Genomic DNA, 66345 nt, shown 5'->3' on the forward strand with positions numbered 1-66345 from the left:
TTTTACAATGACCATTTGGTTTTTTGTTTTTGGGGGTTTCTTTGATCAGAAAAAATAAAAGTATTTTCACTGTGGGAAAAAAAAAGTCCAAAAAAAGTGATTTACAATAGTAGTAAAAGCTATAAGGTACCTACAAATAAATCCCACAAAATTTTAACAAGATCTTTATGGGGCAAATAAATGGAGCATTATACAATATTAATGGATTAAAGTTCTCGGTATAGTAAAGATGGCAATTCTCCAAATTAACCTATAAATTCAGAGCAATTCCAATAAAATCTCAAGAGGATTTTTCATAGAACTTGACAAACTGATCCCTGAATTCACACAGAAGAGTAAAGGGCCCAGAATAGCCAAGACAATTTACAAGATGAATGAGAAAGGATCACCCTATCAGATTTCAAGACACTATAAATCTGCAATAATTAGAAATGTCCTATTGCACAGAGGCAGATAATGCCTCAGTGAAACAGACTTGAGGGAGCAGCAAGGGACCCACAGATATTGCAGAACATGGTGAGTGACAGAGGTGATATTACACATTATTGGGAAGGACAAGATGACAAACAAACATAGGTTGCTGGCCTCCTTTCACAATTCACCCTAGAAATGCTACAGAAGTGATGGGTGGGTTAATGAACAAGAGAATATCATATTAAAACATTGAGAAACATTCAGGAAGAGAGGAAGTGGCTTTGTTCCAGGATATATTTGGACAATGGCACCTTAGAATAGAAGAAGGCAAGGCAGAGGACAGGTTGTAGAAGAACAATTTTATTGTATTTTCTTCCCTCCCCCACACTGTTCTGGGTGTGTCACTGCTCACCTTGTCACTTCTGTGGAACAGAAGAGTAATGCTAGCACAGCACTACTGGATGGAAGAATAATACTATGGCACAGCTGCAGTCTTGCCGGTGGAGAGCGGCTAACACCAGGTGTAGATCAATGTTTTGACCCTGGAGCAATCCTTACTCCTATCCCAATAGTAAGGAAGGAAATCTTGAAAAAGAGCAGAGCTGAGGGAGAAGATACAGGAAAAGCCAGGTCACGAGGGTAGATAAATAGGGAGTGATCAAATCCAGACTGAAATAACAGAAGTCATCAGTCTAAGGAATATTTCCTGCCACACATTGTATAAACTCATCACGAGAGGTCTTAGAGTATGGATTTCAGTCTCTTCTCCCAGGTATGAACTGCCTGTCTAGGTAGCTAGTATTCCCAAAGTAATATGAAATTATAGGGGGAAAGAATGATACAAATGAGGTGCACATGCTTAATGGTCCATGCTAAAGAGAACAGAATCAATAGATCAGACAAAGATTTACAATATACATAATAATAAATATATTGAACAAGATAAGAAGAGTATTAGAAATATGAAGCATGAATAACATAACAATTGGAATTAAGAATTCAATAAATGAATTTATCAGCAAAATATAGATGAAGAAAAAATTACTAAGATGAAAGACCAGATCAGGAAACTTTCCACATAAAAGTTATGAATAGACAAAAAGATGGCAGGGGCGCCTGGGTGGCTGTCGGTTAAGCGGCCGACTTCGGCTCAGGTCACGATCTCGCGGTCCGTGAGTTTGAGCCCCGCGTCGGGCTCTGTGCTGACAGCTCGGCGCCTGGAGCCTGTTTCAGATTCTGTGTCTCCCTCTCTCTCTGCCCCTCCCCTGTTCATGCTCTGTCTCTCTCTGTCTCAAAAATAAATAAACGTTAAAAAAAAAAAATTAAAAAAAAAAAAGATGGCAAAAATAAGAGAAAAGTTAAGAGATATGAAGGTTTGAAGTAAAAACTTAATACAGATCACAGCAGGAGACAGGAAAACAAATTATAAGGAAATACCAGAAGAAATACTGAGAATTTTCCAGAATTAGAAAAAGGTGTAAAATTATTGATTTAAAGAGTTCATAGAGCACTAATAGGGGACACTTAAAAACACACAGACACAGGGGCACCTGGGTAGCTGGGTTAAGCTTCTGACTTCAGCTCAGGTCATGATCTCATAGTTCGTAGATTTAAGCCCCGAGTCAGGCTCTGTGCTGACAGCTCAGAGCCTGGAACCTGCTTTAGATTCTGTCTCTCTCTCTCCCCACACCCCCCCTTCTCTCTGCCCCTCCCCCACTCACGCGAGTGTGCATGCTCTTTCAAAAATAAATAAACATTTTAAAATATTAAAAAACCCACACAGACACACACTATACTGTCATATTCATTAGAGTGAAATTGAAGATCAAATCTAGAGAAAATTCTAAAGGCTTCCAGAGAGACAAATTATATCACCTTCAAAGCAATAAGGATCTATGACAGGCTTCTTGCTAGCCACACTGGGAGCCAGAAGACAACGGTGTAGTGTAATATGCAAAGTGCTGAAGGAAAACAAATTTGAACCTAGGATTTTATAACAAAACTATCATGTTTTAATTTTATTGATTTTCCCTTCATTTCTGAGATGGCTTAATTTTTGTCTTTCTTTTCTTTCCTAAGCTCTGCTAGCATCTGCTTCATCAGCTATTGTCTCATCTTGTCCTTAAACTCTTGCTTCTCTGCTCAATGATCTTGATTTGAGTAGTTATTTACTATATAATATAATAGCTTATATAATACTATATAATACTATATAATATAATAACTTAATAGCTATTAAGTCAGTTTTAAAAATTCATGGTCAACTATTTAGTCACAACTTGTATCTATTCTATGGCAACATTTTTCTGGTGGTTTTTGGTTTATAATTTGATTTTCCTATTTCTTTCATTTTCTTCTCTCAAAATATTTTAGTATAGATTCTCTGCTAGTCCTTTTTGATGACTCATTTTTTGAAGCACATAAGGAAGTTTTCCCTGGATCAGCTATCTGCAGAATGCTTGTGTGTAAGAAGGGTTAGAATTTTCCTTAATGTTCAGAGTTCTGTGCAGTGATTTGTTAAGTGTTTCTTCTCTATATCGTTAATAGGCATCTGTGTGTTTTCCCCTAACATAAAGCCTATGAATCTTCTTCTTGTGTCATAAACTAAGGATTTAAAATTTCTCTCTTTTGGGTGAGTTGTTCATCGTTGAGAAGTATGCTTTACTAGCTCTTTCTTCTTCTATCTGGAGTCATAGCATCTTCCCTCTATTCCCTCTCATATGAACCCTGCTTGAAGACTATTACTTTTGGCAACACTTCTAATCTGTGGCCTGGTTTTAGATCTGTCTCCTGTTTTCCCCCACAAATGGTATTTGTACTCCTCTTGTTCATTTTGATTTCTACAAAAGAAGAGAAAAGGACAACTTTACACTACCATCTTCACACTGAAATCCAATGGAAACTCTTGTTTAAATGTGAGGGTGAAATTAAGATATTCAGTCATTAGAAAGTCACCACACAAAGATACTCTTTGAAAGTGACATCATCCAGAAGAAAAATAAATATAGGACAGCAATGCAAAGCTAAACTTCGATATGACGCCAACACGGTTTGAGTGTCTATCAGAGCTACATGCCTACTTCCTTGGAAATTCCTTTGGTATTGGGAGCCCTCTGCTCGGAAAATACAGCATTTTGAGCTGGAGAGTCTTCAAGATCTCATCTCCTCATTTGGCAGTTTCTGGGGCCCAAGGTTCCTCAGAGGCACACTTTGTGTGCACTTTGTGCTCAATGTGTAGAACACAGTAGAGATATAATAAGCTATAAATAAATGAAGGTCACATAGAATATGAAGAGTCACTTGATCATCTGACTCATGATGCAGAGCTCTTGCTCTTCTAATGCATTGTTATTAAAATGACGTTATCCACTGAAATATCCATGTTATCCCGTGAAATATCACTGCTAAGTGTCTTATATTCATCAATGATCTCTCCTGACCTTTCCTCAATCTTTGGCCAAAGATACAAAACTACAATTTAAATTCTCATATGCTTTCTGGGTAAGTTAGAGGTTGAAGGAGTTGCTTTATGCATTAGTCATCCATTATTACAGAAATCTGATCAGATGGATTTTTAATACAGTTGGGATAGGGAGAGGGAAGAGATGATGACAGAGGGCTCAGTTCTCTGGTGAAAAAATGATCATTAGCATTGTGGTGTGGGAAGAATGGAGAGGTGGCATATAGGTCACTGCTCTAAATAGTGAAAACCTACTTACTCACATATTTGTGTATTAACTTGTTCTAGTAGTGTCTCATCTTCCACCAATCTCCCTACCCTAAGACAGCAAGTCTGATGATACTGACCTAAAAAAAAAAAAAATTAATTTTCTCTCCATCCAGTTAGTCTCTGGATTTGAAACTTTATTTTCCCTTTACTTCTTTCTTATCACCAAACCACAAACAAATGACTACCCTCTGAGAAGGTCTGTTCTGCTTGTTTTGGAGCTGCTTAGTTTGAAATATTTGATTCTCCTAGCCTACCTCATTCTAGGCCTAGAGCTCACAGCCAAGTACAGAATAATCTGGAAAGGATGGTGAGGTAAATATGTACCTTGGCTGTGTGTTCCCTACTGAGCAGTGGACATTTCTTGTTGTAGATCTTAACAAATGTGTACTCCTACAGCTCCAAAGGGCACCAAAATTTCCTCCCGGATAGTTTGTGATGCCTCTGCATATCTTTTTGAAGTGTTCATGGAGAAATGAACACTTTAATCCTTTAGGCTGAGTAGATGGTATTACTGGGATCCTGGAAATGTCAGAATTCACTGTGAATGCCAGTGTTGATAGGAGAAAAACTCATGTAACTTTCTCCACCTACTTTAAAAACAAGTTTAAATAGTGACTTCTGTTGAAATTAGCCAAGTGATTGGTTGGAGGATTGTCTTACCAGTATTATGCCAAATGCAAAACAGAGCTTTTAAAAACATTGTGTGCCTTTCAGAAAGCAAAAGTAAAACCTTAAGTATCTAGTACAGTATATACACAGGTACATAGATCAACTATATATAGTGATCATTATCATCTATTTAGTGTTCATAATTCACAAAGTGGTTTTTACTTAATCCTTATGATAAATTCCAGGAGCAATTTTTATTTATTTATTTATTCATTCATTCATTCATTCATTCCATATTAGACCATACTAGTAGAGAAAGAATGCCATATAGCTAGATTCTGGTGACAGATTTGGGGCCCTGGGACTCAAATGGTCATGAGAGTTAGCTGATATCAGGGAAATTTTGACAAAAGTAGACTGAAAATCGCAATATCTGTTCAAGGATTTAGTTGTGTGGCTTTGAGCAAGGGTCTTTAAAATATTTTTTTGGTTTCAGTTTCCATATTTCTAAAAATGAGATTGGAATAGAGAATTATAAGGTCCCTTTTATCTATAAAAGTCACTGTAAAAAATAAAGCAAAAATTATCCAGAATCTTTTTTATACCAGGAGTATTTCAAACTTCTAAGTATAGAATGCTAATAGAAATGGTGATGTTCAAAAATTAGTCCTGTGATAGAATTAATAGAGAGAACAGTAATATCAGAATTTTTTTTTTTTTTTTTTTTTTTTTTTTTTTTGAGACAGAGAGAGACAGAGCATGAACGGGGGAGGGGCAGAGAGAGAGGGAGACACAGAATCAGAAGCAGGCTCCAGACTCTGGGCCATCAGCCCAGAGCCTGACGCGGGGCTCGAACTCACGGACCACAAGATCGTGACCTGAGCCGAAGTTGGACGCTCAACCAACTGAGCCACCCAGGCGCCCCAATATCAGAATTTTTGAATCATAGGTGACAAATAATGACCTCCTTTCTATAAATCTTCTCTAGAGTTGACAGGGCCATCCCACTGATAGGGAAATGGCCTTTTCACTTCATCTGAAGTTCTACATACCCTGAGCATAACCTCCACAGCTGACTAATTGAAAGATGTCTAGTCAAAATGCTAGAATACAATATTAAAAAGAACGTCAAATCATGGAATGACCAAAGAACTTTTAGTCAAATCCTCACATTTTATAACTGGAGAACAAAGTTCACACAGAGAAACAGTAGCAGAACCTGAATCTAGGTCTCCTGATGCCCAGTCTGCCTCTTTTCATGGTCCTTTACGGCCTCTATGAACAGTCCTGGCTTCAAGGACAAGTGAGTTTGTGGTAAATGTGAACTGTGGGGCAGCTGAGACCACTTGGTTGGTCAGAACCTCAGCTTTGAAGAACTGCTCACCAGCTGGACAGGAGCTGGGTCCCCCTGACCTGTCCTAATACGATGCTACTCAACACCAAGAACGACCATGTGAATACTATTTGGAAATGAACTATAGCCCTAATATGATCTGTAGTAGAATATAATGGCTAAAACAACTTTAACAAGATTTTAGGAAGTGATAATCTAATTGCATTCTGCTTGATAACATCACATCTGGAGTTCATCTGCTCATTGCTGGATTTAAGTTTTAAGATATTGACAAACTAGAGGACATCAAGACAAGGCAAGCAGGATGGCAAGGGCTCTCTAAATGTTGTTGTAAATCAGGTTATACAGTGCCCTCCAGTTTTCAAAGTGCTTTGCCTACATTTATCCGTCCCACAAGGTGGTAAAGTAGGCTGGTAGGATAAATTATCCCTGCAATGGTGACAGAGTTAAATAAACGTTTCACCCTATCTCCCCTTCTAAATATTAAAAAAATCTGTGGCTTCTCCACAGCACAAGCAGTGTGCAGATGTTTGCTAAACAAATGAATTTTGCTTCAGAAGTGAATAAAGGGAATAAAGAATAAAAAATACAGGGAGGTTAATGCCAGGGGCTTAGATGTGTGTAATAAAGCTATCAACTGTTGCATGAACTTGCCGACATCAAGAGAAAATCAAGTGAAGCCGAGATGACCATTTGTCAGGGATTTAGTTAAGTCCAACAATTGTTATGAACTGCCTACTATATGACAGGCACCAAGTGCCATGAGGAGTGTCAAAAATGAATAAATCCTGGTCCCTACCCTTGAGAAGCATGCAGGGTAGGAAAGGTTGATATGTAAACTGATACATGCATCATTGGAGGCATATACAAGGTACAGGTACTACCCCAAGGTAGTACCAGGGGTTTGAAGAATGAGGAAGAATTTGTCAGGAGGAGCCTGGACAAAAGGGTGGTCCAGGCAAAAGGAATATATGTGGTGTGCTTGGGATCTTACCAGTAGCAGGTATCCCTGTAGAAAAGATTCCTTCTTTGGGTGTAAGTGTGATATAGAGGACTTTTAAAGTTCTTTCAAAAACCCATCTTTAAGCCCCTCAGAAGTCCTTAACATCTTGCTCTCTCTGATTATAATTCTCAGGGAGGTCCTACTCAGGCCAGCTGCTTTAAATAAGAGTGCCAAATTCTCTACAAATGTTGTACTAAAACGTCAAAATATGAGGCACATTCAAGCAATTGTGAGCAGGAGGAAACCAAAAATTAACAGATCTAAAAAATGATTAAGGGAGTGTTAGCTCACAAATCAAATCCAGCTTTCTCTGGTGGTATGCTTAAATTCTAGATTCCTAAACAGAAGTCTTGAGAAGGGGCTTCTTACCCTAATAATGGAAAATTAAACCAATTCTATCATCTTTGTCCCCTTCCCATTTTTCTTCCAGCACTTAGAACTTCTGTTCCTTTGCTTGTGCCCCACTGTAATGTAACCTCCTTGAGGGCAGAGAAAATGTCTCATTTATTGTATTCTCAGAGCCCAGAATAGTTGCTGGCAAATATTAGAGCTTTCATTTCATGTATTCATTTAATGAAGGAATCCTTAGCTGAGGAGATCACCCCACGATGTGAGCAGTAAATACTAAGTTGTGATTTGGCTGATGCCCTTTCTCTCTAATTACACTTTGCAATTCTGCCCTCCTCTCCATGTGGTTGAAGCAGGCCTTTATAACTTTTAAGGCACTTGACATAAATGCCACCATTAGTGAAAAGATTTTTGCAAGACTTGCTAAACTCCAAGAGCGGCAGGAATAAAGGCAGAATGTGTACAAAGTACTTCTTTGGCTTCTTTGGCCCTTAGGATCTCTACACTTGGTCAGACAGAACCAGATGCTCTTCAGTAGTATTCACAAATACTAAATCCATGTTGACATTTGCACATTATCTCCACAGATCCAAGACAGGACAGACAGTGACAAAATGTTGGAGGATGGTTCTTTCCCATTCTACACTGAGTTCACCTTCTCAGAGGCTGTGGAAACCTCACTAATCTGCTTTTCACATTCTGGGACATATGAAAAGGCTGTGTGTGGGGGTGCTGGGATTTGGGGCCAGACTGACCCTTCTGAGACTTACACTGACTTCTTATGTGAAGATTTCTAAAGAGGACTACTGAGAACAGGCATGCTGTCTCTCCTTTTTATCCCACTCTCCATTATCAGTATTGTTATCAAGACTTAATTTAGAACTTGACCAAGAATTTTATTTTTCACTTGAGACATTGCTCAGTGGACTCAAACTGATCAAACCGGAAAATTTGGGAGTCATCTTTGATTTCTCCTTCATTTTCTATCAAATCACCAAGCCAACTGAAAATCTTTCAATTTCTCTCTCCTTTTTCACTTTTATTGCCACTTTTATTTCTGTTTATTGATTTGTCTGGACTACTGCCACAGCTTTCTAGGTGGTTTCCAGCCTCCTCTTCCTCTAATCTTTGTGTATGACCACTCAATGCAATTTTGAGAACACCCAGTTTTATCTGGTGATCCTCAGTTAACAACGACATAAAAACCACCACCACCAAATATTCCCAAATACCCAATGACTTCATGGTTAGTGATTATTCCTCAGCCTGGAGCTCAAGACATTCTAGTCTGACCCTAACTATTCTAATTGTGCTATCATCATCTACTGTTACCATTATCATATACATTTGACCCTTGAACACAGGTTTGAACTATGCAGGTCACCTTATACGTGGATTTTTTTTCCCGATAAATATAGCACTGTGAATGTATTTTCTCTTCCTTGTGATTTTAACATTTTTTCTAGCTTATTCTAAAGATACAGTATATTAATACATGATAACATACAAAAAATATGTTAATCGATTGCTTATGTTATCAGTAAGGCTTCTGGCTAACAGCAGGCTGTAAGTAGTAGAGTTTTTGAGGAGTCCAAGTTATACATGGATTTTTGACTGCAGAGGGGGGTTGGTGCCCCTAACCCTTGTGTTGTTCAAGAGTTAACTGTAGTAATCTTAGTCCCTCTATTTTATAGTCAGGTTGGTATACCTATCATGTTTTTAATATACTACTCAACTCCATGTTTTGATGGTACTTTATGGGTAAACATTTTGAGGATACCCACACAATTATTCAGATCCTATATGTTCTTAAACATCCAAGTGAAGTTTCTTTTCTTCTAGGCCTTCCTCGACCATTTGTTGGCTTCCTTGTATTCTAAACTTCTATGAAGCTCACTGTCTATCTCATCCTTTTTGCTAGAATCTTATTCCACCTTGAAATTTAACCCAATTTTTCATGTTTCTGTGCCATATGTGTGTCTTATATTAAATAAAGAGTAAGCTCCTGGTAAGGCTTCTAGAGGATTTTCCAGTCTCTTCTTTTTCAATCACATTGCTAACCCTAATTAAGTGAAACTTATGGAAGCATTTAATAATTTTCTTTGCACATAAGAATGCCCATCCTGTTTTAAGGGGAAAATTCGATGCTCTTCTTGCATTATCATATAATAATCTTAAGAATTTACTTCTGCATAGGAATAACAATTGAATATTTGGGCGTGGGCAGATGACACAATTTTCCTCCTTCCTGTATTTTATGTTTCTGAACTGTACTTCTGAACTTATATGTTAAAGAGTTGTGGCCTATTGCCTCCAAATACATCAATTGATTAATTTATGAATACTGGAAGAAAAGTTAAAAATAGTCATGGACAATCCTGTGAAAATAACTGAAGATTCATTTAATATTTTTAGACTTAAATCTCTATAAAATCTGGACATGCCAAAGAGATTATATCTGGGTCCACCAGAAGATGCAGCACCAACACTTAAAAACTAATAGGGAGAGATCCTGCAGTCAGCAGAACACTTTAATGCTAAAGCCTGCCCAAGCACTCTGCAGAAAGGTACCAGGCAGTGGACCTGTAGGAAGTATTAGTGACAGGACAACCCTCAGCCTTCTAATTGCTCAAATGTGCTGCTCACACAGATGGTGGTGATACTGAATAGTTAAGAACTGCTAGTAGAGAGAAGCAGAAACTAACTTAATTCATATTATTTACAAATAGAGAATGTTCTCAGCTAATGGGCTGAAAAAGAGTTATTAGTGCAGAAATGCAGGATTATAACCAGTGAAAGATTTAAAAACTCCTTTATGTTCAAATATAATAAGGACAAAAAAACCCAAATAAACATTTCTCATTTATTTAAAAACACAAATTTCCCAAGCTATGACTTATCTATTAGCATTTATCAGTCTGACTTTATTTTTAAAAGGTCTTAAACACCTATTCAGAATAAAACAAATAAAAGTGCCAAAGTTTTAAGAAACCATACGCTAACTGAGGATGTTATCTATATTTTCTTGGCCCAATCAATGTTTTTTAAGAGGTGGAGATATTGGCATTTTTCTCTTAAAAGAAATGTTTATACATAACACTAGCCTGTAGCACAGAGCATCCCACAGAAAAACACGATGCCATTAAAAAACAAACAGGAATCCTGAAAGAGAAAAGAAAGCCTAATTTGAATACAATAAATTGTACCCAGAGACTCCCTTCCCATTATTCTTTAGGACAACCAGAGAATCCTGACCTGGACCCTTAGCCCAGCTGGGTAAGAAAAGACCTCAAACTGCTAAGTACTAAAAATATTACTTGTGATACTTTCCCAATTACCTGTAATCGTCTTCTCTTAACAAATGTCAATTTCTTAAGATGACTTGTTTGTATCAGCTCCAGACTGTCAATATATTCTAACAATAAATTTTATTATTCATACAATTAATTATAATACATAATTAATATCCATTTCGCTAAAGAAATTTAAAATATACATTCAATTGTAGCCAAGTTCTATTCTTAAAAAGAGGTACTCAATCCCTTTTCTTCTGAGTTCATTTCTCCAGAAGACCAGTCCTTAAGGACTTCTGGAGTCGAGCGATATTGGCATCCAGCGCTGCAAGGCCATTTCGGAAGTCTTGTTCATCTCGAGAAGTGAACGTTGAGAAAGAGGAGATGCTCCAGTCAGACGTCAAGTCAGAATTAAAAAAGCTACCATCGGAGACAGCACTACTTTTCACTTGAATGCTGCCGCTCTGACAAGCAGAGGGGCCATGACACGCCGCCAGTTCTGGTGGCTCCTCAGGGGCGGCAGGTATCTTGCAGATGGCTTCCTTTATTTTCTTGAGGAGCTGCTTGTCTTCCATATCAGGTGTTCTGGAAAGTTTCTCAGGGGTATCTTCTGCTTCCTTTTTGGAAGAGGAACCAACTCTGGGTGCACATGATTTAGTTTCTTTTTCAGAGACAAGTCCACTGTTGCTGACCAGCTGCGGTGAAGCCACAGTGATCTGTGGCTGGGGGGATAATCTCTTAGATAATGGTGATTTCTTTTTAGAAGTGCTTCTAGCAAATGGAATGTAAATTGTATTATCCAAATTACACTCATCGTCTATTAAAGTTGTGACTTCACTCTCATCAGAATCCTGTTTTGAAAGGGTAGGAATGATCCCAGGGGCTGATACTTCCTCCTTGTTCCTTGTGTTACCATGCTGAGGGCTTTTGGAGGGCAGAACATTTTCGTAAGGTCTACCTGGTTCTATGTTCTCCTCATTGTTAACTGTAGAAAGTGGCTGTGAATCTATGAAAGCATGATCTGTTTCTAACTTATTTAGGTAGCTCATTATGGAAGTGTGAGCTGGGATTGGGTCACACTTGGGTTGTTTTTCATAAATGTTCAAAAGTGATTTGGTAAGATTATTTCCAGACTTGCAGCGAGCACTGTCCATACTAAGATCTGAGAGAAGCTTTGCCATACTGCTCTGTAAAGTTCTGTTAAGAAGAATTCAGTACACTAATTATTCTTTTTACCGGTTTCTTTCATTTATTTGTTTATACAGCTTCTTTAAAAGAAAGGATCTGAGGCAAGCCCCTGGTTCATAACATTGAAAAAAAGTAACTAAAAGCAAAATTCAAGGAATGAACTCTGGAATGAGTACATTACAATAAAATCAATCAAAGATCTCAGTCTGTATCAAATCTAATATTATGATATTTAGAAATAGAGGCTCAGTATTTTTTTCTCTTAGTGTATCAAATGCTTTATTTTTGAGCAACATTGTAAAATGGTGTGAATTCTGTTAGTAATTAAGCTATTTCTCTCCATTCAAAAGATATATGCAAAGGACACTGGAACAATACTGGGAAAAAAGGATAGTTAGAGATAAATTCTGGTATAATTAGGTATGACCAGCAGCTAGGTACCAGAAGTGTGGCATACGAAAAACCACTCAGGGTCACATACTATCATCGCTAGCTGTGATCTTGGGTAAGTCACTCAACCTTTCTGAATCTCAAGTTCCTCAATTGCAAAGTGAAGGTATCCACTTCAGAATTACAACGAACATCAAATAAGATAAAATATGAGGGTTATGTGCTTATTATCATTAGCACAGCTTCAGGCTATATGGGTGTTCATTTGATGGCAGCTTTTATTAGCAGACCTATTAAAGCCATTTTCTATCAAGCTTTTGGACTTTTTGAATTGAATCATATATATATTCTTACGTATCGATAAAAAAAGAAATACATCAATTTTTTAAAAGATACAAAGGACATTAACAGGAAATTTTGAAAGATTAAAAGTAGCCAGTAAGCATATCTTAAAAGTTCAACTTTTAAGTAGAGAAATTCAAATTTTGAAAATGTGATTATTTTGGAGGAGGCCTATCAAATTAACATAGTAAAATAAGAATAATACCCACTGTCAGAGAAGCTTGAAGAAGCAGGTACTATCAGTGGGACACGTACACTGGTATAACCCTTCCCGAGAGCAAACTGGCAATCCATCAGAAGACTTAAATATTTGTATATCTCACATTTTTGGATCCACTAATTTTCACTTCTAGGAATTCATCCTATATATATATATACCAAGAGGCTGTACCCAAGATATACTTGCAAAGATATAATTTGTAATAGAAAATAGGTGGATTTAGTATCTTTATCTTCAAATAGAGTAGAATGATTTAGGTAAATTATGCTCTAATTGTACCATAGCTATTTATAGTTGTGTTGTAAGGAATATTTGTTGGGTCCATTATATAAGGTTAAATTTAAAAGAGCAGTCCATAAATAACATGGATACAATACTATTTTTTTGTAAAAACAGTCACACACGGCCAAATAAAATACTAAGAGGAAATCTATATTAAACAGCAGTGATTATATCTCTGGATATAGAATGAGTGGGTTTTTTCCTACAGAAGGAAAAATAAATTTTTTTCTAACCTGGCTTACTTATTACACTGTCATCTTAAACATACTTTGAGTTCTGACTGCTCTTCAAATGGTTATGGTTCTTACCACTTTTCCTCATGCCTTTTCAAAAAGCCAAAGAGCTATTATTAAAAGAAAAAATATGTTGTATGAACATATCTTTAAAAAAATTCTAAAATGATCCACTAATTAATTCGATCAGACTACATACTGGAACTTTCATTTTTACTTGTTTTTAGAAAAGGAATACTTATGTTGAGGTTTCTTTCCAGACTTAAATAAAAGTATTATCTTCACTGTGAACAAAATCAGTGATGAAGAAAGGGAGAAAGGGACAATGACATTAATAAGAGTTGAATCTCTGGAAATTAATAGCAATCATTAAGCATCCGATTTATAAACAAAATGTGACTCACCATTATCTCTGAAACTAAAAGAAAAATCTCTGTAAGTAAAGACATGACAGTATGTCAAAAATTTAAAGGAAGCAATACGAGCACCTGAATAGCTACAAAGTAGATATATTTCTGTTTCTATTATATGGGATACACTATTTATTTAATTTTTTTTTTAAGGTTTTATTTATTTTTGAGACAGATAGAGACAGAGCATGAACAGGGGAGGGGCAGAGAGAGAGGGAGACACAGAATCGGAAGCAGGCTCCAGGCTCTGAGCCATCAGCCCAGAGCCCGACGTGGGGCTCGAACTCACGGACCGCGAGATCGTGACCTGAGCTGAAGTCGGACGCTTAACCGACTGAGCCACCCAGGCGCCCCTGGGATACACTATTTAAATACACTGATTTTTAATGCTTAGAAAATGGACACATTTTTACAAGAAATTCAAGGTTCTCAGCTACTTATAAAAATATACTAATTTAAATAACTATCAGCACTAAGAGTGCTCTTAGAAGCTATTAGAATATTTACTACTTATTTACTGAAAATCTATTAATTTCCTCACATTTTAATGGTTTTGTAATGTGTTGTAGTGAATTTTTGAAAAAGTGATAAGGATATATTTCAAAATTATTCAAGGTTTCAGAAAGGAGAGAGAGAGATGGTTTAGGGTGTTTGTTTAAAACTCCTATGTGTATCTTCTAGTCCCACTATCCTTCTCCAACATTCTGAAAAAGGCATTTAGGAATTTTTTGAAATCTTTAAGAGGTTACTTAAAACATGCAAAAAAACATCCATCCTTCTTACTGCAGTGTACGACTACAGGGAAGATGGAGGGGAGCTGAACGTGAAGATTTAGCTGTGCTGTCAGATGGTGCCGCTTTACCCTCTGGCAAAAGTAAAACTAAAGTGGTCACAGTAGCCCAGCTATAGTATTGGAGACGTTCCTAATTAACTGAATTGCACAGGGTATCATCAAACATAGTGTAAATCACCAACGTGGATGAATTTTGATATAATTAAGCTCAACTACCAACTTTTTGTTTTGACAAAACAAAAATTACCATCCATGGGTATACTTGGCATTTTGAAGTTCTTACTGAATCTTCAGAAAATGTAGGGGTAGTACTAAACTCTGTAAGACATTGTGCTAATTTAAGCTTGCCCACCATGTTTCTATAATCATTTAAAGAGACCCGCTAATCTAACAGGTGAGCTAGTAGTCAAGACACAGGATTTATGCCCAGAGTAAGAAGAAAACGTCCTTGACGACAATGGAAAAAACTGACAGGAAAAATCTTGGAGTCTTAAGAGTGTAAAACATTTACACCTAATATTTCAGACACAGTCTTCTAAAAGCAGATAATATACAAGAAGTAATAACCTTTTTCATTTCCTATGCTTCTATGTTAGGGTGAGTGTTAAGAAAAGGCTCTACTTGCAAACAAATCCTTTTTCATTCCTAGTGAAAAGGCAGACTGTGTTATTTTGAAAGAATGAGCAGGTACAAAGTTAGAAGAATCTCTCAAAAACACATCCTCTTTTCTCAGAGAGAAGCTGTCCTTTCCAAAAGAGAAAGCAAGGCTTAAGAGGGAAACATCTTGGCTCAGGTCCCAGCTTGGGCCCCAACTAGCTGTGAAAGGCAGGCAAGTCCTTTCATTTCTTTGCGCTTCCATTTATGCTAATTTCTCTAATAATTAAACTATTACTTACTCTGAAAATTGCCCTTACATCTTTTTTATCAATTTTCTCCACAAATGGACCACTATGTTAAATAGTATTCAGTCAGGGCGCCTGGGTAGCTCAGTCAGTTAAGCGTCCGACTTCGGCTCAGGTCATGATCTCACAGTTCTCGTGGGTTCGAGCCCCATATCGGCTCTGTGCTGACAGCTTGGAGCCTGGAGCCTACTTCTGATTCTGTGTCTCCCTCTCTCTCTGCCCCTTCCCCACTTGTGCTCTCTCAAAAATAAATAAATGTAAAAATTAAAAAAAATTAAATAGTAGTCAAGTTAAAAAAAAATTTTTTTTAATGTTTATTTTTGAGAGAGAGAGAGAGAGGGGCAGGCAGAGAGAGAGGGAGACACAGAATCCAAAGCAGGCTCCAGGCTCCAAGCTGTCAGCACACAGCCCGATGCGGGGCTCGAACTCCTGAACTGAGAGATCATGACCTGAGCTGAGGTGGGATGCTTTACCGACTGGGCCACCCAGGCGCCTCTTCAGTCAAGTTTATTCTTAAAAAAGGCTGTATATGGGGCGCCTGGGTGGCTCAGTCGGTTGAGTGTCCGACTTTGGCTCAGGTCATGATCTTGCGGTCTGTGAGTTCGAGCCCCGCATCAGGCTCTGTGCTGTCAGCTCAAAGCCTGGAGGCTGTTTCAGATTCTGTGTCTCCCTCTCTCTCTGCCCCTCCCCTGCTCATGCTCTGTCTCTCTCTCTCAGTCAAAAATAAATAAAACATGGGGCACCTGGGTGGCTCAGTCGGTTAAGCGGCCGACTTCGGCTCAGGTCATGATCTCACGGTCCGTGAGTTCGAGCCCCGCGTCGGGCTCTGTGCTGACAGCTCAGAGCCTGGAGCCTGTTTCAGATTCTGTGTTTACCTCTCTCTGACCCTCCCCCGTTCATTCTCTGTCTCAAAAATAAATAAACGTTAAAAAATTAAAAAAAAAAAAAAAAAAAAAAAAGAGAAAGGGGAAAGAGAGCAGACCTAAAATCATTTTTGAAGTCATAAGTAATCTGACAAGAGGCATGTTATTCAAATGAAATCAACATTACCTTGTTAATTCTCTCAGTCGGGTCACCTCAGCGTCACGCTGACGTAATGTTATTCCCAATATTTGATTTTCCTTTTCAGCAGCTTCTAACTTAAACCGGGAGCTTTTCACATTGACTAAGGCTTCCTCCAATTCTGAAACCACAATAAAATTTCAGTTTCCTTTTCCTTTTTAAAAAATGTGACCACAACTATAGTTCAAATACATACCAATTTTTATTCTTGTTGTCTCAATGTCAAATTGCTGTTTATTTTCAAGTAAAGTTTGCTCTTTCTCTTTAAATATACCAGCAAATTTTTTGTTTTCATCTTTCTGATTTTCAATCACTTTTAAAAGTTCTTCATTTTTATTCTGTAGTAATTCCTGGCTCTTCAGTGACTCCTGTAATTGGTTTTGCAGGGACTTGTTCAATGACTGAAGAGAAAACACTGCAAGACAAAACAGATCAAATCATTGTTTCCCTAATTTAAAAAGCACAAACCTGAAAAAGATCTGTGTACAAAAAGGAAAAGATCTGGAACTTATTGATTTGTTTAACCATTATATGTTTGAGCAGTTCCACATAAATATTAAATATATTTCTAAAATTTGATGCAGAGATCATACCTTTCTTCTCCAACTGATATTTTGGGCATTAAGATTTTTTTTTTTAACTTTGTTAATGAAAGAATAATACATGCACAAAGTAAAAAGAATTCAAACACGACAAAATACCAATTACCAAATTATTCTCAGTGAAGAATCTCCCTCCCCACCCCACCTCCACTCTCCTCCCAAAGGCAACCACAATTAACTTTGGTATCTTTCTGGAAAAACACTTGTGCATATAACATATATATTTAAACAGAGATGAATAACACTTTTTCTCCCATAAGATTAATATGTAATTAGCATATAGATCTATCACATTCTTTTTAATGTCTGTAAAAGTATACAGCACCATTCATTTAATAAATACAGCCTTGAGTGAAGACTTACTAGGTGTGAGGCACGGAATTAGAACTTGGACATACAGTAGTGAATAGCAGAGACATAGCTGGTGCTCTCAAAGAGCTGATAACAAACAAGTAATCATAAATAGCGATAAATGCTTTCAAGAAAACAATAAGGCAAATGGTCAGAGACTAAAAAGATATAAGCTATTTAGAATGGCAACTACCAATCTCCTCATTTCCCTCTTTGCCCCTCTCTCCCACATATCTCCACCCCCACTGTTTATTCATAGTGGAATCAGAGTGACTTTTTCCAAGATTACTCTGGTAAAATTAACACTTTTATGAAGTGTGTGTTCTGTTGGGTACTCGTATTTTTCTTATTGCTTTGTAAGAGCTATTTATATATTAAGAAAATTAAGCCTTTGTTATATCATGTATTATGAAAAAATTGCCTCCATTTTATTAATGCACTTTGAATGTGTTTACAATTTTGCCATGCAGAAAATGACAAAAAATTCTGAGAACAAATCTTATCAGTCTTTTCCTTTGTGTCATCTGAGTTTTGTCAAGCTTAGGAAAAGATCCCAAGAATAAAAAAACAAAGAAACAAATTGTTCTAATCTTTTCCTTGTTAATAGTAGTTTTTTTCTTTTTCCTAATATTTTAAGCTTTAGGATCCATAAGCACAATTTGGCAATATCTGTCAAAATTTGACTGACTCATTAATTCTATAGCTATTATCTACAAAATGCTCACACATGTGCACAAAGACACACGTACAAGATTTTCACTGTACCACTGTTTGCACTGGGAAAATACCTAGATAGCTATCATCAGAGGACTTCAAATGCATAATGCTAGAAGCAACATAAGCAGAATATTCAAATAGTTCTTAAACAGAATCTATGTATTTTGATACAGAAAAATGCGCACTACAGGTTTTACTGGAAGGGGGAGCTAAGATGGCAGGATAGCAGGAGGACCCCAGGCCTGCCTTATCCCTCGAACATAGCTGAGTAACTATCAAATCATTCTGAACACACAAGAAATTGACCTGAGGACTGACAGAACAAACTGTACAACTGGAGGGAGAAAAGAGGCCACATGGAGGAAGGTAAGAAGTGCAGAGACATGGTTTGGGGGAGAAACAGATCACGAGTGCTATGGAGGCAAAGGAGCCCTTACATACAAGGAGAACACTTTCACAAAGCCATTGGCTGGGAAAACGAGACGGGCTGATTTTCATGAGTTTTTGCAATCAGTGGGGCACAAAGACTGGAGTTTTAGAGGTCTACCAGCTTGGCTGGGAAGAGAGACCTGAGGGAGCTGCCCTACTCCTGGAAAGAAGGCAGGCAAGCAACCCTGGGGCAAATGGCATGATCTGAGGATCGCCTAAGGCGCATTAGGAGAGACGGTTCCTACTTCTTGGAGCACATCTGTGAGAGGTGACGTTGCTTCTCCCGGGACAAAAGAGCTGGTGGGTGCCATTTCTCTCCCTTGCCCTCAGCACAGGTACAGACACCTGCTGAGGGAAGCTAACCTTGATACCGGCTGTTTAGCCTGTTCCAAATCCCATGCCCCTGAGCTCCGGCACAACTGCCCTTCTCAGTCAAATCTGCACCCCCAGTGAGGCAAGACTCTCACCCTGAAGACCAGTGCAGGCCCCCCTCCACAGCACTTCCTTGAAGTTTGGAATTTTAAAAGTCAGCAGGTTTGGCTGGGATAGAGACCAAAGTGCACTGTGCTGCCCCAGACAGTCAAGCAAACTACAGACAAGCAGTGTGAAAACAGTGACCTGAAAAACACCTGAGAGGTACAAGGGGAAATCACTCATTCTTCTGGGAGTGCTTCTCTGAGAGCACCAAGCACCAAGCACCCTCTCCAGGACAAAGGAGCTGGCTGGAGCCACTTCCTTCCTCTACCCATAGGCATAAACCAACTTAAAAAAAAAAAAAAAAAAAAAAAAGCACAGCACCAACACTGGCTGCTTAATCTGCTTACACGAAGACCTGTCTTCCTGTGCTGTTTGTACTGCTTTTCTCAGGCAAGTTTAAGAACCAGTGCAGTAGGCCCTTCCCCAAGAACACCAGCACAAACCCCTGCACACATCAGGTCTACTGACCATAGAGTTCTGCAAAGCATCAGTTCTAGTGGAAGTAGAATCAAGTCTCATTTAAGAAGGAGGCCAGACACCTAGATAAAACTGACCACACTCTAGCCAAGGTCCAAGCACTGCCCACTGCAGGTAAGGAGAACCTCTGCAGAGGACTGACCTAAGGGACAGAGGAGCCAAAACACGTTAGTGGAGTGCATGTAGCACACATCAGAGACACTCCCTGAAGCACCAGGCCCTACATACTAATGACTCTTCATAAAGTCATTACTCTCAGGAGCAGGAAACACAACAGGCTTTTCTAACACACAGAAGAAGACAGAGACCTAGACAAAATGCCAAGATAGAGGAATTCATCCCAAAAGAAATAACAAGAAATGGTCATGGCTAGAAATCTAATTGAAACAGATATAAGTAATAAGACTGATGGAGATTTTAAAATAACAGTCATAAGGATACTCCCTGGGCTTGAGAATAGCATGGAAGATATCAGGGAAACCCTTACTACAGAAATAAGAGTTAAAAACCAATCAGACAGATATGAAAAATGCAATAACTGAGATTCGAAACAACCTGGATGTAATGACCACAAGGATGGAAGGATGAATAAGTGATACAGAAGAAAGAATTATGGAAAATAATTGGGCTGCCTGGGTGGCTCAGTCAGTTAAGCATCCGACTCTTGATCTGGGCTCAGGTCACGATCTCATGGTTCGTGAGTTTGAGCCCCACATCAGGCTCCATGCTGTCAGCTTGAGATTCTGTCTCTTCCTTTCTCTGCCCCTCTCCTGCTTGCACACCCACGTTCTCCCTCAAAATAAATAAATAAAAACTTAAAAAAAAAAAAGAATTATGGAAAACAATGAAGCTGAACAAAAGAACGAAGAATGATGAATCATGAGAGTAGACTTGGGGAACTCAGTGACTCCATTAAATGTAGTAACATTTGCATCGTAGGAGTCCCAGAAGAAAAAGAGAGAGAAAAGGGGAAAGAAAGTTTATTTGAGGAAATAATAGCTGAAAACTTCCCTAATCTGAGGAAGGGAACAGACATCCAAATCCAGGAGTTAGAGAGAACTGCTATCAAAATCAATAAAAGCAGGCCAACACCAAGACATATTATATTTAAATTTGCAAAAATAGTGATAAAGAAAAAAATCTAAAACCAGTAAGACAAAAAAGTCCCTAACTTACAAGGGAAGACCCATAAGGTTAGCTGTAGATCTCTCCACAGATCACTCCCTTGGCAAGCCAGAAGGGAGTGGCATGATATATTCTACATGCTGAATGGGAAAAATCTGCAGCCAAGAATACTCTATCCAGCAAGGTTGTCATTCAGAATAGAATGAGTTTCCCAGACGAACAAAAACTAAAGGAGTTCATGAACACTAAACCAGTCCTGCAAAAATATTGAAGGGGCTTCTTTGAGTGGGAAGGACAGATCAAAAGTGACAAAGACTAGAAAGGACCAGAAAAATCTCTAGAAACAAAGATAAAACAAGTAATAAAATGGCACTAAATACATATCTATCAAAAATTACTCTGAATGTAAATAGACTAAATGTTCTAATCAAGACATAGAGTGTCAGAATGGACTAAAAAAAAAAAAGACACATCTATATGCTGCCTACAAGAGACTCATTTTAGACCTAAAGACACCTGCAGATTGAAAGTTAGGGGATGGAGAAAGATCTATCATGCAAATGGACATTAAAATAAGCTGGAGTAGCAGTATTTCTTTTTTTTTTTTTTCAATATACGAAGTTTATTGTCAAATTGGTTTCCATACAACACCCAGTGCTCATCCCAAAAGGTGCCCTCCTCAATACCCATCACCCACCCTCTCCTCCCTCCCACCCCCCATCAACCCTCAGTTTGTTCTCAGTTTTTAACAGTCTCTTATGCTTTGGCTCTCTCCCACTCTAACCTCTTTTTTTTTTTTTTTTTTTCCCTTCCCCTCCCCCATGGGTTTCTGTTAAGTTTCTCAGGATCCACATAAGAGTGAAAACATATGGTATCTGTCTTTCTCTGTATGGCTTATTTCACTTAGCATCACACTCTCCAGTTCCATCCAAGTTGCTACAAAGGGCCATATTTCGTTCTTTCTCATTGCCATGTAGTACTCCATTGTGTATATAAACCACAATTTCTTTATCCATTCATCAGTTGATGGACATTTAGGCTCTTTCCATAATTTGGCTATTGTTGAGAGTGCTGCTATAAACATTGGGGTACAAGTGCCCCTATGCATCAGTACTCCTGTAACCCTTGGGTAAATTCCTAGCAGTGCTATTGCTGGGTCATAGGGTAGGTCTATTTTTAATTTTCTGAGGAAACTCCACACTGTTTTCCAGAGTGGCTGCACCAGTTTGGAGTAGCAATACTTCTACCAGACCAACTAGATTTTAAAACAAAGACTGTAACAAGAGATGAAGAAGGGCACTATATCATGATAAAGGGGACTATCCAACAAGATCTAACAATTATAAATATTTATGCCCCCAAATTGAGAGAACCCAAACATATAAAACAATTAATAACAAACATAAAGGAACTCATTGATAGTAATACAATAATAGTAAGGGACTTTAACACCCCACTTACACCAATGAACAGATAATCTAAGAAGAAAATCAACAAGGAAACAATGGCTTTGAAAGACACCAGACCAGACTGATTTAACAGATATATTCAGAATATTTCATCCTAAAGCAGCAGAATACACATTCTTTTTGAGTGCACATGGGATAGTCTCCAGAATAGATCACATACTAGGTCACAAATCAGGCTTCAACAAGTACAAAAAGATTGAGATCATACCATGCATATTTTCTGACCACAATGCTATGAAACTTGAAGTCAACCACAAGAAAAAATTTGGGAAGACCACAAATATAAGGAGGTTAAACAACATGCTACTAAAGAATGAATGGGTCAAGCAGGAAATTAAAGAAGAAATAAAAAAATACATGGAAACAAATGAAAATGAAAACATGATGGTCTAAAACCTTTGGGATGCAGCAAAAGTGGTCATAAGAGGGAAGTATATAGCAATACAGGCCTACCTCAAGAAGCAAGAAAATTCTCAAATAAACAACCTAACCTTACACCTAAAGGAGCTAAAAACAACAACAACAACAACAACAACAACAAATCCTAAAGCCAGCAAAAGAAGGGAAATAATAAAGAATAGAGTAGAAGTAAGTGATAAAGAAACTGAGAAAAAAAAAACCCAAAACCAGAACAAATCAATGAAACCAGGAGCTGGTTCTTTGAAAAAATTAATAAACTTGATAAATCCCTAGCCAGACTTATCAAAACAAAAGAGAAAGGACCCAAATAAACAAAATCATAAATGAGAGAAGAGAAATAACAACCAGTATCACAGAAATACAAATAATTATAAAAGAATATTATGAAAAACTATATGCCAACAAATTAGACAATCTGGAAGAAATGATAAGTTCCTGGAAACATATAAACTACCAAAACTGAAACAGGAAGAAATAGAAAACTAGAACAAACCAATACAGCAAAGAAACTGGATCAGTAATCAAAAATCTCCCAAAAAGCAAAAGTCCAGGGCAAGATGGCTTCATAGGCAAATTCTAGCAAACATTTAAAGTTATAAATTTAATAGTTATAATATAAATATATATAATATAACTATAAATATAAATTTAAATTTATAAAAAGAGTTAATACCTATTCTTCTTAAACTATTCTAAAAAATAGAAAAGGAAAGAAAACTTCCAAACTCATTCTATGGGGCCAGCATTACTCTGATTCCAAAACCAGACAAAGACTCCACTAAAACAAAGAACTACAGGCCAGTATCCCTGATGAAGATGGCTGCAAAAATTCTCAACACATTGCTAGCAAATCAAATCCAACAGTACATTAAAAGAATCATTCACCATCATCAAGTGGGATTTATTCCTGGGATGCAATAATGGCTCAATATTTGCAAATCAACCAATGTGATACATCACATTAAGAAGAGAAAGGATAAGAACCATATGATCCTCTCAATAGATGCAGAGAAAGCATTAGACAAAGTACAATATCCATTCATAATAAAAACCCTCAACAAAGTATAGATGGAGGGAACATACCTCAACATAATAAAGGCCATATACAAAAAAACCCACAGCTGATATCATCCTCAATGGGGAAAAACTGCAAGCTTTTCCTGTATATAGTCAGAAACAAGACAGGAACAAGTCCACTCTCACCCTATTATTTAACATAATACTAGAAGTCCTAGCCTCAGCAATCAGACAACACAAAAAAATAAAGGCATCCAAATCAGCAAGGAAGAAGTCAAACTCTCACTATTTGTAGATGACATGATACTCTATGTAGAAAACCCAAAAGACCACCAAAAAAATTGCTAGAACTGATACATGAATTCAGTAAAGTCTCAGGATACAAAATCAATGTACAGTAATCTGTTGTACTTCTATACACCAACAATGAAACAGCCAAAAGAGAAATCAAGGACTCGATCCCATTTATAATTGCACCAAAAACCATAAGATACCTAGGAATAAACCTAACCAAAGAGGTTAAAGATTTGTATTCTGAAAACTATAAAACACTAACGAAGGAAATTCAAGACAACACAAAGCAATGGAAAAACATTCCATGTTCATGGATTGGAAGAATAAATATTGTTAAAATGTCTATACTACCCAAAGCAATCTACACATTTAATGCAATGCCTATCAAAATACCACCAGCATTTTTCACAGAGCTAGAACAAAAAATCCTAAAATTTGTATGGAACCACAAAAGACCCCGAATAGCCCAAGCAAAGCAAAGCAAAGCAAAGAGGAGGCATCACAACTTCAGACTTCAAGTTATATTACAAAGCTGTAGTGATCAAAACAGTATGATACTGGCAGAAAAACAACACAAAGATCGATGGAACAGAATAAAAAACCCAGGAATAAACCCACAACTGTATGGTCAACTAATCTTCAACAAAGCAGGAAAGAATATCCAATGAAAAAAAGTCTCTTCAACAAATGGTGTTGGCAAAACTGGACAGCAACATGCAAAAGAATGGAACTGGACTGCTTTCTTACATCATACACAAAAATAAATTCAAAATGGATGAAAGGCCTAAATGTGAGACAGGAAACCATCAAAATCCTAGAGGAGAACATAGGCAGTAACCTCTTTAACATCAGCCATGGCAACTTCTTACTATATATGTCTTCTGAGGCAAGTGAAACAAAAGCAAAAATAAACCATTGGCACTACTTCAAAATAAAAAGCTTCTGTACAGTGAAGGAACAATCAACAAAACTAAAAAGCAACTTACACAGTGGGAGAAGATATCTGCAAATGACATATTGGTTAAAGGATTAGTATCCAAAATACATAAAGAACTCACAAAATTGAACACCCAAAAAACAAATAATCCACTTAAAAAATGGGCAGAAGAAATGAGTAGACATTTTTCCAAGGATGACATACAGATGGCTAACAGAAAAGATGCTCAACATCACTCATCATGAGGAAAATACAAATCAAAACTATAATGAGAGGGGTGCCTGGTCAGTTAAGCTTCTGACTCTTGATTTCAGCTCAGGTTGTTCTCTCAATGTTTTGTGAGTTCGAGCCCCACATGGGGCCCCATGCTGAGAGTGCAGAGTCTGTTTGGGATTCTCTCTCTCTCCCTCTTTCTCTGCCCCTCCCCTGCTCACACATGCACACTCTCTTTCTCTCTCTCAAAATAAATTTAAAACACCCAATGAGGTATCACCTCACACCTGTCAGAATGGCTAAAATGAACCACACAGGAAACAGGTGTTGGTGAGGTTGCAGAGAAAGGGGAACACTCTTACACTGTTGGTGGGAATGCAAACAGGTGCAGCCTATCTGGAAAACAGTATGGAGGTTCTTCAACGAGTTAAAAATAAAACCAGGAGTGGATGGGTGGCTCAGTTCGTTAAGCACCCACTTCGGCTCAGGTCATGATCTCACGGTTCATGGGTTTGAACCCCGCATCAGGCTCTGTGCTGACAGTTCGGAGCCTGGAGCCTGCTTCCGATTCTGTGTCTCCCTCTTTCTTTGCCCTTCCCCCACTTGCACTCTGTCTTTCTCTCAAAAATAAAAATAAACATTAAAAAAAATATAAATAAATAAAATAAAACTATCCTATGATCCAGCAACTGCACTACTATGTATTAACCCAAAAGATACAAAAATACCGATTCAAAGAGATACATGCACTCTGTTGTTTACAGCAGCCTTATCAACAACAGCCAAATTATGGAAAAAGCACAAATGGCCATCTACTGATGAATGGATAAAGAAGATGCGGTGTGTGTGTATGTATACACAATGGAATATTACTCAGCCATAAAAAAGAATAAAGTCTTGCATTTGCAATGACGTGGATGGAGCCAGAGAGTATCAATGATAAACAAAGTAAATCAGTCAGAGAAAGAAAATACCATATGATTTCACTCATATGTGGAATTTAATAAACAAAACAGATGAACATAGGAAAAAAAGGGAGGCAAACCAGGAAACAGACTCTTAACAATAGAGAACAAACTAAGGGTTACTGGAGGAGAGGCAGGTGGGAGAATGGGTTAAATTGGTGATGGGTATTCAGGAGGGCACTGGGTATTGTATGTAAGTGATGAATCACTAAATTCTATATCTGAAACTAACAATATACTGTACACTAACAAACTGGAATTTAAATAAAAACCTGAACAAGAAAGGAAAAAAAAGAAAAATGCTCCCTACATGTTAAGTGAATAAATGCAAGCTACAGAAGAGCATAACGAGTGTAATCTCATTTTTAAAAAAGAAAAAATAAAATACATATATAGTTCTATTAGTGCCTGGCATACAGCAGGAACTCAGTATTTATGAAACACATTAATTCTATATGAACAGAAGACATGTGAAAGGAAGTACAGCCTTTTAAAAAAGAAATAGGGGTGTATTATTGGGACATAATAGCACAGATCTTTTATTTTTGTTTCTGTGCTATTTTAATTTTTAATAAGGGTATTATTCCTATTTTTTCAAATGTAGATTAAAAGAAAGTCCTCTTATGACAAAATAATTAAGAAAGCTCAATTCTTTATCAGTATTTCCAGAACCACAAAGAATTTATCATCAGTTCTTAAAGTTCTTTTACCTACATTCAAGGTTGCATTCCAGAGAACCAGGCGCCTTTTGAGTTTTTTCTTGTTCTCTAAGTTGTCGGTTCAAAATTCTCAGTTGCCTAAACGAAATAATAAATAAACATGATTCCCAAACTCATTTAACAGTGTACATCTAACAGCCTGTTAAAAAGGATAACACCTCCCCTCTCCTAACCATCAGTTTCTTCTCTGTAATTGAGAGTCTGTTTTTTGATTTGTCTCTTTTTCTCTCTTTGCTCATTTGTTTCTTAAATTCCACATGAGTGAGATCATATGGTATTTGTCTTCCTCTGACTGACTTATTTCGCTCAGGGGGTGGGGATTAAAGAGTACACTGATGTTGAAAAAAAAAAGATTAAAACAATAAAAAATAAAAAAGAGCATGAAAGACGGTACCCACTTAGGATAGCAGAAGTCCATCTCATCCCCAGAACAAAAGACAAAAACCAAATAAACAAAACAACAAAACCACATCACTGCTACTATGTATAGAGCTTTTTTTTTTTTTTTTTTAAATGTGATATTTTTGAAAAGATTGCCTGGGACAACATTAAACTCTCCCCTCACAAGAAAAAGGCTGACATTTCTCTTATTCTTCTTTTTCCCTTTTTTTGTTCTCTCAATGATTTCTTTGTCTTTTTTTTTTTTCCGTTTCCTATCTCCTCTTGCTATTTTCTTGTTCTGTCTTCCTTCTCTGTATTTTCATTACTGTAGTAACAATGTACTCTTTAAAAGATCTAACTATGAACTAGAACACCTACAGGGACTGACTGTTATCAGACATGTATTTGCTTGGTCTGTCATACATTGAAAAAATTGGGAAATGCAAATCTATGTTTCTAATAATTTTCTTTATTAGATGGAAAATGTAATGGCCTTATTTTAAAAGACAGAATGCTAGGAAGCAGCAACTTTGCCCTACAGTGAACTTCACAATGTGTAGTCCCCTCACAAATTGGAACATACAAAAGGAACTACAAAAATGTTTACTTCTAGGAAGTTAATGCTGAAAAAAAGTTGTCTCTATTATCCTTCCAAAATTAATTACCTGAACATATTCTGTACTAAAATATTTATTTTTGTTACTGAATCTAAAATGATAGTGCTCTACCTCACATCACTTGCATGTATTAATTCCAGATAGATGAAAGAGGTATACAGAAAATATACAAACAAACAAGAGCATCTATACAAGCTTTAGGTAGAAATCTACATAATCTTGGGGTGGGGAAGGCATTTCTAAGCAAGATTCGAAACCCAGCAACCATCAAGGAAAAGAATAAAAGATTTAACTGTATCAAAATTTAAAACGTGTTCTAGAATTAACATTCTGGAAGACAATACCTGCCACATATATAAAAGACAAAAGATCCATAACACTTAAAGAGCTCCTGCAAATCGGTAAGAAAGGCAATAAAAACGGGCAATTCACATAAGAAATAGAAATGGCTTATAATCATATGAAAAATGCTCAGCTTCACTAATATGAAGGAATGCAAATTTAAAACAAGAGATATTTTATGGCCACAGGATTGACAAAAATGAAAAGAAATAACATTATTTGTTGGTGAGGCAAATGAATTCTCTCGACTGGTGAGAGCCTACTGATATAACCAATTGAACGGCAATTTGACAGTATCCAATGTGATACTGTGAAAATGTATTATCTTTAATGTGAAATGTTAATGTGAAATGTGAAATGTTTATTATCTTTAACAAAATAATTCTAACTCTAAGTTATCTAGCCTAGAAATATAATTGAGCCTTAAATAACATGGGTTTCAACTGTGCAGGTCTACTTATCCACAGATTTTTGATAAACACAGTGCAGTACTGTTAATGTATTTTCTCTTCCTTATGATTTTCTTAATATTTTCTTTTTTCTAGCTTACTTTATTGCAAAAATATAGTACATAATACATATAACATACAAAATATATGTTAGTCAACAATACATTCAATGTTATTGATAAGGCTTCTGGTCAATAGTAGGCTATTAGTAGTTAAGTTTTGGGGGAATCAAAAGTTACACACAGATTTTTTACTTTGTAGGGTGTAAGGACCCCTAACTCTTGCATTGTTCAAGGGTCAACGGTAGTACATGTGCAAAAGCATCTACAATCTTTAGATATATACAAAGATGTTCACAATAGCAATATTTAATAGCGAGAAGTTAGAAATAACTTAAAATGCCACATAAATTATGGTACATCCATAATAAGAAATACTAATACACAGGTGTTGTTTTTAAAAAGAGATATCTAAAAAAAAAAAATAAATAAAAATAAAATAAAAAGAGATATCTACATGTACTGACATGGAAATATCTTCCAGACACATTATAAAATGAAAAAAAGCAAGCTACAGAAGTACAACAGTATTATACAATCCCATGTTTGTTTCAGTACAATTCTACTTTTCTGAAATTTCCCCTTTATAATAAAGAGTGAGAATCTAGAAAAGGCAACAGAGACTGGCAATCTGCAACTCCAACTAGAATGCTGCTTTTGGTATTTTCTAGGAAAACAGAAGGTACTGAGGTCCTCTTACACATCAAGTATGTGACAGAAGCTTTGCTTGACAATCTTTTTGTACATCCATGGTCAATTTCTTCTCTTCTTCCCTTATATGACCAGCCTAAACTCTCATCCCTCACTGTAAGCCTGTCATTCCTATCCTCCAACTCTCAGTAGGATACTTTCCTGTTTTCACTAAAAATAATATGGCTTGGGGACAAACTGTTATCCTTCTGCCCAGGGTACAAATGTATCCATATATATACACTAATCCTCACCTCTTTCTTCTAGTCTTAGAGAAGGGGAACCTCATCAACTTCCTCGATCCCATTTCTTCCTCTACCTTAAAGGACTCTGCTCCTATTCCACGCCTTTTCTCTTCTGCACCTACAGCTTCTCACACTTTACTGGCTCATGTGCCTCAGCTGAGAAGATTAACAAAACAGCCCCCATATTTAAGAAGATATTCCCTCCAACCCAACTGTACAGTTACCTATTCTCCTTCCCTCTCATTCCCAGTTTTCAAAGCCAGACTTTTAAAACATAATTGATCTAGGGGCACCTGGAGTGGCTCACTCGGCTGGGTGTCCGACTTCAGCTCAGGTCATGATCTCACAGTTCGTGAGGTCAAGCCCTACATCGGGCTCTGTGCTAACAGCTCAGAGCCTGGAGCCTGCTTCGGATTCTGTCTCCATCTCTCTCCTCCCCTCCCCCACTCACACTCTGTCTCTCTCAAAAATAAACAAACATTAAAAAAAATAAAACATGACTATTCTATAAAAAATGATATGACAAAAAATCTTTTTAATAGTTGCACATGTTTTTAGCAAATATTATGTATTATATTTTCATATACTTGATTTAAACAAAGGAAAAGAACTGCTGACATTTAGGCAAATATTTCTTTTTTCAGTGTACTTATTGTTTTTAAATATAGCTTTATTAAAATAAAACATAGGGGCGCCTGGGTGGCGCAGTCGGTTAAGCGTCCGACTTCAGCCAGGTCACGATCTCGCGGTCCGTGAGTTCGAGCCCCGCGTCAGGCTCTGGGCTGATGGCTCAGAGCCTGGAGCCTGTTTCCGATTCTGTGTCTCCCTCTCTCTCTGCCCCTCCCCCGTTCATGCTCTGTCTCTCTCTGTCCCAAAAATAAATAAAAAACGTTGAAAAAAAAAAAAATTTAAAAAAAAAAAAAAAACATATTAAACTGCACATATTTGAAGTATATAATTTGATTAGTTTTTAACATATGATGTGGTGGAACCATCACCACAATTACTATATTCATCACACCCCAAAATTTCCACATGCTCCATTTCATAATATCCCCTTCCCAAACAACCACTAATTTATAAATTAGTTTGCATTTTCTGGAATTTTATACTATATATTTATATAGTATACAATTATATTAGTTTTTGTTTTGTTTTGTTTTGTTTTTTTGAGAGAGAGAGAAAGAGCATGAGCAGGGGAGGAACAGAGAAACAGGGAGAGAGAGGATCTCAAGCAGGCTCCATGCCCAGCATGGAGCCCCATGTGGGGCTCGATTCCATGACTGTGAGATCATGACCTGAACTGACATCGAGTTGGATGCTTAACCAACTAAGCCACCCAGGCACCCCTACAATTATATTGTAAATGGAATCATATGATACATACTTATCCCACCTTCTTTCATTCAGCATAATGATTTTGAGACTCATCCATGCTGTTGCACATATCAATAGTTCTTTCCTTTCCACTACTGAATGGTATTCTATTGTGTGAACATACCACCATCTGTTTATCCATTCACCTGCTAACAGACATTTAGCTTGTTTCCTTATGGACATTCACAAGTAAGCGTTTATGTGGACATATGCTTTTACTTCTCTGAATACATACCTAAGAACAAAATGACTGGATCATATGGTTTATGTTTAATTTCTAAGAAACTACCAAACTATTTTCCAAAGTATTTGTACCATTTTATATTCCCACCAGTAAATTATGCAAGTGCCAGTTCCTCCACATCCTTACTCACATCTGGTATAGTCTTTTGAATTTTTAGCCATTCTAATGGATATGTAGTGTTATCTCATCATGGTTTTAGTTTGCGTTTTCCTAATGATTAATGATGAGATACTTTCATATGCTTATTTGATATCCATCTATCTTCTTTGATGTAGTGTCCATTATAATACTTTGCCAGCTTTTTGAGTTGTAACAGTTCTTCATATGTCCTATATGTATAAGTCCTTCATTAAATGTATTGCAAATATTCTCTGTTGTTTGCCTCTTCACTTTTAGTAATAGTGTCTTTTGAAGAGCAAATTTTATATTTTGATGAAGTCCAACTTATAAATTTTTTCTACTTATATTTTTCGTTATATTTAAGAAATCTTTTCTAACCCAGAATGACTAAGATTTTTTTTATCTTTTCTATAAGTTCTGTATATTTTAGTTATACATTTAGACGTGATTTATTTCAAGTTAATTTTTATATGTGGTGTAAGGTAAAGTTTGAAGAGGTTTTTTTTTCTTTCCTTTTTTTGTTTTTGTTTTGTATATGGCTCTCCAATTGTTCCAGCACTGTTTATTGAAAAGGTTATTCTTTCTTTCCCCATTGAATTTCCCTGGCATCTTTGTCAAGAATTGGTTACCTTTGTGTGTGAGTTTATTTCTGGACTCCATTCTGTTACTATAACTTTATGTCTTGAAATAGTATAGTACCAATTTTATTCTCCTTTCCTTAAGTTGCTTTGGTTTGGTTATTTTAGATTCTTTGAATTTCCATATAAATTTTCGAATCACCTTTCTACAGAAAAACCTCTTGGGATTTTGACCACAATTACATAGAATCTATAGATCAATTTGGGGAGAACTAACATCTTAACAATAATAAGTCTTTTAATCTATGCATCTGGTTTATTTCTCACTTATATAGGTCTTCTTTAATTTCTCTCAGCAATGTTTTATAATGTTCAGTATACAGGTCTCACACGTTTTTAATCAAACTTACCCCTAAATTGATCATATTTTTTGACAATACTCTTAAAAGTATTGTTTTTAAATTTCATTTCAAATTGTTCATTGCCAGTATATAGAAATATAATTGCCTACGGTATATTGATCTCATATCCTACAACCTTGCTAGACCCATTTATTAATTTTAGTTGCTTTTTTGTAGGTTCTGTAGTATTTTCTACAAAGACTATCATGTCACCTGTGAATAATACAGCCTGTACTTTAAAAGGCTTTTATAGGGGCACCTGGGTGGCCCAGTTGGGTAAATGTTGGACTTGAGGATCCTTAAGTCAGGTCAGGATATCACAGCTCATGAGTTTGAGCCTCGCATGGGACTCTGTTGTGGACAGCTCAGATCCTGGAGTCTACTTCCAATTCTGTGTTTCCATCTCTCTCTGCCCCTCCCCCACTCATGCTTTGTCTCTCTCTCTCAAAAATAAACATTACAAAAACATTAAAAAAATTAAATAAATAAAAGACTTTTATTTCCTTTTTTTGCCTTATTTTACTAGTTAGAACCTCTAGCACAATTCTAAGCAGAAATAATAATCACTACTTGTTGGATATCATTTAGATATTTTTTAAGCCTATAGAAAGAGGAAAAAATTAGCCAAACAGAATTTTTAAATAATAGGATAATATTACAAATACTATTTTATAGGTGCCTGGGTGGCTCAGTCAGTTAAGTGGCCGACTTCCGTCCAGGTCAGGATCTCACGGTTTGTGAGTTCAAGCCCCGCGACGGGCTCTGTGTTGACAGCTCAGAGTCTGGAGCCTGCTTCAGATTCTGTGTCTCCCTCTCTCTCTCTGTCCCTCTCCTACTTGCACTCTGTCTCTCTTCTCTCTCAAAAATAAATAAACATTAAAAAAATACTATTTTAAAATATTATGTACTGAATTTAGGATTACATGATTTTATCTGAAGGAAAAAGTAACAAGTAAAATTAGAACTAATGAACTTTAGACAAATATTTCTCTACCTCATGAAATATTATTCCTAGATAACTTTAAATAAAGGAAATAGGATATAAAAACATTAATTTTGAATCTATATTGTGAAGATTACTAACACATTCTACTCTGTAACCTTAATTCTCATAGTTGTCTTAGTTCTATGTATAGATTCAATGTTCATCTCTAATCCACTCCTTTATTTGAATTCATTTCTTGGTTGACTGGAATTTGCCATTCAATGATTTTTTTGTTCGTTTTAAAGGAGTCCAAGAGTGCCGTATTTTCTAAGTTCTTGCACTCCTGAGATTATGACTGCTGACTTTACATGGAAAGGACTGCTGGGTCACATATGGGATTCTTGAGGCATCCTTACTTTCCCTTAGCTCTTTGTAAATAATGTTCTAAGATCTTCAGGCAATGAATATTCCTATGAAAAGGCTGAGGCCAGCCTGATATTTTTCTTTTTATATATTTGCTTTTATTTTGAGTGTCTATAAAAGTTAATTTTATTTTATCCTTATGATATAGTGACTTTATTAGCTTATGTGTTGGTGTGGATCATTATAATAGTTTTCCTGGGATCCTGAATGCCCTGCTGATCCTCTGACACAGATCTTTAGATTACTAAATTTCCCATTATTTACTTATCTTTAAAAAAAATTTTTTTTATAAATGTTTATTTATTTTTGACAGAGAGAGAGAGAGACAGAGACAGAGCATGAGTGGGGGAGGGGCAAAGAGAAAGGGAGACCCAGAATTTGAAACAGGTTCCAGGTTCTGAGCTGTCAGCACAGAGCCTGACGCGGGGCCCGAACTCACGGATTGTGAGATCATGACCTGAGCCAAAGTCGGACGCTCAACCGACTGAGCCATCCAGTCACCCTTACATATCTTTTATCTTTAATCCATTTGTTCTGTTCTCTTTATCAGGAACGCTAATTATGCCAAATTTTGCATTCTTTGTTTCTCTTCCATATGTATCTTCTTTACAATAATTTTTAATTATTCTCTATTTTGTTTTGTTTCTTCAAGCTTATCCACCATGCCTTCAGTCATTTAACAAACATTTATCAGAGTGTTAGGCACAATTCTCAGCACTAGAAATACAGCAGCAAATAAAAGGGACAAACATTCAGCCTTCTCAAATTCACATGGAAAAGAGAACAGACATTACCAGAGGCTAAGGGGAAGGAAGAAAGGCAATTACTGTTTAATGGGTACAAAGTTTATGTTGGGGATGAAAAAAATTGGGGGAAACAGATAGTGGTTGTGGGAACACAGCATTGTGAATGTATTTAATGACCCTGAAATGTATACTTACAAAATGGTTAAAAAGACAAATATGTCATATATATTTTACCACAAAATTATATATATGTTTGCTTACCACAAAATCATATATATATCAATTATATATATAGGTATATGTCAATTATATTTATATATATATATATATATATATATATATATATATATGTATATATCAATACTTTTTTTGAAAAAGGGTTTGGGAAGAAGAATAAGTGAAGGCTGGTTGGAGCCACTGAACTATGAATTTAGTAGTAATTGAAACCAAAAGATTTGGGGGGGAAAAGAGCAAAACCTAAAAAAACAACAAAAATGAGCGTTCATATTACTTAGGTTCTAATGGAATATAAAAAATATCCTAATGGAATATAAGGTCCCTGACTTCATATTTGTTTATTTTGTTTTCATTTTTGTGAGATTTTTTGCTTCATTTTCCTGACCTCATCTAATTCACTTTTCTTCTCCTTTTCCTGTCTTTTCTCCTTTAAACATTCTCTCTTTTCCTGCCTTTAAGAAGGATTCTATTATCCTTAATTTCCTTAAAACTATGGAATACTGTTTCAGGTTTTCTTGGGTTTTCTTTGAGCAATTCATCTGGTGATGTTTATTCTCGACCCTCTTTTATCTCTTTTGTCAGTCTGTTTAGTCTGAATGCTATGCAAAGATCTTTCCTATAAAGTCTTCCTTCCCATGGCTTTTGTGACATCCCTCTCCCAGCTTTCCTGCCATATCCTGACTTGCTCCTTCTTGGGTTTCTCTCACAGTCTCCTCCTCCTGTGTCCTTTCCCTAAAAAGCTGTTATTCCCACCAGTTCACCCTTGCCTACGTTCGTACTCTATACCTTCCTGATGAATTTACCACTTACACGCTGATAACAAATCACTTGTTCTTTTTTTTTTTTAATTAATCTATTTAAATTTAAGTTAGTTAACATACAGTGTAGTATAAGTTTCAGGAGTTGAACCCAGTGATTCATCACTTACAATGTAACACCCAGTGCTCATCCCAAGGAGTGGCCTCCTTAAGCCCATCACGCATTTAGCCCATTCCCCCAATCACTTCCCCTCCAGCAACCTTCAGTTTGTTCTTTGTATTTAAGAGTCTCATGGTTTGCCTCCCTCTGTGTTTTTATCTTATTTTTCTTTCCCTTCCCTTATGTTATCTGTTATGTTTCTCAAATTCTACGTGGGTGAAATTATATTGTATCTGTCTTTCCCTGACTAATTTTGCTTAGCATCACTCTAGCTCCATCCTAGGTCACATCACTTCACAAATCACTTAGGGTTTTTTTGTTCATTTTTTTTTAACAAATCACTTGTTCTTAATCACCGTTTTCTCCAGTGCCTACAACAGTGCCAAATCTATAACTCAACAAAAATGTGTTCAGGGAGTAACTCCCAAGTCTGCATTTCTATCCTGGATCTTGTTCCTGTGCTCTACTTATTACCGTATAGATCTCCAGATGGTCTAAATGACAAACTCTGCATATCTAAATCTTAACTCACAGGCTTTTCCCTATCTTCAAACTCAAAAATAACATGAATAAACAAATAAACAATATATTCTTCCTCCAGTGGCTTCCATCTGAGAGAATTATGTACCATCTGTCAAATGACTAAGCCCAAAGACCAAATGCCACCCATGTCTCCTCCCACTCACTTCTGTTTCATTTTTGTTGTTGTTGTTGTTCTATTGTGAGTACATAGTGGTCTCAGACTTGAGTCTAAAGTCAGGAAGTGGTCATGAATTCTAACCTACCCTATAAATATTAAGGAACTCAATGAGCTAGAGCTCAATGGTTCTTAACTGGAAGTAGTAACCCTGCAAAACCTCATGCAGGAAATCTGGGAATGTGCCAGGGCTTTTGGGGGTCACAATGAATTGGGCACTATAGATATTTCATGGGAAGGGACGAGGAAGGCTAAATGTTGAGCATTTTATCAGAAGTTCCAAATAAAAATTGTGCAGCCCAAATTGCCATGCCCAAATACCATAGAATCATTGCACCTGGCTATTTTTTTTAAGCCACAAGATGGCAATAAACTCCAAGAGAAGTCCTGAAAGATCACTTTTCTGGCTAAATAGAAACATGTAGTTTCTAAATGTCCAGACAGAAAAAAAAATGTTTTTGATTGAAAATGCTGAAAAACACTTTTTAATAAACCTATGTATAATGGCAATTACAGATGACTCTTTCCAAATAAAGTTACCAAAGAGGCACAAAACTTCCTATACCTCTGCTGGAAACCTCATTCCACTAAAAAGACAAACAGACAAATTCTTTATTTTTCAATAATTTCATTTTTAGAAGGTCAAGTAAACAGTGGGAATAGTATGCTATATAATCTTTGTCCTCTAAGGACACAGAACCAAAAAGATCTGGTGCCATGTCTGAAGAAAGTGGTTGAACATCAAACTAATACCTTTTTAAAAAATTAAACACAAGCAATGACCAATAAAGTAGTATGTCTCATTTTCCTGAGTGGCTTGTAAATTAGCTCCTAAAACAATTCTAAAATGTTCTAAAGAAGGAAAATAAATAAGAACTCCTGATACTTCCCATCGGCACATGTTAAAACAGACAATAGTCTGAGACTAAGTTCTGGTATGTTTATTTAAGAAAAAAAAAATTACTTGACAGTCATACCTTTAAAAACATATTTCTTTCAAACAGCTTACAGTACAGTTTTGTTCCACAAAATACACTTAAATATTGAAGTACTGAAGTATAAGTAAGTTAGATTCTACTTCCTAGCAAAAGCAATGCAGAAGTGTACAAATTAAGATAATTTGGCCTCTAAAAGCAAACTGCCTGGTTTGAATCTTCTTATATACATGACATTGGATAAGTTATATAACCTCTCTGTGCATTGGTTTCCTCATGTGTAAATGAGAATAACACAACAGAACCATTCTGAGAATTTAAAGAGATGACATATATAAAGGACATAACCTGGCACATCAGAAACATTCAATAAATGTTAGTAGTACTCCTGGCTATTACCATTACTATTATTCATACTTGTTTTTTATTTTGAAAAATTAATGCTATCGCTTAGGTCAGAACTGAAGACGTTATTATTAAAATTTAAAACCAGCAACCTCATCTTATATCATAGTATCTTAGAGACTAATGACCATTAGAGAAATAATCCTAAGCAAGCAAATCTCACTAGGTGTTATGCCTTTGCAGGCTCCAGATCTATAAATTTAAGCTGCTCTCCCAACTAGGAGTCCTATTTTACTGCTTTCTGATTTCTTAAAAATGTTTGTGCAGGTCCTTGCAGGTCCTACCCAATACAATGTCTACAGCTCATACAACTCTTAATACCTTCTCAGGACGCACTCACACTGCAGTGCTGCAGAAGCACTGAAAATGGATTCTAATTCTCTGCAAAGTATAAACCCTGGAGTAGTGGCCTTGGTGGTCATCGCTGAAACACGCAAAGTTAGGATATTGCTAATAATATGTAAATGGTTTCCAACATAAGTTATGATAGCCAAAAGACAAAATATCTAAGAATTTAACTGAGTTTTTTCTGTGACTGAGTGTGGTGGAGCTACTGGTGCTCACCCCGATCAGGTTCTCCTTTCCTTCCGGGGTGCACGGGCAGTATGGGAAAATGTTATGTCCCAGACCTTTACATTAGGCACGACCATATGTGTCATTGCCCCATTTTAGCCCACAAAATAGAAGTGGAAGTGAGACTGTCACTTCTGGGCTGGGAGGTACAGAGACAGTGTGCCAGATCCATGTTCTCTTTTCCCTGAAAAACATTATCTCATGAGACAGTGGCCTCAGAAGATAGAGGAAATCTAAATCCTGCGTCCTAGGATGACGGCCCATGCTGGTCTCGGCATGAGGGAGAAAGAAACTTTCACCGTGCTATACCACTGAGATTCTTAAGTTTCATATTGCAGCAGAGCCTAGACTAGCCTGACAAATACCTTGAGGAACTTCATTTTTCCTCTGTACCCTATGACCAAGTGATGATGGAGGTAAAGGAGGTGGGAGGAAAGACGTACCAGTGAGCAGAAGCAACAGAAGAGAAGTTAGAGAATGCTGGCAATGTTTAGAAATGGAGAGGTAAAAGTAGAAACACAATAAAATACTAAATCTATTTTTCACACAGAGTCCTAGATATCTCATTTCACACCTTTGTTCTGGCCATGGGACATCTCTGCAAATGACAAAAATATGCAAAGAACAATGCTTACCTGCGTAACTCGGCATTTTCACTTCTTAGTGGTTGCATAGCCAGTGCTATTTCAACTTGAATATTTGTGTTTCCACTTATTGCTGGAAGCAGAGATATACACATCTCCAATTCTGTAATCAATCTCTGAATTTCTGAATCCTCTATGTACGGGCAAAGAAATAATAAAAACAATACCATTAATTGCTTTTGGATAAGATTATTTATGTATATTACTAAAAAAGAAAATTTCCCAGATATGTACATACTTGCTATAAACAAACAACTTGATTACTTATAAATTTGATATATAAATTTTATTTTCCTCTTTTCTGCTGCCTGAATTTGCTTACTCAAAAGAATTCTAAAAAAATTCAGTAAACTAAAGATTAATCTTCAATCACAGGATTATTAGTGTTTTGGTTTTTTTTCCAGTTAGAGTCTAGTAAGAAGATAACTATGTCTCCCAGTTCATATTCATATTCCCAAAGGACTACTGGATTCCTTATCATTGCTGAAGGGATTCCTAGAATTGATTACAGTATTAACGTTTACAACACAACCTTTGATTCTGGCATAAGCAAATAATTCTCTTTAGGTGATTCAATTTGGCAAAATATTGAGGGAGGATCTTCTCTGATAAGGTTTTAGTATTTAATATTATGAAGTAGATTTAAAACAACCAGTCACACCTTATTTGGTGTTGCATCAAAAGCAGTACCATTTCTGCTATTAATTGTGGAGAGTGCATGGTTTTAGAGGTGGCAGACAGACAGGTAGGTGGATTTTAGATCTTTTGTCATTTTATATTTGCCCCTTCATTTCCATTCAAATTTTCTGTCGACTAAAAACATTTAATAATTATAATATTAACTCTCTTATACCCTAAAGAAGTAGAAAGTATATTTTAAATTATAAAATGTGACTCAATCCCACGGGTGTTTTAATGTTTTATTATTTATTCTTGAGAGACAGAGAGAGACAGAGCGTGAGTGGAGGAGAGGCAGCAAGAGGGAGACCCAGAATCCGCAGCAGGTTCCAAGATCTGAGCTGTCAGCACAGGGCCCAACTTGGGGCTTGAACTCAACAAACTGTGAGATCATGACCTGAGCTGAAGTCGGACACTTAACCACTGAGCCACCCAGGCGCCCCAATCCCACGGGTATTTTAGCCCCCTAATGTAAAGTATATGTACATAGTAAACATCTGAGGACATAGTAAACACTTACTGAGAAGTTCCCTACCAATCCTTTGTAGAATGGTTTTGATCATAAGCATTAGAGGCAGAGACCTGAGCTCTGCCATTTTCTAGCAATAGAGTTTTAGTCAAACTTCTTAACTCTTGAGCCTAGATTTCTTCTCCATAGTTACCTGGAGATAACAACAATACCTCATAGGATTGCTGTGAGGATTAAATGAGATAATGCATATAAAATAGCACAGTGCCAGGCACATGTAAGTATCCAATAAATGATACCTAACATTATTACTCTTATTATTACTGTTATCATGATTCAGTATTTGGTCAAGAGAATAGTGATAAATTGAAAGTCTGAAAACACAGAGATTTTAATATATTGAGCCTTCAAATTAATAGTGCTATGTTCTTCCTATAAGACATTTTAAGATTTGGAATTTCTTTTTGTCTGAAAATATTAGGTATTCAGTCAGTGCTTCCACAATCAATTACTGTGTTTAGTTTCTAAGATGCCAAAACTGTAACTCACTCCAAGTGAAAGCCATTATTTAGCATATACACACAATGAAAACAAATGAATACAACTTGGCTCAAAAATCTCATAATTCCATCTGAGACATTTGTCTTGATTTAATTAAAAAACCCACAAGTAAATTGAAAAGGGCATTAAAAAGTTTGGATTACTCCTCCGAGTCAGATTTGTTAAACCTTTGCAACAGTTGGTTATTAAAGAAATTATAGGAAGAAAATCTCTGCATCTTTTTAAAATAGGAAAAATTACCAGTCTATGCTAGGGAGTTAATCATCTTTAGGGGTCTTCTAACCCCTAAAAGTTTATGGCTATAAATTCTCTTTGATTGAATCTTTCCAAGGTCCTTCAGAATCAAGTAGAATGAATACATGCTTGCAAGTAAAAGACTGTTTTGATTCTTTCTTGTACATTTCAAACCCATAGGAAACATGAGGGATCAAAATCTAAACAATAAAATAGGCAGAACTCACTTCCTTATTAGCTCAAGACATATTCCTATGGAAAATATCACAAACTCTGTTGATTTTTCTAAATTTAAATGGTGACTAAATAATATGATACTGCTATTTAGCATTACCACCACAGAAATTCATTTTAAAAGTGCTCATATACCTTGCTCTGCTACCAGGGCCTTGAGCTCTCCCAACAAATACTTTATAGTTCTGACTTTTTCAGCACTCTGGTTCACATTTTTTGCTTTCTGCACATCCTTTATTCTTGAATCTTGCACGTGTATGTTTAAATCCTTTCTTTCACTTGGGACTTCTCCAATGTGTTCTTTGGCACATCTATCTTCATTACTGGACAGGAAAGCTGGTGGAAACAGAGTGGGGCTTTGGTGTGTCTGACTGTGCTGACGAGAATGCAATAGATTCATATATGTTTGAAAACATTTTAGTAGGTCTGGTTCCTTAGGAACTTCGTGTTGTGGCAGAATCCCACTGACAAGACCCAGCTGCTGGAATGGTGGAAGAGGTGGCCTGTCACTTTTGGGCAGGCTGCGTGGAACTCCAAGACCAGTACTGAAGGAATTCTGTAGAACATTTGTACAGTTCATAGAAGCAGTTTTACCTTGTGATGCAAACTGGTTGTCACCATCAGTCTGAACTTCCTAAAGACAGAAAAAAACAAGGTAAGCCTTCAAAAATGTGAGCACTGACTTGTAGGCATTAACTATAATCAACTCAAACCAGAAATATTAGAAAATGACTTCTGCAGAATGGAGTTATAGATCACCAGTGAGGAAGCCAGATTTCCCCTCAGCACAATATTCTAGTTTTTTCAAGCTTATTAATTAGTTCCCCCTGCAATATGGGAACATTATAAAGCCATGACTACAATAAATTGTTTACAAATATCACATATGGTTTAAAGGCATCAAAAATCAGTCCACCTTGGGACTGAAACAAACTTCCACTTTGGGAAATTGCATTGCAAGAAAATAAGCTCAAACATACAAAAAGCTTTTGCACAAACATGTTTACAGAACTGTTATGGTAGTAAAAAGCTATTACTTAAATGTCTAACCATAGGGGAGCAATTACATAGACCACAGAATATCCACTAACTAGAGTATTCATTCACTTATTAAAAATTTACAAAAGGTATATATTAATACAGAAACACGTTCACAGTAAAATGCTAAATAAAAAAAGTAGTATATAAAACTTATAAAATTTAACTATGACCATATTCTTAAAAGAAAGTAAACTTAAATAAAAACCAGAAAACAAAATCAGAGAATTAAGTGATTAGAAAGTGCTCTATCAATATGTTAACAGCAATTGTGCTTAAGTGGTAGGTATGGGTGATTTCTTTTTTCTACTGATCTCTTTCCCTCCCCCTCCCACATTGTCCTTAATGAATGGGTAAAATATTTCTAGTAAAAAGTAATTTGAATAATTAGTATTTACATCCTAGGGCATTACTACAATCAGTAAATTCAAATTTCTCTCTCAAGGTGACAATTTCTAAAGGCAAATAATTATTTGTAGAATGTATAAAATGTACCCACAGAATGAACCATAGGAGGGCAGGATGGAGGCTGAAGTAACTGGACTGGGGTGGAGGTTGGTAAGCCATAACTAGAATGTGGAGTTGCCTGAGACTCTAAAAGGTAAGAGGGGAAAAAGTTATCACATCTCATACTGCTTTTACAAAAAGTAGGAAACTTAATTAGAGTTTATATTCATGCATTTTAAAACATCATTCATACTAACCAGAACCAGACATGGTATGGTAGGGTATAGCAGGAATTCCATCAGGGTTGTTCTTTGAAGCCAAGTTATTCATCAGTGACATTTGGGTCTGCACATGCTCACAGAGGGCTTGGTATATTATCGGTGAATACATTCTATAATGATCTTGAAATGACCAATTCTGTGGTATATCTGATGAGTCTCTCTCACTTCCAGCAGAAGTTTCATTAGGTACATATTTCTTATTATCTGAAGATACTAATGTGGAAGAAGGAAAAAAAATTCTTGAAATAGGATTCTTCAAAAACTTTTATCATAAAATACAAGGGAAGAAAAAGACTCTCAGAAATAGCTCAATTCACCATATACTTTACAGAAGGGCTTTACCACTATCACCCCCTAAAGAAAATCACCTCAAATTCTCTTTTAAAAGTAGTTAATGAATTGTGTAAGCTCTCCAGTCAAAAATTATCTATACTACATCTTTAAAGTCTCTATTAAATGGTATTTGTGAAATCTCTCCTTCAATTATAAGACCCCTCTTTAAGGGTGTTATTTTAAAAATCCAGTGAAACTCTTTCACCTTGCTCCTTGTCCAGTTCATGCTCTCAGGGGAAAACGGAATAGGAGAGACAGAATAGTCTGTAAAAATTTGAATGCTTGGATCATTTTTTTAAAAAATCAGAGCTCCAAGACCAAGAATAAAAGTGTACTTAATCTAGACAATGGGCCCTCAAAGAAAATCTTAACCTGGCATTTAAAGTTTCCAAAGCCTGACCACAACCAACTTTTCCCACCAACTTTTTCCAACTCAAATTTTCATTCCAGTCAAGTCAATTTAGACACACAAAAAGCTTCTCTCACCTTCCTATAACATTACTTGTGATGAACCATTCTTCCAACTCAATTCTACCCACGCACCAAGGCTCATCTGAAGGCTTCCCTCTTCCATGAAGCCTTTTCCAATCATTCTACTCCAATGACCGCTCTTCACCATCCCAGAGCACATAGTGTCTATATGAGTTATATGTCACCTGCACATTACACTATATTGCTTATCTTTCATTCTCTTGTCTATCTGACTAAACTGTAAGCTTCTTTAGGCAGGGCTGTATCTTGTGCTTCATTATTTGCCCCCATAGAGTCTCATTATTAGTCTACCTACAAAGTAGTACAAGGGAGAAACCTGGAATTAATAAACTAATACATGAAAAGCAATGTTTTCTACATAGCACTACTCTAGAGATCTAGAGAGAAAAGTATCAAGATCTATTTCCCTAATGAGATCCCCTTCACAAACTTTTTCTATAAGATTATTAACAGAAATGAGAGTGTTCTTGGTAGATCATTGGTTATCAGGGTGGAAAATAAATTCAGAAAATATCTAGATTTTGGTAGTAGCTAAATATATATTCTAGATACAGCAAATGTATTCCCAGGTGTGAGTGTTCATGGTTACCAAAAGATCTGTACAAGGATATTCACAACAGCTTTATTTGCAGTAGCCAAAAATGTTAACATCCAAATAGCCATGAATAGTAGAAATGGATAAACTGTGGTATACTTGTACAATGGAACACTATGCAGCAATGGAAAAGAACAAATTACTCATTTTTCAACTGCCTCTATGAATCTGACAGACATAATGTATGAAAGATGTCAGACACAGACTACATAGTATATAAGTATATTTATATGAAGTTCAAATATAGGTAAAATTCTCCAATGCAGAATAGGTAAAATTCTCCAGTGCAGATAGAAGTCAGAAAACTAGTTACTTAAGGATGAGGGTAGGTGGTGAGGATGATGATGGGGCAGAAGCCTGGTAGGGTGCTAAAAATGTTCTGTATCTTCATCTGGGTGGAAGCTACATGAGTGTATACATACGCAAAAATTTGTCAATTTGTGCAACTGATTTATGCAAGTTACTCATTGTTTAAAAAATGAAGTTTTAAAAAATGGTATGGAATTCTCCAAATATATATAGCTTACTAAAAATAAAAACATTGCCAAAGCATATAACTTACATGTAAAAGCAAAAAGTTAAAGGCAGATTAACTAATATAACCAATGAAGATTGAAAAAAAATCTAAAGAAAAAACTACTAAATTATTATTTGACTATGAAAATGGATGAGATAGTAGATGCTTCTATTTAGACTTGGGGTATGCTTCCTTTTGAGGTGATCTATTCCTGTGAACATATTTCCCAGACTTGAGTACAAGTTCTAACAGTTACTAGCTGAGTAACTTTTGGCAAATTAACTTAACCTCTCTTGGCCTCTTCTTCCTCATCATAAAAATGATAATAATAAAAGTATCACCTACTTCTAGCACACAGTAAGAACTTAATGTTAGATCTATTACCAAATTGCTACAAAGTCTTAACTCAGACAAGTAAATATTTCATATTCACAAATATTCCCATCCGATATCAACACTATACCTCTAAACATGTGCCCTCTGAGGTGATTAAAACGAAAAAGAAGTTATTCTTCATTATCTGAATAGATGAGCAACAAACTGGTTAATGAACATTTCTGCAAAAAAATTATTTCTTATTGGAAATACAATTTTATAATAAATCAAGTAGAAAAGTATCTCTAAAATATTTTTAGCTTTGAAACCTAAAATGGTGGAGGATGAGATCACAGGCAGCCCATGGCTATCCTGCACACTGATCTTCCTTTCCTCCTGATTCCTGGTCTCTCTTCTGCACTTGTATTTTCTTTGGTCCTATAAGACAGAATTGCCTGGTTTGATGAATTCTAGATTTTACAGTTAGGGGTCCCAAGCATTGGCTCTCATTCACCTTCTTTTCAAGGAGTAGTTTTCACAATCTCTGATAAAGCCGAGCTACACTATTATGCCTCTGCATCTGCTAGAAGATGTCATCATGCAACATAAATTAATAAACTTCAAACATATCTCTTAAAAAATCAAAGCCTTTGAATTAAAATGACTCAATCTATTCCTTTATTAACTTAGTCTATACAAAACTCTATTGATAATGCTAAAGATTTGTATTTAAGAGGCAAATCTTAAAGCAAATTATTCAAGACAAGGTAAAAACCATAAATTCATATAAAAGATTGCATTTAGGGGCACCTGGGTGGCTCTGTTGGTTAAGTGGTCAACTTTTGATTTCAGCTCAAGTCATGATATCATGGTTTGTGAGTTTAAGCCCCCTTCGGGCTCCTTGCTGACAATGTGGATCCGGCTTGGGATACTCTCTCTTTCCCTCTCTCTCTGCCCCTCCCATGACCCCCCCCCCCGAAAAAAATAAACTTAAAATTTTTAAAAATAAATAAATAAATAAAAGACTGCATTTAAATTACTACTAATTTTAAAATGAAAAAAAAAAAAAAAAACCAGCCAAACCACCACCAACAAAATGAGCCTGTTAATACACAAACACAAATAAGATATATTTTCTTGCTCTTGTTCATTACACCAAACCACCCTACATGAAAATGTTACCTAACACATTAGGATGATGATATGTCTAATTGGTGTCAGTTGATAACTAGAACTCATGAAAGGAATGTACTCATTATTCAGTCCACAAAACTTCTTTAGTCCTTGAATCCTAGCTTCTATACAAGCACTACTGCTTGGATGTACAAGCATTGTCCAGTGGTAAGATAATTTCTGCCACTCATATAGAACAAATAACCACTACAGATAAGAGCTGCTGGATGCCTATTATAACTTGAAATATGTAAAAGAACACCTAGCCTTGAAGGGGGCAATCAATGCTCTCCCTGTAGCAGTTTATTTCCCCAAGGTGAGGGCAGCAATAGATGTATGTTACTGAAAGCAGAGCCATGTGCCCATAGCATTCAACAGCTATCAAATGTAAAAAGTTGCTTATTAAAAAAATGTTTTTTCTTTAAATGTCGGGAGCACTCTCAAGAAGCTCCATGCATTTCTGGAACTGCATTTCTGCCTCCTTACTCCCAGTCTGCATAAGGTGGGTGAGCTTGACCCCACAGACACTCAATGATCAGGCAGGTTCCAGACAGAAAATATGTAAGATCACACCCCAGGAGACAGTTAACATAAAATAGTAAGATAATGTATCTTAAAACTGAAATAATACATAAGATACTAGTTAACATGCTGTAATAAATTCCTTAAAATTCTAGAGTCTGAGGATCTAGAAAGCCAGGTATCTCTCATCTGCTCCTCCAAATCCATCCTCTACTTGTCTCCACACTGCTCTTCCTGGGATGCTAATCCATATGGATTACACTGTTAAGAGACAGTCCTCATGGGCCTCTTGTGCTCCTACGTGTCTTGCTCAGTATACTAAGAAAGTAAGGCCTTGACCTAAGCTCTTTATCTGGGCCATTTCTCTTGGTTGTGTTTGTAGTGAATAACCTCAAAGGATAAGGTAATGTTTCCCTGAGACAAGTGCTCACTACCAACACAATGGATTTCCCAAGCTCAGTGTTCCTCAGCTGAAAGAAACCTACAGGATGAGCAGCATCCATCTGGGTCCATCACATTACCCCCACAGGAATTGGGAGTGAGGGGGAAATACGCTAACATACATGTTGCTTACTTTATTTACTGTGTGAGTAATAAAGTCCTTTGTCTCTGACCCAGGAATCTTGTGTCTCCTGCCAGCATCCATGACACAGTAAGGCTAACTTATTAGCCTGTAAGAATAAAAATCAAGTCCCAGACTTGATATACATCAAAAGGGGTCCAACTGGGTCTGACCCACTGGGAGTCTTGCAAGTACCAAAGAAAGAAGAAGCATGAAGTCAGAGTATTTATTCCCAAACCCCTCTCTTTGAAGAAACTTGGGTCAACTTTATTCCTTAAATGAAGCTCACTGCTCTTCTCATGGCAGTCTACTCTAAATAACAGTGTCTGGGTCCTAGTAACCTCTCCCTAACCTCATCTCTTAAGGCCTCTGCTGCTGCTGCTTGCACTGGGCTAGCATAATCCCTTGTGGTTTCCCTATACCCCACTCATTCCTTTGTAATGAGTTCCTCTGTAAATAAACCCTCCTTGAATTATCTTAGAGTGTTGCCATCTCTTTTCTGTTGCAACTGTGACTAGTAAGCAGTTAAGCTGGGATCCAGAAAGTTGCTACCATGGCACCATTGTCAGCAACATACATTCCAAATGAGAGTTCCCTAAAGAGGAATGCCCTGGACAAGAAATAGCCTGCCTTGAGAAAAAAAAGAGGAGATTAGAGGAATGAGCAATTGGTGCTACCATTCCTTTATTTGTCCATTGGGCCCCAGTAAATAGACCTTGGCTTTAAGAATTTGGACCAGGGGTTAGCACACTTTTCCTTAAAAGGCTAGAGAATAAATATTTCAGGCTTAGCAGACAAGATGGTCTCTGTCACAACACTCAACTCTATTGTTGCAGCACAAAAGTAGTCATAGAAAATACATAAATGAACTAGCATGGCTGCACTCCAATAAACCTTTATTTACAAAATAAATAACAAAACATTACTTATAAATAAACCAAGCTATACTCTGCTTGTCCCTAGTTTAGATCAGTGTTGCCCAATAGAAATATAATATAAACCATGTATGCAATTAAAAATTTTCCAGTAGCTATATTAAAAAAGTAAAAATAGGTAAAATTTCAACATTTTATTGAAATCAATATATCCAAAACATTAACATTTCAACATGTAATTAATGTAAAATTTTTAGATATTTTTGTATTAAATCTTTTAAACCTAGTGTGTACTTTACACAAAGCACATCTCAACTTGGATGCAAAATTTTCATCAGAAATATCTGATCTGAATTTAGATTTAATAAAATTGATAGTTGAAAAAGTAGATTCATATATCCAAGTTATTCCAAACATGCTTAAAAGTTTTCTAATAACTGGGTCAAGTATCTGTTTTCAAATTTAAGTTAATTAAAGTAAATAACATTTGCAATTCAGCTCCTTGGTTGTACTAGCCATACTTCAAGTGCTCAATGGCCACATGCACCTAAATACCTTCTTGAACAGTGCAAGTCAAGATAATATGAAGCTAAAAATGACTACCCTCCAAGATGGATTAGTAAGTTGTTCAGTTCTCTGCCTTATTCTCCAACTCATGACATTCTGAACATTAACCTCTACTCCTATAAATGCTCTACTCTCATTTTCTCAGCCTGTTTGCCTGGATCCAGATCTCTTAATATTCAGGGCTGTTGCTGTGGATAACTTTCTAGACTTTACCTCTTGCCTAAGCTGATTCTAATCATGCACTGCTGCGCTGATATTTTTGGCCTGCCTGAACCACAGAACTAGCTAGTCTCATTCTTGTCTATCTGAATTCCCATTGTGGATATTTTCATCTCCTTTTTGGGCTATCTTGTTCTACAGGCCTCCAGGGGGCAACATAATCAAAACTTGTTTGTTCTAAACTGAATTATTGTTTGCTGAATTATTACACTTTATAAAGTTAGCAAAGTTAACAGGGAGGATGTAAAATATTCTTGGCTACATTCACCATTAAGCAGTGGAAGGCTGTTTTTCCTTACTTACCTACCCAACTTGGAATTTTACCTTCTTAGGTACCATGTATTCTAACTGTGCAGCTCAACAAGTTGAGTTGCTAAACCTACGTAGGATATATACACATAAAATGATTTTAAATCAATTAGTATCTGTAAGTATGCACATGAAACAAAACCAATTTGTGGTTATCTATAGAAAGAAGTGGTAAGGAGAACAAAGATAACTCTATATACCTCCCAAATGTCATTCTGAGTTTGAACCTTTTCTTCTACAAAACCCAGTCAGTCACTTTTTCTACTTTTCTTCTTGGGAAAGTGATAGTAAACAAAGTAACTACCCAGTAATTAGAAGCTGAATAGAGAAAGAGAAGCATAAGCACACACATACACCTTAATAACCACATATTATTAAAATGAAAGACCAACTGCATAATCCCAATAGTTTATCAAAACCCTCATAATTAAAGATTATATATATATATTAAAGATTTTATTTATTCTTTAAGTAATCTCTGTATCCAACATGGGGGTCACTCAACCCCACGATCAAGATCCAACCCCACGATCTCATATTCCACTGACTGAGCCAGCCAGGTACCCCAAAGCTTATATTTAAACAAAAAAAGGGGCGCCTGGGTGGCTCAGTCAGTTAAGTATCTGATTCTTGATTTGGGCTTGGGTCATAATCTCATAGTTTGTGGGATCAAGTCCTGAGTTGGGCTCTGCACTGAAAGTGTGGAGCCTGCTGGGATTCTCTCCTTCTGCCCCTCCCCGACTTGTGCGCGCTCATGCGCACGTTCTCTGTCTCATAACAAATAAATAAACATCAAAAAAAAAAAACCCAAAAAACAAAACAGAGAAAATACTTACAAATTTCTTTCCGGACTCCTGAAGAAACATGTTTTTCATGTCCTTTCTTTTTGGATCCAAATCTTTTGCCTTCTAAAGATCTGGGATTATATCTATTTTCTGAATGTGCTATTTCTGAACCTATTAATAATTAAAACAAAACTTCATTTGTATTAAGAGAATTATTAATTTAGAAAAGGTGGTTAGCAAAGGGTGTTTAAAAAATTAAAAAACCTGAATCTTCATTTCTTAAAATGTCTCGCAGCAAAGAAGCACAACCATCAAGCCCTTGCACAGTTTCAGTCTGTAAGGAGAAACTCATTTAGAAATTCATATATAAAATTTTAGCACAGAAAACAACAACAAATTATATAGTTTTAAAAAAATTTTTAGAAGCAATTTATTATTGGTAGAAAACATGTTTTAAAGCAAAAAGCCTTCATATGTCCTTAAGGCAATTAATACTTAACCTCTGCACTTTTATTCCTACTTTTTAGCTTTTACCTGAAGACTAATTAAGATACTGCGTATTGTAGGGGCATCTGAGTGGCTCAGTCAGTCAATCCTCTGACTCTTGATTTTGGCTCAGGTCATGAACTCATAGTTGGTGAGATGGAGCCCCACATCAGGCTCTACACTGATAGCACGGAGTCTCCTTGAGATTCTCTTTTTCCCTATCTCTCTGTCCCTCTCCCACTCTTGCTCTTTCTCTTCCTCCCTCAAAAATAAATAAACATTTTTAAAAAGATAGTATATATTTTATCTATTCAGTTTAATCTTACCTGACTTTCTGAGTCAGAATGGATAGGATAGCCAGAATCTGCATTAAAACGTGATATCTTTCTTAAATGTGTCCTAGAAAACAAGTTCATTAATATTTTCACATACTACAAAATTTGTTTCTAAAATATAAGTAGTCATTTTCTTCCCAGTAAAGGTTGAATAAGGAAGCTTGTCCATAAGATGGGATTTATATAAGATTTTATAATGATTATAAAGATTATTAAACACTAAGATGACCAACATGGGTAGATATGGAAGGTTCCTCCCCCGAGTCTGTGAAGGTAGATACCTATCTAGTTTTCTGGGATAGGCAAAATTTAGTCCAGCCCAAAGACTCAAGAAAAACTCTCTTGACATTTTCTCAAGTGGTGAACTTCTTTAAGTACTTACCCTTTCTTTCCATTTGTTAATTTAGCAGGCCCAGTGTGTTTCACTGAAGATATCACCTATGGTATAATGCATTAAATTATAGTAAATATACACATATTTTTCTATTATATTCTCAGTAGGTTGTCTTGACAAAACCTGAAATGTTGTTTCCTTTCTTTTTGTGATAAAAATATAACATGAAATTTGCCAGTGTGGCCACTTTTTATTGCACAGTTCTGTGGCATTAAATATATTCAGTGACATTAAATATATTCACACTGCTGTACCTAACATCCATCTCCAGAACCTTCTCATCTTGCCAAAATGAAATTCTGTATCCATTACACATTAACTTCCCATCCACTCCTTCCCTCAGCCCCTGGCAACCATGCTTCTACTTAGAGTCTCTATGAATTTGACTACTCTAGGAAGCTCATATAAGTGGAATCACACAGTGTTTCTCCTTTTGTGACTGGCTTATTTCACTTAATCTAATGTCTTGTAGTAAGTGTCAAAATTCCCTTCCTTTTTAAGGCTGAATAATATTCCATTTGATGTATATATCATGTTATTAATTTTTTTAAAGGTGATATATCATACAAATCCACAATTACAATGAAATCAATAAATTATTTGTTCTAAGTAAAATGTCAAGCAAACAAGACATATTTGTTCCTTAAGTTTAAGCTGAAAATAAGGTTGAGATATTATTTTAACCAGAAGTACCTACTACAGTAAATTTGGACTAAACTCAATCTCTGAACGTGTTCTATATTCCCCAGTCTTCAAAACATGTAAGTTAAAGAGAGCGCAGAGTTCATAACTCTGATTCTACTTATCTACATTTATTTATTTATTTATTTATTTATTTATTTATAAAATTTATTGTCAAGTTGGCTACCATACAGAGTATACAGTGTGCTCTTGGTTTTGGGGGTAGATTCCCGTGATTCATTGCTTATATACAATACCCAGTGCTCATCCCAACAAGTGCCCTCCTCAATGCCCATCACCCATTTTCCCCTCTCTCCCACCCCCACCCCCGCATCAACCTTCAGTTTGTTCTCTGTATTTAAGAGTCTCTTATGTTTGCCTCCCTCCCTGTTTATAACTATTTTTTCCCCTTCCCTTCCCCCATGGTCTTCAGTTAAGTTTCTCAAGTTGCACCTATGAGTGAAAACATTATATCTGTCTCTCTCTGACTGACTTATTTCACTTAGCATAATACCCTCCAGTTCCATCCACATTGCTACAAATGGCAGGATTTCATTCTTTCTCATTGCCAGGTAGTATCCCATTGTATACATAAACCACATCTTCTTTATCCATTCATCAGTTGATGGACATTTAGGCTCTTTCCATAATTTGGTTATTATTGAAAAGCACTGCTATAAACATTGGGGTACATGTGTCCCTATGCATCAGCATTCCTGTATCTTTGGATAAATTCCTAGTAGTGCTATTGCTGGGTTGTAGGGTAGTTCTATTTTTAATTTTTTGAAGAGCCTCCACACTGTTTTCCAGAGCGGCTGCACCAGTTTGCATTCCCACCAACAGTGCAAGAGGGTTTCCATTTCTCCACATTCCCGCCAGCATCTGTAGTCTCCTGAGTTGTTCATTTTAGCCACTCTGACCAGTGTGAGCTGGTATCTCAGTGTGGTTTTGATTTGTATTTCCCTGATGATGAGTGACACTGAGCATCTTTTCATGTGTCTATTGGTCATCTGGATGTCTTCTTCAGAAAAGTGTCTATTCATGTCTTCTGCCCATTTCTTCATTGGGTTATTTGTTTTTTGAGTGTTGAGTTTGGTAAGTTCCATATAGATTTTGGATACTAACCCTTTATCCGATTTGTCATTTGCAAATATCTTTTCTCATTCTGTTGGTTACCTTTTAGTTTTGTTGTTTCCTCTGCAGTGCAGAAGATTTTTATCTTAATGAGGTCCCAACAAGGGACCTAGGTTTTTCATGCATTTTGAGTTCATTTTTGTGTATGGTGTAAGAAAGTGGTCTAGTTTCATTCTTCTGTATGTGGCTGTCCAGTTCTCCCAGCACCATTTGCTAAAAAGACTTTTTTCCATTGAATACTCTTTCCTGCTTTGTCAAAAATTACTTGGCCATACATTTGTGGGTCCAACCCTGGGTTCTCTATTCTATTCCATTGGTGTATGTGTCCATTGGTGTATGGTGCCAATACCATATAGTCTTGATGATTACAGCTTTGTAGTAGAGGCTAAAGTCTGGGATTGTGATGCCTTCCACTTTGGTTTTCTTTCTCAACATTATTTTGGCTATTCGGGGTCTTTTGTGGTTCCATACAAATTTTAGGATTGTTTGTTCTAGCTTTGAGAAAAATGCTGGCACAATTTTGATTGGGATTGCATTAAATGTGTAGATTGCTTTGGGTAGTATTGACATTTTAACAATAATTATTCTTCCAACCCATGAGCATGGAATGTTTTTCCATTTCTTTGTGTCTTCTTCAATTTCCTTTATAAGTTTTCTATAGTTTTCAGCATACATATCATTTACATATTTGATTAGGCTTATTCCTACATATTTTATGGTTCTTGGGGCAATTGTAAATGGGATCCATTTCTTGATTTCTCTTTCTGTTCCTTCATTATTGGTGTACAGAAATACAACCAATTTCTGTACACTGATTTTGTATCCTGCAACTTTGCTGAATTCATGTATCAGCTCTAGCAGCTTTTTGGTGGTCTTTCAGGTTTTCCATGTAAAGTATCATGTCATCTGTGAAAAGTGAAAGTTTAACTTCTTCTTTGCCAATGTGGATGCCTTTTATTTCATTTTGTTGTTTGACTGCTGAGGCTAGGACTTCCAACAGTGTGTTAAACAATAGTTATCCACATTATTTAGAATGCCTGACAAGACCAGCCCATGGAAACTCTACCATTCTTCTTTACCTACAGCTCATTCCCTCACTTTTTCTTTTCAAACTCATATAACAATATTGTTTTTGAAAAAACAATTTTATTTTAAAAGTAAAATAAGTGGGCTAATTTTTGTGTAGAAGAAAAAAAACGCACTTGCTTTAACATGCATCCATGTTATCTTGAAAGTTAGGCAACAAACAGTTCGTTGTGTTTGCCTCTGGGGAGGGAAACTGAGAATCTAGAGGACAGAGCAAGGGAGATTTTCCAAGGTATGCCTCTTTATATCTTAATAACTTATATCAATAAATATAATCTTTATTTAAAATGTAACTTTTAGGGGTGCCTAGGTGGCTCAGTCGGTTAAGCATCTGACTTCAGTTCAGGTCATGATTTCACAGTCATGAATCTGAGCCACAAGTTGGGCTCTGTGCTGACAGCTCAGAGCCCGGAGACTGCTTTGAATTTTGTGTCTCCCTCTCTCTGCCCTTCCCCAGCTTGCACGCGCACTCTCTCTCTCTCTCTCTCTCAAAAATAAACATTCAAAAAAATTTTAATTAAAATACAATTTTTAAAAGACATAATGGGGTGCCTGGGTGGCTCAGTCGGTTGAGCGTCCAACTTCAGCTCAGGTCATAATCTCATGGTCAGTGGATTCAAACCCTGCATTGGGCTCTGTACTGACAGCTCAGAGCCTGGAGGCTGCTTCAGATTCTGTCTCTCCCCCTCTCTCTGCTCCTCCCCCACCCATGCTCTATTTCTCAAAATTGAATAAATGTTAAAAAAATTTTTTTAAAGACATGAGTTAAATTCCCTACTCACCCCCTCATTTCACCCTTCACAAGTAGTCACTGTTGGCAGTTACATTTATGGTTTTTCTTCACATGTTGACATATTTCATCCCAAGATAGCTTTGAGCAGTAACTATTAAACTAATCTGGAGTTATATGCTACTGAGAATACATTTTAAAAATTGGGTTAATGGAGTTATATTTCTTCTTGAGATAACTTGGGATATGATAGAGTCATGAAGCCAGTAAAGAGAACCAACCTTATAGGAAATAAGATCCTACGTAGTACTGCTCCACTGGTCCCTGCATGACACCTTCAGGGTCCTTCCCTTTTATATATACATATGTTGGTGTCCTGGCCAAAACTGTAATAAAATTCCAAACCATGGTATTCCAATACACTGGACCATGTCCAAAAACAGCTACCGCAATTATTATCTTTCAAAATTAAAAACAAGAAGTATACAGAGGTAAATGTATGGCATAATTGTAAGATTACACGTGATCTTTCCCCAAAAAACATGCATGAGCTTATATAACAGAAAGTCAGGTAATGAAAATTACCCAGGATAAAAGCACCCTAAAAAAGTAACTATCATATTGGCACATTTTCATCAAAACTCTCTTTTGTAATTTTCATTCTGAAATAACAGTACAAAGAATTTCTATATACACTTTACCCAGATTCCCCAACTGTTGGCATTTTACTACATCTGCCATGTTCTCTCAAAATATATGCAAAAACAAAATATATACAATAAAAACATAGAGAAATACTAAGTATTAGTGGTTTTCCTGAACTATTTCAGGCTAAGTTACAGATATGATACCCCTTTATAGTAAATATTTACTCCTAAATATTTTCTAAGAACAAGGTCACATATAACTATGATATAATTATCAAAATCAGGAAATTAATATTGACACTGTATTATAAACTACAGATTTTATTCACATTTTGCCAATTATTCCAATAATGTCCTTTATTAAAAAAAATATTCTGGTCCATACCCAATGCAGGATCATATGTTGCATTTAATTGTCATACCTCATTAGTCTCCTTTAATCTGGAACAGTTCCTTGGATTATCGCTCATTGTCTTCCATAATCTTCACATATTTAAAGAGTACAAGCCATTTACATTGTAGAATGTCCCTCTTGACATTTAGACTTGTCTGATGTTCCCCCATGATTAGATTCAGGTTGTGCATTTTTGGCAGGAATACCACAAAATGGAAATTTTGTCCTTCTTAATGTAAGTAGGCATATGGTACCAGTTTGTCCCATTATTGGTAATGTAAACTTTGATCATTTAAGATGGCATCTGCCAGGTTTTTCACTGTTAGTATTAAGGTTAGTATTTTCAACATTGTATTAAGTAATTAATGGGGAGATACTTTGAGATTATGCAGACTTCTATTCATCAGATTCACCCAGTAGTTGTAGCATCCCTTGATGATTGCCTTAATCCCAACTGTTTGTGAAATGGTGATTTGTGTAACTTCCATCTTCCTTCTATAGTTATCAGTTGGCATTCAACTGTAGGTAAGCACTTTTCCTTTGTTGTTTGTTAGTATGGATCAGTGATTCCTGTTATGCCATGGGTTATGATCCATCATCATCATTATTTAAAATACTTTGATGCTCCAATTGTCCCAGATTCTATCAGTGGTAGTCTCTTAAAACTAGCTCCTGTATCATTTTAACATGGCCCCATTATTTTTTGAGCAATTCCTTACTTTCTGCAACAAGGTGCTCTGGGCTCATCTTTTGTTGTTGTTTTCATTGTAGTAAGAATACATAACACAAAATCTACTTTCTTAAATTTTTAAGTGCACAATACTATACAGGTGATTACTTGTATGATATTGTACAGCAGATCTCTAGAACTTATTTATCTTGTATAACTGAAACTTTATACCCAGTGGATAGCAACTCCCCGATTCCCCCTCCCTCCAGACCAGCCCCTGGCATCTACCATTCCGCTCTCTGCTTCTGAGTGTGACTATCTTAGGTCCCTTATGGAAGTGGAATAATGCACTGTCTGTCCTTTTGACTTGCTTATTTCACTTAGCATAATATCCTCAAGGTTCATCCATGTTGCACATGGCAGGATTTTTTTTTTTTAAGGCTGAAAAATATTCTATTGTGTGTATATAGCATATTTTCTTTACCCATTTAACTATCAATAGACATTTAGATTGTTTCCACATCTTGACTAATAATGTGAATAATGCTGCAATGAACAGAGAAGTGCAAATATCTCTTTGAGATCATGTTTTCAATTCTTTTGGGAAAAAAATCTGGAGTAGAACTTCTGGACCATACAAGAGCTCTATTTTTTATTTTTTGAGGAACCGTCATACTGTTTTCCATAGCAGCTGCACCATTTTTCATTTCTGCAAAAAGTGTACAAGTATTCCAATTTCTCCACATTCTCACCCATGAGACTAGCCATCTAAAGAGGTGTAAGGTGTTATCTCACCGTGGTTGTGATTTGCATTTCCCTAATGACTAGTAACGTTGAGCACCTTTTCATGTGCTTTTTCATGTGCCTTTTATGTATCTTCTTTGGAGAAATGTCTATTCAGGCCCTTTGGTTTTTTGCTATTAGGTTGTAGGAGTTCCTTATATATTTTAGGTGTTAACCCTTTAGTAGGCAGAGGGTTTACAAATCTTTTTTCCCATTCCATAAGTTGCCTTTTCACTCTGTCGTTTCCTTTACTCTGCAGATGCTTTTTATTTTGATGTATCCAGGCTCATCTTATAATTTTCCTGTTCCAGCTGTGGAGTTGACCATTCCTCCTAGAAGTCATGGTTCCTTTTAGCAAATGATATTTAGAAACCAGATCTAGACACTAGATTTTGCTACTGGGTCTTCCAATCTTTTCCCATATGGATTTTCTTAGTCATAATGACTAGCTCGTTGCAAAAAAGTAAATCTTATGATTTTATTTTTAAATATTTTTCCATATTAACATAACTTCACAAAATTTTTTAATGGTTGTATAATATTTTCTTGAGTGGAAGTAATGTAACACATCCTTGGTTTGCTTCTATTTTTCACAATTGAAAAACAAGCCTGAAGTAAACATTTCCATGTACAGAAAAAAGCGTTTTCATACTCAGGATTAAAAGCTTATTTATTTGGTGAAAGGCTATAATTCATTTAATAACTCTTGATACAATTTACAAAAACACTCTCAAAAAGGAGTGCCCCAAACCACAATGCATGAGACCATAATTTTTCTTTATCTCACATTTACTTCTACTGGGTATTATCATTAAACTTTTTTTCTTTGCTATTTGAGAAAAATATATGCATTTCTTACAAGTTGTATCTCCTACTAACAGGTGCAAAGTAAGATTACATTTGTAGAATAATTTAATCCATACCCTATGATTTATCATTTCTGTGAGCTAGGAACCTAAATTACAGAAAGGAGGCTTGTTCAAAGTCATACATCTAATTATAGTATAATGTTTAAAAGAAGGGACTCTGGGACCAACTATGTGGGTCTGAATCCTGCTCCACTGCTAACCAGTTTTGTAACTGTAGGAAAATTATTCGAAGTCTTCATCCCTCAATTTCCTCATCTATATGGAGATGATAATAGTATCTACTTCATAAGGCTATTATGAATATTAAATGAATTAGAAGTACTGTGGAAAAACACTTAAGAGTAACATCTACCACACAAGTGCTACCTCAGTGTTTGCTATTCTTTTTTTTTTTTAATTTTTTAAAATGTTTATTTACTTTTGAGAGAAAGAATGAGAGAGACAGAGGTGTGAGCATGGGAGGGACAGAGAGAGGGAGACACAGAATCTGAAGCAGGCTCCAGGCTCTGAGTGGTCAGCATAGGGCCCGATGCGGGGCTTGAACCCACAGACTGAGAGATCATGACCTAGGCTGAAGTCAGAGGCCCAACCGACTGAGCCACCCAGGCGCCCCATTTTTCTTTTTTTTTTTTTTTTTACGTTTATTTACTTTTGAGAGACAGAGAGAGATACAGCATGAGCAGGGGAGGGGCAGAGAGAGAGACACACACAGAATTCGAAGCAGTCTCCAGACTCAGCTGTCAGCACAGAGCCGATGTGGGGCTTGAACTCACAGACCACGAGTTCATGACCTGAGCCAAAGTCGGACACTTAACGACTGAGCCACCCAGGCACCCCAGTGTTAGCTATTCTTACCATTAAGATGGTCGTAAACTGTTTTTAAGGGGACCAAATTTTGTTGCACATTTATGCCAAGAGTGAGATAGATGTTTTACCAGGTTCTCTCATGTAATTCTCCCCAATTCTTTGAGGCAGGATTTTATACCTATTTACAACTACTTTATGGCTAAGAGAAAGGAGGCTCAGAGAAGTAGAAAGCACTTTGCTTAATATCACTACCATAGTAATGGCAGAATTGGAATGTGAATCTTGAAGGTGACCATGATTACAAAAACCACGTTTTCCCCTTGCTGACTGCACATATTCTGAGTTCATTCAATGTAAGAGAAAGATCTATAAGGGTGAGGATGCTCAGGAAGTACTCATGAAGAAAGTCTGAGCCAGGTATTTTTTTAAAAAGCATTAAGATTAATATTAATGGGGAAGACAGTATCATAGGTGAGTTGATATCAAGTGAGAGAATGAGAGACGGGGATATATTAAAGAGGATAAGATCACTCCAGGTAGTGAGTCTGTGTGAGAAATAGTTGATTCATTACCTAGAAATCTACTATATGCTATGTGCTATCCCAGGCCTTGAGGATATAGAGATAAATTGTGCAGTAAGGGAGGTATATAGATTAGGAAGGTCCCTAGTATGAAAAGCAGTTTAATAATGGTCAGCACAAAGCACAAAAGGGGGGAGCAAGGAGCACCCAAACAATGGGAAAGTGAGAGGGGTAGGGAAGGCTCTTGAGTGGCTCCTGAGCTGAGGGAAAAGATAGAAAGTGGAGGAAAAAAAAAAAAAAAAAAAAAAGAAAGTGGAGGTACCAGGAACAGAGGTGCATTCCAGGCAGTACAGAAAGGAAAGTGCAAAGACATGGAAGCATGAGAGGGCATGGGGCATCCAGGACACTGAAGAACATATCAGTGAACAGTGCTGGATACACTTCGAGTGGGGGCGGGTCTGGTAAGGAATGCACTAGGGGAATCAAAAAATAGCTGTGTTGACAGGCCAAAGAACTGAGATTTTACCCTGAAAGAGGATTCGTGTAGATTTTAAAGCAGAAAATAAATCATTTAGTGACAACGAGGGGGTGCTTTAGGAAAGGGTAAGGCTGTCGGTGGGGGCACTAACTGGGAGACTTTAGTTTTTACAAGTAGTTGTAAAATACCAGTAATTGTGACGGAAGACCAGCTAATAGCAACACTTGGTGGAAAAGCCAAGGAACTGTATTTGATGCAACAATATACTGAGCGTTGGAGAGGTTAAGTCACCCTACCCAGGACGGAGGCTGGCCTCGAACCGGCGCCCTACACCAAAGCCAACGCTCTGGAAGACTACAATTAAAACAGAACATACATCTATGGACAGTGCGGCTGTGTTAGGATGTTAACATTGGGTGTCCCCCCAACTCCCCTCTCCCGGCATTTTTAACGCCGCCACATTGTCTTTGCTTTTATTTTTTTCAGAGTTTTGCACTTCTCCTGGCCCTTGCCCCCTCAGTCCCTCTAAACCCCATAGTGGACGCCTCAGGTCCGCAGCCCTCACCTGGCCCGATCGAGATCCGGACCTGACCATCTCTCGCAGCCTCAGAAAAGCCCAGACGGAGAGAAGCAAAGCCAAACGATAAAAGAAATTAACCGCCGTGGACTCCCGGATCCCCTTGGCCCGCCCCCCGAGCTTCCGCTTCCGGGAAGGAGCCCGTCGAATGTCGCGCCGCATAGTCTCGTGAGTGCTGCCGGGTCGTCTCCAGTACTCCCAGCGCAGCACCCTGAGCTTGCGCAATAGACCCCTCCCGGCGCCTTGCTCGTCACACACTGGCAGAGAAAGTGGGAGAAGTCCACAGAACGCCGCAGGCCGGGGTTGGGGGGGGGGGGGGGGGGCGGGGCGGGGCGGGGAGGGTCCGGGGTAGTGGGGGCGAGGTTGGCAGGAGGGGGCGGGGTCAGCCGGGAGGGGCGGGGCCGAAAGGAGCCGGGCTCCTGAACACTTGAAAGAACTTCTGAAGAACCGCTACCCTGAATGAGCTGAGGGAAGAGGCGACAAGGACTCTCAAGGGCCAGAGGAAGGGACTGAGGGAGAGGACCAACAGGTTTCAAAAAGAATTGGCTCGGCTCGGTGTTTTGTGTGCCATTTTGAATGATTTTGGTTTTGATAGTCAATAAAAGTCAATCCTTGGTCTGGTTAGCTTTGTGTAATTCTGATTGCAATTTCAGAATTATTCACTGTGGCCCTTGATCTCAGAATGGTGCTCATTAGTTGGGATTTTGTTTTACTTCCATGCATAGTTGTTTGCTCTTCAGTCGAGGTAATTACTGTTAATGAAGAATGACTCCGTATTCTTACATTAGCATGCTTCACGATTTTTAATGGAAATTAGTTTTTGGTGTTTAAGACACTGAGTTTGGGGTTAATGTTTTAAATCATATGAGAAGAAATTAAATAAGCCAACTAATTACATTTTTTAATAAGAAGGGCTAGATTTTGAAAATCCTAATTACAATTAAAATAAAAACTCAGAAACTAAAATCATACTGATTTGGGGAAACTGGGTATTTAATAAATTTAGCTTTGTATTGAATTAGACTTGAAAACCTCTCCCGTCTTCATCCTTCTATAAGTGTTTAACATATTTACTTGAGATTACAGGGTTTTTTCCTTAAGCTGACTTGATTTTTTTTAGAAGCTTACATGGATTTTTCTTAATACATGCTTATTTTAGAAAATATAGATAAGAAATACAAAATCACCCATAATCCCAAAGAGTACCACTCTTAGCAGTTTGGTACATTCCCTTCTAGACTTTTCCCAACTGTGTATATATGTATAAATATATTACAACAATAGGATATGATGCATATTACTGTCAGTGTTTTAATATCTCATCAACATCGCTTCTCAGTAATTTACAATTACAAAATGGCTGCCTGGTGTACCATTTTTCTACTGTTTGGAATTTTATGCTTCTCCCCTCCTTTTTGTTTGTGTTTTTTTGAGTTTTTCTTTTTTTCTCCCTTTTTAAATTTTTGAGGTAATCGCTTCCAGGGTTTTTTGTTTTTATTTTCTCAAATGTTTTTTTATTGTGGCAAAATACACAAATAATAAAATATACCATCTTAACCATCTTTAAGCGCACAATTCAGTGGTACTAAATACATTTATAATATTGTACAACCATCACCACCATCATCTCCAGAACTTTTTTCATCTTGTGAAAGTGAAATTCTATATGCATTAAACAACACCCCATTCTACTCTCCCCAAAAGCCCCTGGAAACCACCATTGTACTTTCTGTCTCTATGATTTTGACTAAGTACCTCATACGAACAAGATTATACAGTATTGATCCTTTTGTAACTGGCTTATTTCACTTATCTTTTTTTTTTTTAATTTTTTTTTTTAACGTTTATTTATTTTTGAGACAGAGAGAGACAGAGCATGAACGGGGGAGGGTCAGAGAGAGAGAGGGAGACACAGAATCGGAAACAGGCCCCAGGTTCTGAGCTGTCAGCACAGGGCCCGACGTGGGGCTTGAACTCACGAACCGCGAGATCATGACCTGAGCCGAAGTCCGACGCTTAACCGACTGAGCGACCCAGGCGCCCCTATTTCACTTATCTTTAAAAGTTTGTCCATGTTATAGCATATATCAAAATTCCGTTCCTTTTTAAGGCTAAATAATATTTCATTGTGCATATATAACGCATTTTGTTTAGTTATCTGTTGATGGACACTTGGGTTGCTTCCATATTTTAGCTATCATAAATATTGTTGCTCTGAACATGTGTGTACCAATATCTCTGCTGGACCCTGCTTTCAATTTTGGGGGGGGTATATATTCAGAATTGCTGGATCATATGGTAATTCTATTTTTAACTTTTTGAGGAACTGCTATACTGTTTTCTATATGGCTGTACCATTTTATATCCCCGCCAACAGTGATAAGGGTTCTAATTTCTCCACATTCTCCCCACCACTTGTTTTCCATTTATTTTGTTGTTTATTTTTTGGTTTTGGTAGTAGCCACCCTAATGAGGGTGAGGAGGTATTTCATTGTAATTTTGATTTGCATTTCCATAACGGTTAGTAATGTTGAACATCTTTTCTTGTGATTATTGGTTATTTATGTATCTTCTTTGGACAAATATCTGTTCAAGTCCTTTGCCCATTTTCTCTTATTCTGTGGGTTGCCTTTTTACTCTCTTGATATTGTCTTTTGATGTGCAAACTTTATTTTCGTGAAGTTTTCAATTCATCCATTTTTCTTTTGTTGCCTGTGTCTTTAGTGTCATATCCAAGATATCCATGGCAAAGCCAATATCATGAAATTTGCCTTATGTTTTTTCTAAGATTTCTATAGTTTAAAGTCTTATTTGTAGGTCTCTGATCTAGTTTTAGTTAATTTTTGTGTACAGTATCAGCTAAGGGTCCAACTTCATTCTTACACGTAGCTATCCACTTTTCCTGGCATCCTTTGTTTAGAAAATTATGCGTTTTTCATTGAATGGTCTTTTGACAATGTATGTAAGGGGTTATTTCCAGACTATCTACTCATTGGTCTGTATATCTGCCATTACCCCTGTACCACACTGTTTTTATTACAGTTTTTGTAACAAGTTTGAAATCAGGAAGTGTGAATCCTCCAGCTTTTTGTTCTGCTTCAAAATTGTATTGGTTATTCAGGGTCTCTTGAGATTCCATATGAGTTTTAGAAAGAGTTTTTTTATTTCTGCTAAAACTGTCACTGGGAGTATGATAGGGATTAAGCTGTAAATCTCTTTGGGTAATACTGACATCTTAACAATATTAGGTATTTCAATCCATGAACATAGGATGTGTTTGCATTTTTTAAATTTCTTTGAGCATAATTTTAAAGTTTTTATTGTACAAGTCTTTTACCTCCTTGATTAAGTTAATTCCTGGATATTTTATTCTTTTTTGAAGACTATTGTAAATGTAATTGTGTTCTTAACTTCCTTTTAAGATTGTTCATTAGTTGTATATAAGTGCAACCAATTTTTGTGTGTTGACTTTGTATTCTGTTACTTTATTGAATTCATTTATTAGTTCTAACAGTTTTTTGGTAGAAACTTTAGGGTGTTCTACATATAAAATCACATACTCTGTGGACAAAGATTATTTTACTTCTTCCTTTCCAATTTGAATGTGTTTTATTTCTTTTTCTTGCTCAATTGCTCTGGCTTGAACTTCCAGTACTATGTTGAATAGAAGTGATGAAAATGGGCATTCTTGTCATGTTCCTGATCTTAGAGGAAAATCTTTCAGTCTTACCATTAAATATGATGTTCACTGTGAGGTTTTCATATATGGTTTTTATTATGTTGAAGTAGTTTCCTTGTATTTTGTTGAATGTATTTATCATAAAAGGATGTTGAGTTTTGTCAAATGCTTTTCAGCATCAGTTGAGATGATCATGTGTTTTTCCCCCTCCATTCTATTAATGTGATAAATTATTATTGATCATTTTTCATGTGTTGAGCCATCCTTGCATCCCAGGAATAAATCCCACTTGATCATGGTGTATAATACTTTTTTTAATATGGTGATGAAATCAGTTTGCAAGTATTTTGTTGAGGATTTTTACATCAGTATTCATAAGGGATATTGGTCTGTAGTTTTCTTATAGTGTCTTTGGCTTTCATATGAGAATAATGCTGGTTTTATGAAACGTGTTTTGAAGGGTTCCCTCCTCTTCAGTTTTTCGAAAAGCTTAAGTATGATTAATATTAATTCCTATTTAAGTGTTTGGTAATATTCACTAGGGAAGCCCTCAGGTCCAGGACTTTTCATTATTAGGAGATTAAAAAAATAATTTTTAATGTTTATTATTTTTGAGAGAGAGACAGACAGAGAGCAAGCAGGGGAGGAGCAGAGAGAGAGGGAGACACAGAATCCGAAGCAGGCACCATGTTCCAAGCTGTCAGCACAGAGCTGGACACAGGGCTTGAACTCACAGACCACAAGATCATGGCCTGAGCTGAAGTTGGCCGCTTGACCAACTGAGCCACTCAGGCGCCCCTGTCAGGAGATTTTTGATTGCAGCTTCAATCTCTTTATTACAGGTCTATTCAGATTTTCAATTTCTTCACGATTGGTAGTCTTGGTAGGTTTGATTTCTGGAATTTGTCCCATTTCGTGTAGGTTATCCAATATGTTCAAAGTACTCTCTTATATTTATTTCTGTAGAATCAGTAGTAATGTCACTACTTCATTTCTGATTTTAGTAATTTCAGTCTTTTCTCTTTTTTTCTTAGTCCATCTAGCTAAAGTTTTGTCGATTTTGTTGATCTTTTGAAAAATCAACTTTTGGTTTCATGGATTTTTTCTAATGTTTTTCTGTTCTCTATCTCTGCTTTAATCATTACCTTCAGCTAGCTTCAGGTTCAGGGTTTTTTTTGTTTTTCTTTTTTGGCTCCTTAAGTTGTAAAGTTAGGCAGTTGATTTGTGATCTTTCTTGTTTTTTAATGTAAGCATTTGTAAATTTTTCCCTTAGCACTACTTTTACTGTATCCTGTAAGTTTTGCCATGTTCTGTTTTTTTCATTGAGCTCAAAGTACTTTCTAATTTCTCTTGTGATTTCTTTTTTGATCCATTGGTTAAGAGTATGTTGTTTAATTTCCACAAATTTGTGACCTTCTCGGTTTTATTTTTGATATCTAACTTCATCCTATTATAATTGGAGAAGAGACTTTGCATGATAATCTATATTTTTAAATCTATTGAGACCTAATTTGTGGTCTAACATCTGGTCTATTCAGAAAATGTCCCATGTGCATTTGAAAAGAATGTGTATGCCGTTGTTGGATGGAATGTTCAATATATGTCTGTTAGATTTACTTGGTTTATTGTGTTACTTAAGTCCTGTATTTCCTTATCTTCTGTCTAGCTGTTGTATCCATTATTGAAAGGGTGGTATTCATGTCTCCAACTATTATTATATGGCTGTTTATTTCTCCTTTCATTCTGTCAGTTTTGCTTTATCTATTTTGATGGTCTGTTATTAGGATTATTCAGGACTCAGCCCTTTGAGCCTGTTATGGAACTTTAGGTCCCTCTAGTGTCATGGTTAGTGACTCTGCTTAGTCTAGGCAGTGTTATAATTTACAGCATTGGATCAATGGCTTTTCCAACTGGCTCACTTTTGAAGTGTGAAAGTGTCTGTTCATGTCAACCCAATTTCAGTTTATAGAAAACAAGCAAAGTTGCAAAATATATGAAAATCTAAATACACAGTTATGATTTCTAGCCAGGATATAAGAATCAAAAAGTAAGAAGCTGTGGACTGGATTATAAATTA

The 66345-nt window shown here is 36.6% G+C and overlaps 1 protein-coding gene across 3 annotated transcripts; it reads right to left on the reverse strand.

Moving 5' to 3' along the window:
* Nucleotides 1–10302: 10302 nt before the first annotated feature.
* CCDC14 (coiled-coil domain containing 14) lies at nucleotides 10303–60717 on the reverse strand. Of its 3 annotated transcripts, XM_060639754.3 has the most exons (14): nucleotides 60578–60697; nucleotides 51201–51256; nucleotides 50810–50882; nucleotides 50262–50331; nucleotides 50049–50168; nucleotides 42710–42946; nucleotides 42505–42599; nucleotides 41562–41601; nucleotides 41103–41303; nucleotides 38783–38924; nucleotides 26781–26863; nucleotides 16770–16988; nucleotides 16562–16694; nucleotides 10303–11948 (listed from the first exon to the last, which is right to left on the reverse strand). In XM_060639754.3, the coding sequence occupies exons 1-14, from the start codon at nucleotides 60605–60607 to the stop codon at nucleotides 11015–11017; spliced, it is 2433 nt and encodes an 810-aa protein (XP_060495737.1). In that variant the 5' UTR covers nucleotides 60608–60697; the 3' UTR covers nucleotides 10303–11014. The 3 variants fall into 3 exon arrangements, with proteins under 3 accessions (XP_060495737.1, XP_060495738.1, XP_078309197.1); XM_060639755.3 differs by having other exon boundaries at nucleotides 41103–41601; nucleotides 60578–60717; XM_078453071.2 differs by lacking the exon at nucleotides 41103–41303.
* Nucleotides 60718–66345: the final 5628 nt, after the last annotated feature.

The sequence above is a fragment of the Panthera onca genome, chromosome C2 (assembly GCF_046562875.1).
Source record: "Panthera onca isolate mPanOnc1 chromosome C2, mPanOnc1 haplotype 2, whole genome shotgun sequence".
NCBI lineage: Eukaryota > Metazoa > Chordata > Mammalia > Carnivora > Felidae > Panthera > Panthera onca.

Excerpts from the sequence above, each read along its gene's own strand:
- CCDC14 (XM_060639755.3), bottom strand. The coding sequence starts at position 60,607 with ATGGTCAGGTCCGGATCTCGATCGGGCCAG. Across the intron at positions 50,883-51,200 it reads TTAACAAATGGAAAGAAAGG|GACACATTTAAGAAAGATAT; the intron begins GTAAGTACTTAA and ends CTTGTTTTCTAG. Across the intron at positions 42,947-50,048 it reads AGGAGTCCGGAAAGAAATTT|TATCTTCAGATAATAAGAAA; the intron begins GTAAGTATTTTC and ends CTTCCACATTAG.